The sequence below is a fragment of the Neopelma chrysocephalum genome, unplaced genomic scaffold, assembly GCF_003984885.1.
Source record: "Neopelma chrysocephalum unplaced genomic scaffold, ASM398488v2 Primary Assembly neopelma1_72, whole genome shotgun sequence".
NCBI classification, from domain to species: Eukaryota; Metazoa; Chordata; class Aves; order Passeriformes; family Pipridae; genus Neopelma; species Neopelma chrysocephalum.
In genome coordinates, this window is record NW_020897732.1 from 25429 (window position 1) to 86376 (window position 60948).

The 60948-nt window shown below is 40.6% G+C and overlaps 1 protein-coding gene and 1 non-coding gene across 2 annotated transcripts; one reads left to right on the forward strand and one right to left on the reverse strand.

The window, feature by feature from the left end:
• The first annotated feature begins 16204 nt into the window (after positions 1–16204).
• On the forward strand, positions 16205–34956 carry RAB18 (RAB18, member RAS oncogene family). Its single transcript, XM_027686940.1, has 7 exons — positions 16205–16348; positions 18748–18803; positions 28173–28234; positions 30158–30230; positions 31963–32081; positions 32156–32222; positions 33702–34956. The coding sequence occupies exons 1-7, from the start codon at positions 16281–16283 to the stop codon at positions 33878–33880; spliced, it is 624 nt and encodes a 207-aa protein (XP_027542741.1). The 5' UTR covers positions 16205–16280; the 3' UTR covers positions 33881–34956.
• Positions 34957–37857: 2901 nt separating this feature from the next.
• Positions 37858–37931, reverse strand: TRNAN-GUU. Its single transcript has one exon. It is a non-coding gene; the product is annotated as a tRNA-Asn (tRNA).
• Positions 37932–60948: the final 23017 nt, after the last annotated feature.

Consider the following 60948-nt stretch of genomic DNA (forward strand, 5'->3'; position numbering starts at 1 on the left):
GAGAAGATGTCAACCACTACCCAAAGCTGCTAGTTCCTGTTTCATGCACACAAGGGCATTATAAGACAATATAATTTTGGTGATGTAATGTTTGCAATTTTGTGTCCTGTTTCCATAATGTTGGTGGGTGGAATTCCTAGACTGAAATTACCTTTGTGTGGTTGAATTAATATCTCCCATTAAAAAAGGTTGTTTTTATCAGTTGTCTGCAGAATCTAAGATAGTGGTACTCCAAGGAGATGGCTATCCTCCATGTTACAAGACAAATTCTGACTTATAGGTTCTGTTTATGAATCAAGACAGATCTTGGTGGTACCTATTTGCTTGTATAAATATTTGCACAAATTTTCCAAGAAATAAAGCTAAACTAAAAAGGGAAGAAAACAGGTGGGAATAAAAAGTCCCTTTTTTCTGCTTCATTTACATAAATAAGATGGAGAAATGCAAGCTACTCTAATAGTAGCTTGCAGTGGAAAGGAAGATATACTGTTGTGGGTTTCTGTGGCTGGGTCTTGGTAGCAGGGGGGCTACAGGGGTGCCTTCTGTTAGAAGCTGCTAGAGGCTTCCCCTGTTTGACGGAGCCAATGCCAACTGGCTCCAGGATGGGCTTCCTGCTGCTGGCCAAGGCTGAGCCAATTAGGAGTGATTGTAACACCTCTGTGATAACATATTTAAGAACAGAAGGTTGTTGTGCAGAAATAAAATTCCAGGCAGGGAAGAGCGCAGTGAGAACATGGGAACAACTCTGCAGACACCAAGGTCAGTGCAGAAGGAGGGGGAGGAGGTGCTCCAGGTGCCAGAGCTGTGGCCCCTGCAGCCCGTGGTGCAGATCATGGTGGAGCAGCTGTGCCCCTGCAGCCCATGGAGGACCATCGGGGTGCAGAGACCCACCTGCAGCGCATGGAGGAGCCCATGCTGGAGCAGGTGGATATCCGAAAGAGGCTGTGACCCTGTGGGAAGCCCAGATGGAGCAGGGACCTGCAGCCCGTGGAGAGGGAAGCCCACGCTGGAGCAGGTATTTCCCAGGTGGCCCCTGTGGGGGACCCACGCTGGTACAGCTCATTCGTGAAGGACTGCACCCCATGGAGGAGTGACCCATAGGACAGCAGTTTGGCAAGAACTGTTGCCTGTGGGAGGGACTCACACAAGAGAGGTCCATCAAGGACTGCCTCCTGTGGGAGGGACCCCACGGGAGCAGGGGAAGGACTCCTCTCTCTGAGCAGTGACAGAAACAACAACTGACCATAACCCCCATTCTCCATCCCCCTGCACCGCTGGGGGGAGGAGGGAGAAGATGGAAGGAAGGAGGGGGGGGGAAGGTGTTTTTAAGATTATTTTACTTCTCACTCTTTTGCTCTGACCCTGTTAGTAATAAATTCAATTAATATCCCCACTTTGAGTCTGTTTTGCCCGTGATGGTGATCAGTAGGTGACCTCTCCCAGCTCTTGTCTCAACTCATGAATCCTTCACTTTTTTTTTCTCTCCTCTGTCCAGTTGCAGAGGGGAGAAAGAGAGCGGCTTTAGTGGGTACCTGGGGTCCAACCAGGGTCAAACCACCACACTGACGCAAAGCATACCAATTTACTGTTATCTGCATAACCTGAAATCATCTAAATTCATACTGAGTGGGGACTGCAGGAGTGACTCAAGTGGGTCTAAGACTGTGGGGGGACCCCCTCACACCCTTTGGTTACATGCTCCTGCCCCTCCACCTGTGCCAGTTCTGCCCACGTAGTGCAGCCACAGGGAAGTGAGAGCAACTTGCTGATCTGACTAGAACTTTACTTGTGCACAGTTTGTTTTCAATCAGGAATTGGAGCTTTCCCACTGCTCATGAACAGGAGGCAATGGGGCCATGCACCTGTGAGAGGGAATAAAGTCCCCACTCTTGGCAGCATTGTGGTTTCAGAGAGGCTTCTGTAGTGTGTGTGCTCCCTGGGAGCTGTGCTGTGGAGGATATGACATTGTTTGGGAATCTAATAAAGTCACCCCCTTATCTTTAGTCAAAATAAAATTGTAGACGCCATGCAAACTCTTTTCCTCATATTGTAGCCCCTCAATCATGTAACTCACTTGTTATATTGACAAGTATATTTCTTTCCTGAAAAAGCACTACTGAGTATTAATGGATTAGGAAGGAAGACTTGGTTTTGAGAGGTGAGAGAATAATAACACTGCATGCTTCCTGTAATATAGATGGTTATAATCTCAACTTTTACCCCAGACCTATTCAATCTCTTGTACAAATTAATAATTAAACCATGCTTTAGTTTTTGCTTAAGAGTCTATAACCCTTTAAAGCCTGTAGTTCCCTGTAACATCCAGACAGAACGTACCAGCTCCTTTCATGACACATCTGAATATCTGAATTACAAAGCAGGATGAGGTTTACTTTGTTTATACCAGTTGAATTAATGGGATATTTTTACTAATAGCCACACATCTTAATTTACCACACATTTATGAGACAAAGAAGAACTCCTCTAATTTTGTTTCTTGAAAGGGTAAACCCTGAAACCTCTACTCAGCCTGATCCCTCATCCTGGTGCAAGGGCCTTTCCATGGAAGCTGTGGGGGAAAAAATGAACCTTTTCTATGTTGCTAGTACAGTTGTAGGGTTACATTGGCTTGTGCAGCTAATCTATTGTAACTCCATGGAAATAGTGAGGGAATGGCTGGCAGACCTGGGCTGCCCTGTTCTCCCTAGTAGTAATAGCTTCTGGCAGAGCGTGACCCTGCCCTGTCTGCTCCCAAAGCACTGAGACCATGTACAGTCTCCTTTTGCTGTTTCTCAGATGTCAAAGGCAGCACAGCAGGACCATGCCTTCATCTCGGATTAAGGAAGAGGTAGGATCTGACTGAATTTGGCTGGAATATGATCTTAGCAGACAATGCAACTTTAGAATAAAAAGAAGCCATGGAGTTGTAGCCAGTATTGCTTATAATGCAGGAATTGCCTTTCACATGTCAGCTAGTAGCCATCTGCCGATGTGCCCTGCAAGCAGAAAGCTTATGGTGTCTAAAGGTCAAAAGGAAGTTTTCTAATATCAACTTTCTTTGCCTTTGTAGTCTTTATAAGACACAATGCGGCATACAGAGCTAAGATTTCATGCTGTTTCTGCCTCACAGTAACGTTCTATAGCAATATCTAGCTCTTTCATAATGCTTTCCATCTCTAGAAATGTTCTGTAAAGGACCTTATTTTCCTGTACTGAATTTACAGATGAATAAAGGAAGGGGACAATAACATAAATACATAATGACATTTTTATAGGTCATCCAACCACCTGCCTCAAAATTGCATCCTGGGCACCAAATCACCATGATGTGATCCAGCTACTATGTAACAGGGCCTTGCCTGTGTGTACTCATCCAGAGTGGCACACCTATTGTTTGTATGGGAAGTCATATATTATGAAACATCCTGTAGCCATGGTCAGGGAGAGATAGTTTATTTTAAACAAAAAGGGTAAAATAATAAGCTCTAAGCAAATTTAAGAGCTGTTGGCTTGCATATGTATATAAAATGTACTACTATAGAACCTGTGCTTCTTTATTTGGCTAGATATTAGGTTGCTGCACAGATTTCAAGGCAGGAGGAGTTTCTGATCTGTTCAGACCTTTCTATGTGGTTTAAAAGCATCCTCTGGTTTCCTGACTAGCCTCCTCTCCTTTATCTCCTCTCCACAAATTGATCTCCGTGGTCACTCTTGTATCCTGACCTCAGGTCATAGCTGTCCCCATTTCCAAGATCCCATCATTTAGGTAAGCTCTGCCAATACTTCCCTGAGAACAGCTCTACACTAATTCTTTACCACATTCATGTTTCTTTGTACTAAGAAGTTGACATTTTCTGATAAATTACATTGTCCTTCCTAGAAGAGTACAGGTAAATACTGGAGTATCTCAAATAGCTCAAGATGCTGACTGTTGGTTATCATTAATAAATTAATCTCCAGCTGTTTCTGTCTATATAAGTCCATGAACACATCCTGAATAGCAAAAAATTATGTAAAAATACTTCCCTATGTATAGCATTGAACATTCTCTCTTCAACACAACACACTGAATCAGACTAAATGAACAAAAACTTACTGAAAATATATGCTTGCAATTGCTTGTTCAGAGAGTCTTAAAAAAACTAAGCAACATAAGGTGATGCTCTGAGAAATCACAGCTGCGATCCAAAAAAAAGGAAAGAGACAAAACCAACAGAAGACACTTCAAAGTGTGAAGGAAGCAGAGGGCATGATTTATGAGAGGAAACTCTTATGACTTAGTTCTGCTTATACAGAAATCAGTATGAGATTTATTAGTAGTTCTGCAGGAGCAGGACCAAACCCTGTATAAGTGAGTAGTGAATGAAAACAAGAGGTCTGGTACTGCGCTGCTAACAGTTTACATCCTCTTGTTCTCAGTGTGTGCATTCAGATAGAGATGAGAAAAAGCTAAAATATGAAGTTATCAGAACTGTTTGTATTCAGTAATAAAGATGAAAAAGCACCACTGTGTTGACTACTAATAACTAATAACACTGTGGACATGAAACTCATGGAAAAACCAACAGCCAAACAAACTCAAAAGTTCACAGAAGTCCAGAACCCTGACTGCCCATGGAAAAGCCAAATAACATGTTTGCTGAAATGTAATAGCAATAAGTATTTGTGCATTGTCAAAGATTAGTCAAGACAGGGACACAGGTATTGCATCTTGAAAAAATATTTTGTTTAAGAAAGTTGCACATATTACTCAGAAATCACAGAAAACAGGAAATTTCTCATATTACAGGACTTCAGAATCTCCTGCCACTTACAGGGGTGATCATACTGTGCCTCACCAGCTCAAATGGTAATGGAGGTGATTTAAACCTGTATTATCTTATTAAAACAACTGTGAATGCAAAGGATACTTAAGATCAAAGGATCAAATATATGTGAGATCTGCAAAATTGCTTCCAAAGTTCAGTGTACTTCTAGGACCTGAGGTGGAAAGCTCAAGTGACAAATGGAAACCCAAAGCTTTAAAGTCCTTAGCAAATACTAACTATCAATTTGTAATTGAAACGCTTGTGGGAAAAACTGCTTTGACACAATGGATGGCAGATGATGGAACAAAAGATCTTAAAGGTTGAATACAAGACCTTGGGGCCTCCAGCAGTATATCCAAAGACTAAATGACAGATCTAAAAGCTGTAACTTCATTCAGGTTACCGGATGCTCCATAAACAGAGTGGAGCAGATGAAACCAGAGAGTCAAGGGGAAGTATTACAGTGACGCAGGAAACCCAGTGGAAAAGTAATCTTTTCAAACCCAGGGGAAACAAAAACTATGTGTAACTATATATACGGTATAACAGAGGAGGATTAGGTGAAAGACAAGGAATAATCCTTTCATGCCAGGAAAATTCAGTCATCTAATTCAAACTCCTGATCCAGAAGAAATTATTTTGGTTTGTTTGCAAGTGTTTTAGCTTACATGTTGTCATGAGATGACGGCAGATAATACTTTATATTGCTATCCAGGACATAAAGCCTGATCACTATTTGAAGACAGATGTCACCAAGAAAAACTCAATATGTTATAGGGAAAATTCCTGCCTGAATAACTAGGGCTAGTTTTCTCTTTCAACAGTTTCAGAACCCTGTGATTTTGCAGAAATGAATACAGTTGGGCTCTGTTCTAATGAAAGTCTCCAGGCACTTGTGCAGTGGAAATACAGAAATAATAGGAAATCAGTACCTCAGCTTGGTATTAAGGAGATTTGCTCATTTACTGGCACTGTTTTCTATCAGATGAGAAGTAAGGAAAAAGATTATGAACTTGAGCTGTAGATTCCCGTTGCAATTTTTGTAACAGTATAAGGGTACTATTCGTATCACTACACTTTGACTCCATCTACGTTTTGTCTTCAGTTTCAACTGGAGATTGTTATTTTGACTTGCTTTCTCTTCTAAACTGGTCTTCAAGGTTGATGCATCTCACAATTTCTGGCTTCTACCTCAAAGAGCTGCACTTTAGTGGATGTTAAAGAGCCTTCTACAAAGTTTACAGATAACACTCAGGAAAAAGGGATTATATATAATTATATATTATATAATCACTGTATCTTTTTCATAGACTTGATAGCAAGAAGAAATGGCTACCTGCACCTTTTCTTAAAAGGGAGTCGCAATAGATTATCAGCATGCCTCAACAGACTGTTTCATAATATTAGCATATTATAAGTGCAAAAGAAATGTGATGAAAGTGCAACCACATTACTGCAGATCCTTCCCAAACCCTGATGTGCTGCAGTTTTTATAAGGGAAGATCTAATGATGCACAATGTTTGTTATCATGCTGCCATGGCCACCTAGTGAGGAACGTACTTAAAAAAATTCAAATTACACTATCCTTGGCATAAGACCTCTGTTGGACAAAGAAACAAGGGTCGTTTGCCAAATACGTTGGTGGATGAAATGGAGGGATGAAATAAAGGCATTTCTATGTGGTTTCTCTCATAGGCTTTTAAGTTCCTATTGTATCAGCTGTCTTGTGTGTTCGAGCAACCTTTGAGCCACGTGGATATTATTGCTATTAGTATTAAGTCTTTTCCTGATTGGAAGCTGATTACTGAACATGCAAACAACAACCATGTAGGATTAGGAGTGTGAAACGGATGGCCTGACCAAGATGATCATGAGGCACAATGAGGTGATGAGCTTCTCAGTCATGGTGAGTCTCTCAGAGAGGCAGAGAGGACAAGAAAATCAAATAATAATGAAAACCACAGTTAGCTCTAAAATATCATGTCTGGACATGGTACTAGGTTTGAAGGTTTGGATTTAGAAAAATAACTTCTCCACTTGTTGGGAATGACTGGTTTAGATCACTTAAAGAATCCCCATCAAAGCTATTAGAAAAAGCAGGTTTAATATAAACTTGTGAAAGCACGACTTAACAAAGTTCAGTGGCAAGGTTCACTCTATTATTTACTACATGGTTGAAACACACTAAGGAAAATTGGATTAGAATCAATTTAGAATGGTTTATATGGAGACCAAAGATGCAAAAGGGTATGGATGAAAAAGGATAAGGGAGACCCTTCCATGGAGTCACAAGGTTCAGAGTGGACTCCTTGCTTCCTAAACTCCTGCTGGACCCACAGTCAAAATGTAATTATGAACAAGTCTTACAGTAATAATATTCAGCTGTCTTGAAGAAAAGACAAAAGGAGGAAAATCCTGCACCTAAAAAAAAAAGATGAAGAGCACTTTAAAGATGACTAAATGGTAGAATGTAGGCAATATGCAGACTATTAAAGACACCATACTTGAAGTTCAGTGTAACTGTAAGCCACCTGTCAGTAGTAGCTTTTGAATGATTCAAAAGGCCAACACGGATAAACAGCAAGATAAAGGAGATTTTAAAATCCCTCATGGCATCCCTTGTGGCAACGAAGGCCAACAGCTTCATGAGTTGTATTAGGGAAAGCATTGCCAGCAGGTCAAGGCAAATGATACTTCTCCTCTACTCAGGTAGAGGCCACACTGGAGTGTTGGGTCCAGTTTATCAGAATGATTCTGACTTAATGAAACCAGTTCAGTGAAGGGCCATGAATATGATGAAGGGTCTGCAGTTTTCTTCATCTGAGGAGAGATTAGGAGGCCTGGGACTCTTTTAAGTCTGGAGAAGAAAAGACTCAGGGGATCTTATCAATCTGTATAAATATCTGATGGGAGGGAATGGAGGAGAAGGAGTTAGGCTCCTCTCTGTGGTGCTCAGTGATAGGACCAGAGGCAGCAGGCACAAACTAAAACAAATGAGATTCCATTCGAACACAAGGAAACACTTCTGGGTTTACTGTGAGCGTAGTGAAACACTGAAATATGTTGCTCAGAGACATTGTGGAGTGTCCATCATTGGAGATACTCAAAAGTTGCCTGGATGTAGTCCTGGGCAACATGCTCTAGCTGACCCTGCTTGAGCAGGGAGGTTAGACCAGGTGATCTCCAAAGGTCCCTTTCAATGTCATTGATTCTTCAGAAAGCTGGAGCTTCATTTCCACTGCTTCGCTTGCATTCATGCTACTATAATGGTTTCTGTAAAGTTAATTGATTCTGCACAAACACATCAGAGTTCTTTGAGAAGCCAATGCTACATCTAGTTGATGCATTCTACTTTGCATTCAATAGGTGTTCAACAAGAGCCATCACTAAAGATTATAAAGAAACAAGCTCCCATGGAAAAATAGAGATCTTCACATAAACAAGTAACTGGTTAAAAGATAGAAAGCAAAGGATAGGAGTTAAAGGGGGAGGGGATTCACAAGTGGTATCTGAGAAGGAAGATGGTACTGAGGCCTGGGACGCACCATGTGCCTTTCTGAACAAGTGGGATAACAGAAGAGAATGAGGTTTGATTCTGCTGTTGCAGAATCATTCAGAAGAGTGCAGAGGAGGAATGAACAAGAGTTGGAAGGATCTTGTACTATTGAGACATTGGGAGACACAATGGCTAGACAAAATTCAGCATACATAGGTGAAAAGCAATTAATCCTGGGAGAAACTGCCACATGAACAGAAACTGAGAGAGCTGGAATTGTTTAGCCTGGAGAAGAAACCATTATCAGTGTGGATCTTATCAATGTGGATCAACACCTGATGGGAGCAGAGTGAAGAAGAGAGAGCCAGACTCTTCTCAATAGTGTCCAGTGACAAGTGGTAACAAATCACAAATGAGCCACAAATTAAAATGCAAGGAATTCTCTCCTTCTGCTCTGTGATCTCGTTTTAAACATATCCTAAAAGTACATTTATGTAATGAAGAGCACTGACCTGGCTGTTACCACTCCAGAATGAATGAGAGGGCAGGATTTCAAACAGACAAATACTGTTTAAACTGTAGGAGTAAAAGGACAGGAATAAATAGGCAAAGGAAGGATTTAGAAAACATTATAATGTACAGGTCTATGAAAACAGTAGCTCAGAGCTAGCTGGTAACCAATAAAACAAATAGACTGTTAGAAAATATTAGAAAATTCTCATAGAACAAACCAGAAAACACCTCATTCTCAGTCCTAAGGGCACCCGTTTTTTATGCACTTTCTTTAGTTTTGTCCCCTCATCTGAAAAATGATACAGCAGGAAAGCAACGGTACAGCAAAGTTTAAATACAATAAATAAAATTTTAATGGCTTCCATATGAGGAATGATTAAACAGATTCCTCTGGCTGAAAAAATTAGAATTATGGGAGGGTATGCTGGAGATCTACAAAATCATATGTGGCACAGACTAAGCAAACAGACAGTTGCTCACAGTTGTGCCTAATCTGAGAAGGGAAATCAAATAAAGGCAATAGGCAGAAAGTATAAAACAAAAATCACCATTCTGTGCAACTCTGCCACAGGAGGCTCTATGTGTTGTTTTGGGTTAAAAATACATGGATGAGAATACATGGAAGAGAAATACAGCTATCATACATGAAGCCACCATCACGATGGGTCACAAACTGATGAAGTCTGCAGTAACATTCTGGGCAAGTGCCATTTCATGCTTATCCTGCCTGTATGCTGTTGCCTAACCAAAGCTACTGTCCCTGTTGACAGATGGACTTTGCTCTGACCTGATAAAACTGGTGCCATAGTAGGCCTTGATTTGCCTCTATTTGAATTTACATTTCTGCATGCATTTCTTCCAAGGATTGTTACAGATTTAATACAAATTGTTGTTTGGCTTACTTGGCATCTCCCTTGATGTTATGTCTCTGTCCCTTGCCCACTAGATTCTCTGATTTATCAGGATTGCTTCACACAATGTTGTGCAAAGAGCAGGATAGTGATGACAGTGGTTACTCAATCCACTCCGTCCCTTTCTAACGGCTAATCCTGCAGGCACGTGTGATCTAATGCTAGATAAGGTATGTTATCCCTTCAGAAGGGATTATGGATGAAATGGTCTCACAGCAGGGAAGGGGTTATTCCTTCCCTTCCCCCTTAACATTAACCATATTAAGTACTGAAAGCAATTGGAGAAGGAGAAATGAATAAGGTCTTTATTAAATGCAAAGTAAATTCTTTACAGATTCCCCCCCCTGCCTTGAAATGATAATTTAAAGTACACTCCCTTTGAAAATGAGAAGAGTTCTTTCAGAACATCTGCTTTCTGAGAAGGAATCTGAGTTGCCTTGCTTGTGAGAAATACAGATCTTTCTAAAGTAGAAAGGTACTGCACACAGATGCATACTGTGCCTCTTTTAGCATGTTCACTGTATTCACAAAATGCATCTTCAGCTTTCCCACATAGGAAGTCCAAAGCAAATACTAAACTGGCCTTTGAAAAACTGAGGAACCAATGTGGAAATAGTCAGCTTGTATTAATACTTTTCATTTTGTTAAGATTGAGAGGAAACACTTCATATCAACATGGTCTGTAAAATATTTTGTGGAGTTTTTGTGATTTTGTGATTTTTTTTTGTGATTTTTTTTCTATCTTCTGATCTTTTGGTGGCCCATCACAAGTGGTGTTCCCCAGGGTACAGTATTGGGCCCAGTCCTGTTTAATATCTTTTACTGATTATCAGGATGAGGGTATGAAGTTGTTTGTGGATGACACCAAGTTGGGTGGGAGTGTTGATCTGCTGAAGGGTAGGAAAGCTCTGTAGAGGGATCTGGACAGACTGGATCAATGGCCCAAGACCAATGGTATGCGGTTTAGAAAGGCCAAGTGCTAGATCCTGCCCTTGGGTCTCAACAACCCTGTGCAGCACTCCAGCCTTGGGGAAGAGTGGCTGGAAAGTGGCCCAGCAGAAAAGGACCCAGGGATGCTGGTTGGCAGCTGGCTGAACATGAGCTGGCAGAGTACCCCGGTGGCCAAGAAGGCCAATGGCATCCTGGCCTGTATCAGCAATAGTGTGGCCAGCAGGACCAGGGAAGTGATTGTTCCCCTGTACTCAGCACTGGTGAGGCCACAGCTTGAGTGCTGTGTCCAGTTCTATGCCACTCAGTGCAGGAGGGACATTGAGGGGCAGGAGTGGGTCTAGAGAAGGGTAACAAAGCTGGTGAAGGGCCTAGAGGGTAAGTCCTATGAGGAGTGTCTGAGGGAGCTGGGATTGTTTAGCCTGGAGAAAAGGAGGCTCAGGGGAGACCTTATCGCCCTCTAGAACTGCCTGAAAGGAGGTTGTAGCCAGGTGGGTGTTGGTCTCTTCTCCCAGGTTACAGCAACAGGACGAGAGGATATAGCCTCAGGCTGCATCAGGGGAGGTTTAGGTTGGACATCAAGAGGAATTACTTAACAGAAAGGGTTTTTTAAACATTGGAATGGACTGCCCAGGGAGGTGGTAGAATCACCATCCCCGGAGGTGCTTGAGAAACAACTGGACTTAGTGCCATGGTCTAGTTGACAAGGTGGTGATCAAAGGTTGGACTTGATGATCTCAGAGGTCTTTTCCAACTCACATGATTCTGTGATCTCAGTGGCAAATATATTATATATTGTGCTGCACTGGATACAATTACACTTGCTATGAAAAAAGAGAAATTCTCAGCACTGACTGTTCAGTATGTTCGTGAAGTACACGTGAAGTGTAACTGTAGGAAAACTCTAACATTGAAACGTTGTTCTTACTGCATCCCTTGAAATCTGTTGCCTCACCCTTGTCGATGTACAGTAGACTATTGATTTACTTAAAATATCAATATAATATAATATTTCTTATTATTTAAAACATAGTTAATGTTCTGTAAGGAATCAAACAATCCTAAAGACTAATTACTCCTGTATCATTATTGTTTACAGACTTCAGTGGTTGCTTTAGAGACATTTAAAAAATAGTATTTAGGTCATCCAGCCTTAAAAGCTGTCCTTGGTTTAAAGGTTCATGACACAATGCAGAAAGATAAGCTGTTATTTTCAAGATTACTGCTTGCATTAGTTGGGATTAAATGATTAATCAATTTATCTGAAGAAAATTCAATGTGGCTAGCCTTTTTCACCATTTTCCAGCAAAGAAGCAAGATGTGCCTCTGGAGAGCTACATCTCATATATAATAAAATAAAATTTCAAAGCACGTAACTAAGTTTTTCATATTATCTTCAGCAATCACATTAGTCTAGCACAAAATCATGAATCTACTCATGATTACTATGCAAGACTTGGTTAATGATCTTCAAAATATATGTTGGTTTTCTCTGAAAAATACTGGTATATCACCCTCATATACAACCATGGCTTTTTGAGTGGCTGAAACAATATTTTTCTTGTCGTTCTTCCCCAAATAGCTAATTACAGGCCCAATGCTGTGTATAATCCACTTTTTTTAACTGTGTTGACTATAAGCAGTGTATTTTAATTGCCCAGAGCTAATGTGCTTATAGTCTTAAATCCCCCTTACTGTTCACAGAAACCAAGCAGACACTGAGAGGATCAACAGATGGGAGTGTTCAGCTCTGGCTGCTGTTGGAAGGGCGAAGAAAAAGATTATTATGTAGTTTCTTCATAAAAATAGGCTGGATTCTTTAGAAAAGGAGTGGTCAGCCACAGCAGGATCATTTACATTGCAGTGTGGTCTCCAGAGAAATCCTGCCCCGAGTTCTGGGACTGCTGCAGCACTTTCACTTCTCTCTTTTATTTGGTCAATGTGAAATCTTATGGATGTGCTGACTGTGCTTAAGGATGTCACACAGAAAAGGAACCTCCCTTAATCTGACACACGTAGTGTCACTTTTACAAACATTGCAAATTATCGCATGAAGCAGCAAAAAAGAATGAGTGTCCGTGTGTGTCACTTCTGCTGGGAGGGACTGGTGAGTTTAGAAATCATGCTTGTTTTACTGTGAATCATAACTCCTGACTCACTGCCCCAACAACATATGGGTCAGCCTCACAGCCTGGAAATCGGACAGCAGGATTAGCCTTTGCAACAGGAGACTGTAGATTGCTGTAAACTTCTCTCTGAAGTGGCTGAGCTTCTCAGCTTCTGCTGGACATTGTGCATGGCTGGCATAACTGAGAAAGTCTTTGGAAGTACCAATGAACTAGGGACTTTAACGCCTAGACAGGTGCATAATCCTGAGACTTTCATGTACCTAAACAGCCTAAACATTTCAAGGCCTGATTTTACTTGTGATGGCATAAAGGGTAGCCATGTGGTTAAGGAGACACTCTCCCATCAAGAATTTCACAGCTAATGCTAACTAGGCAGCGCTGGCAGCAAAAACACAAACCCTTAGCTCCCTTGGCCTATCACTCCTTGCTGCTTTTGCAGTCTTCTATAGGAAATGCCAGTATCCCCAGATTTAAGCTCTGGAAGCTAAGGTAGATGGTGTGAGTTTACCAAAGGCTCCCAAGTGTCTTTCAGACACAGAATGAGACTGAGGGAGCTCTTTGTTGTTTATTCCAGGTTGTCTCTAACGTTACTGACCTATTCTAACTGACACACTCATCTCTGTTGCCAGGGTTACACTGCAGCTGGTTCAGATGGAGGTCCTTCTGGCCTTTACTTGCTCTCAATGACTGCCTAAGGGCACTGCACTGTGCAACTGGTCCAGAGCCCCTTGAGGATACATGAAGTGCAATGGCCCTTTCATTATAGATCCCAACCCTAAGGGAGTGACTGTAAATAAATTCCCATCTTTTGAGAAAGGTATTCACAATCATTCAGTCCCAATGGCTTGTTTTCATGGTCAAGGATATAGCCAAGTCTGTAATACAGTCAACACGGAATTCTAATTCCTGAGAATACAGGAGCTATCATTGTCAAGATGTCTTTGCCTCTTTGTCACATCCCTGAAGTAATGAATAACTCAGGGACACTGAGCTGAGATAGACCTGACATTTTTCTACTTCAGACCAGGAATCAGGTAGCCTTCATGCAAGGCTGTAACGGCATGAAGGGAAACATTGTATGTAGAATAAGGAAATATATATGTGTAATTATTTACAAATACTATGTGCAGTCAAGTTGATCTGCTCAGTGCCTTTGTGTCAGAAATGCAGAGATCACTGAGAAGAAATCAAGAGGAAACAGCATAGTATAAAAAAAAAATCCCCAGTATTCTTCTAGGAAGACTAATAATAAGGGAGGGCTAAGCAAGCTGCTATAGCTTGATGCTCCCACATCTGAGGTCAGGATCAAATGGGATAGTAAATGATATAAAGAAAAAACCCTCCAGCATTTTTCAAGGGATTGGGTTTTCATGAGTTAGTGAGGACTCCTGATGAGTGCTGAAAGGCAGACAAGAAAAAAGACATGCACCTATGAATTACAGCAGGCTAGATGTTTCTCCCAATTCAGAGACAGCTTCACTGAAGAAACCCTAAAAAAGTCTGTTGAAAGATGTCCTGATTATTTTACATCTTTCAGTGAATAAGTAATACTCTTGTTTTGAAGGAGCTAGGTCTGAACTACTTTAATTATCCACTACCACTGGCTCCTGTAACAGGCCTGGCTTTCCAGAGTTAAAATAGATATATAGACAGCAAACAGGTTGACTGCAGCAGTCAGATCCAATCTCAGAGTAAGAGGACTACCTAGGTCCACCTGAGGGGGACAACATGGAGAAATACCTATTCTCAAAGGGCATGCTTAGGAAAGTCTAAACCACCACATCTATAAGCATGAGCTAGGGAATTGTTCATTTAGGGCAGGTTTTGCCTTCTTTCTTGCAGCTGCTCATCATTAAGGTAAAAGATCTGAATGCCATCCTGACCAACCCTTCATTCTGGGTGAGATATAGACTTATGATCTGAATCAGGACTAATATCCATATTGCATAGTTTGATTCTACAGCTTCAATAGAAGAAGTCAAATCCCAGAATACAAATACTCTCTGACTTCAAGGGATTCAGTAGCCTTAGTAGAATTCTTTGCTGTTTGGATATACCTTCCAAATTAAAATCCTCGTCCCGTTCCATGCTAAGATCCCACAGCTCTTGTACACTTCATCAAAAACTACAGAGTATAGACACACTGCTTTCTTGTGTGACTGCAAAGCACAATCCAAACTACGAAAACTAAGTCACACCTTCAACAAATCTCAGATTATTCCTAATAAACAGGCACAGTCCTGTTGTAAACACAGCCAGCCATTTGCACGTTTAATTATAGAATATGTCTGCATAATTTAATAGGATAATTACTGTTATTGTACTCATCCTGGGAGTTATTTTTGTAAGGTAAGAGTCAGGAGAGCTGACTGAGATCCTGTAAGTGGAAGGAGCCAGGCAACAAAGAGATTTACCACAAAAACACAAGAGAATGGTTCCTGTGTTGACCCTGGAACTCAGTTGAAGGCACAGCAGAATCAGGACTCTGCAGAAAGAACTGTTCCCTCTGCAGCCAGCATTCTGACAGAAACCACCACAGCCTCTCAGTGCACCTGCCTGGTGCAAACTGCTGACATAGCCTGATCTCTGTGTGACTGTGGAAGAGCCTGAGCTTGTTTATGTATGTGATGGAGTCAGTCTCCGGCCTGCCCAGGGGCTGCCCAGCTGGGCCAAGGTCTGTAGCACAGGCCGAGGACAGTCTCAGACCCACACCTGTGATATACTCCACTAGTTTTAGAAGAGTCGCACTTGCTTACACATGGCCTGAGGCAGGTCTTAAGCTGTAACAGCAGGTTAGCTGAATTGGTTGGACTTTGTCACAGCAGTTTTTGAAGAACATTTCGGGCTTTTAACGGGTAACAAAAGATTCTGCTAGCAGAAAAGTATTTAGTGTCGCATACTAACTGGTCTGCACTGCTGTTTTGTGACCAACAGAGCCCATTCCTTGGTGGGGGGCTCCTGACCAGCCGCTTTCCTCGGGAGGTGGCTGCTGGCTCTGCTCCCGCACAGGGCGCTGGCCGGCCGCCAGCGTGCAGAATCACAGGATCAATTAGCTTGGAAAAGACCTCTGAGATCATCGAGTCCAACCTATGAACCGAACACCACCGCGTCAACCAGACCATGGCACCTAGTGCCACATCCAGTCTTTCCTTAAACACCTCCAGGGGCGCCGACTCCACCACTTCCCTGGGCAGCTCGTTGCAATGTCTAATAACCCTGTGGCATTTTATCTGGCCTCCCGTCTCCCCACACCCCAACCGCGACCCCACGGGACCCCCTATCCCGTCACCGCCGCGGGCGCGGAGCAGCCCCCGCGCGCTCCCCCGTCCCGGGCCCCGCGCACGCGCGCCCCGCGGGATCCGTCCCCGCGCGCTGTAAACAAACAGCGGGCGGCCCCGCGCAGGCGCAGTGGGGCCGCCGCAGCTGCGCAGGGAAGCGTCGGAGGGTCGGGGCAGGTCCGGGGGTGCCGTCGGGATGGACGAGGACGTGCTGACCACCCTCAAGATCCTCATCATCGGCGAGAGCGGCGTCGGCAAGTCCAGGTGAGGGAGCGTCCGCCTCACCCAGCCTCTCCTGACCGCCCGGGCCCGGCCTAAGCCCCGCGTCGGACGGCGCCGGCTGGGCGCGGCCTGCGCTGCGCCGAGCGGGGCCCGCGGGGGGAGCGCCCGCGCCCCTTCCTGGCCGGCCCGCCGGCAGGACAGGGGTTATCCCTGCCTCCTCCGCAGCCGCCGGCCCCGGTGTCTACCGGGCCCAGCTGGAAACAGAGGCGCGGCGGAGGCTCTGCCGGCCCGGCCAGGGGCAGCTGGGCCGCCCTGTGCCCAGGGCACCGTTGTTTCCTGGGGAGGTGGGTGCCCTTGTACATCTCCATGGCGCTTTGGGGTTAATATCTAGTCCATAATGTTTACAGAGTCGCAAGTGACCCAGCACTGGATGCGTGCGGGGGAGCACGGGGAGGCAGCAGAGTTGTTCGACCACAGGTTATAAGGGATGTAAATGCAGGAGGGCATCTGGGAATGTGCCACACCGGTTATTTTAGATTTGGTATTTTTATGGCAATAGTCTGTGTCTTCTATCATGAGCCTAAAGTACATAGAAGTTGCTGATTAGAAAAAACCCAACTATATTTGTTAAAAATTTGTCAATTACTCATTTGAGGTAGCTGCTGAGTTGATAATTAGTACAGTAGGCCTCTGGTGACAGACAGGATCTGAGCAAATTTCTTGTAGTTAAGGTCATCTCTTAGGTATGAGTGGCCATATGGAAGAATTTTTCCTGAGGCATATAAAACGCACAGTGGTTTTGTTTACCTATTTATATACTTATTTCTTCACATTGGAAAACTTGTTAAGAGAGGCATTATGTAGAGGAAATAAAATTGCTATTAAAAGACAACACTGCGATTGTTCAGGTACAGGAACTTAGTATTGAACTGTTCCTGAATTTGTGCCCCTTACCTGTTACTTGACTAGGGAAGATCAGATGCTAAACTGGTACTAGCACAGTGTAGTAAATGGTTGGAGTCCTGACTTCTGAACAAATTCTGTCTTAAACCTGGTGGCTGTGAGTGGGCTTGTAGAAGATGATAGCTACATATGAAAGAAAGATGGGGATGGTAGAAGTTGGCTGTGCTTGGCATGCAGGAGAGGTAAAATGATGATTTTATTCTAGTAGTAATATAAGATTTCCACATTCTGTCTGTTTTAAATGAAACTAGTTCTGGTTGTAACAAGGAATAGCTGCTTTTCAGTAGCATCCCGATACAACCATCGGAAGGTACTGGTAAAAAGCTATATGCTATGATTTATTTTAATTATTCTTTGGTAAATAAAGCTACCATTTGGTTTTGGGGTTTGGGAGTAGGGGAAAAAGGATGATCTACGGTTAAGTTTAGAGTTGCCACCCAGTGTCATTGAAATAAAAGAATTTCAGTAGTCATTTTTTTTGTCAATGCAGGACTGTGACCAAATGCTAAAAAGCACTTGACTACTGAATTCATATGCAAAAAAGAGGAGAGAGGAGTAAAGAACAGGGTGGGGGGGAAGACCAAAAAGTAAATAAGGTTTTGTTTCCAGCCTGGGAATGAGTAGAAGCTGCTGGGTCATAGCAAACAGCTGCCTGCCACGTGGTAATACGCACTTGCCACAGATGCCTAAGTCTGGTAATTTTAGAAACTGTGCTGAGAATCTGTCTCTTGCAAAAATATTTACATTTGGCACAAGTAGAGTGGCATTATGGTTATTTCTTTAAGGGACCCTACACTACTACAGTGTGATGTGTCCTTAAATCTTAGTTGTAACTGTTTTTCTATTGGTAGTAAACATACTCATCAGGATAGGGGGAAGTGTGTGTGTGGAAGCCCTTATATACAAAAAGATACAAAATCGTAAACCAGTGGTGAGCTAATTCTACTCTTCAATTTCTGTGTCTTTATTTCTGGTGGGTGTTGTCCTTACTATTCCCCTGTGTGCCCAGTTCAAGGAGTTATTTCTGGGATGAAAAGCTGACTTAGAATTTTTTTCTCAAGCTTACAGAAATACTGTGAGGCAATATTGAAACAAAACAAAAAAAATACTACTTTTGTGCTGAATTCTGGGAGAAGAAGAATAGACTAAGGTAGAAGTAAAATGCTTTGAGAAGCCAATCATGTGTCTGTTCAGGCAACTGATTTCACACCTTGTGTGGTAGTTTGTTTTCAGAGAGGCATACTTGGTAACACATGCAGTAAGGAGTTGAGGGCTCAGGGAGCAGAGCTTGTCAGCTGTATTCTTTACGTGTTTCCTTCTTTTTTCTGTAATTTCTCTCCTACGAAAGACAATAAGCTGTGTTTTTGTTTAGCTGTGTGATCCTGCTGTTCCTTTCAGACTTGTGATTTGTAGGCTTCCAGCAAGCTATGGGTATGCTGCAGTAATAGTATCTCTTATTTTTCTTTCCTCCCTATCAGCCTTCTGCTGCGGTTCACAGATGATACATTCGACCCAGAACTTGCAGCAACAATTGGTAAGTATGTACTGATACTACCTTAGAAAAATTCATACCATTTTCAATGGAAAACTGTAGTTTATTCAGACATGCCTGATGTGAAATTCAGACATGTCTGCCTTTCTGTAATGCAGGGATGACGTGGACACAGTTTTAGTATGTGGTGCTCATTGGTGTAGGGAATTGACTATATTGGTGTGTAGTTGTCCCCTTTATGCTAAAATTTATCCTTGACTGAAAAAGCAGATATGAGTGACACCCATCACCATGCAAATGGAGGTCATAGGTGTGGTCAGGGAAAAGCTCCAGTGGAGTAACCTGCACTTCACTGTTTGCAGCATTTTGAGCTAAAATGGAAATGTAAGAGCTACTGTTAGGTCTCCTACTGATTTATCTCTGCAAGATAGCTGTAAAGTTATTTGAATAGTTGTGTTGCTGTCCAGACCTTGTGTTCTGTGTAATGTGATACTTAGTAGCTATCTTAAGACTCATTAATAGGGGATGTTAACTCCTGCAACTTCTGACAATACTAGGGTGTACTGCGGTCTGTGTGCCTTCTGCTTTTCCTCTGTAGGGAGGAAATTACAATGTGCCTTTTTCTCTTCTACTTAGTAATCAGCTCCTTCCCAGCTAGACTCTGAGAACAAAGTGGAAGAGAGCCAAGAATCTAGAGCTGCTGGGAAAAAAGCAGTGATGTGTCACTGCTGTGCTGGTATGATACCTATCAGTGTAGGTCAGCTGTGCTGGAGGAGAGTGGCCCAGAATGCAGGACACCCTATGTAGATTGGTTGTCAAAGGAGCAATATGAAACTTTTAAGAATGTGATGCAACTCTGTGCCAAAGTAATAACTGAAATAATGGAAAACATTGAAATTATATTTTGAATATTCTATATTCAAAATGTATAATACTTCAAATCTTACTATTTTATTATATAATATGTAATACAATTAAATATTATATTTCAAATATTATATAGTCAGATATATTGAAAATAATGAAAAAAGGGAGATACTTTTTCATACAATGCATTTCAGTTGCATTTCTGGCTTTCTCTGTTGAAAGAGTTCTGTTCAAGAACTTATACAAAATTTTTTCTTTGAGTTCAGCTGTTGGTAAACAAATCCAGCTCTAATTGATTAAGGATTATATAAATAAATCTATTTTTCATTAATGTTAATAAAATACAGGAATACTATTTCATATAAAGCACTGAGCAGCCAAGAGGAGGAACGTGGCCTATTTTTGTTCATTCCATTACTTGTAAAAAATGAAGTTGTGCAAGGAGCCCCACCTCAGTTTATAAGGGCGGATAGCATGGAAGGAAACAGGAATGTTATAGATCAGGTGGTGAAGATGACAATCTTGTATTCTAATCTAATAGTTTTGGCACTGTGTATACTTCATATCCTCTTACTTTCTTAATAAGTCAACCACGTGGGCCAGGAAGTTAGTACAGAATAGCTGCTTCAGCTTTTGCGATGTTTTGGATACCAGTAGACTCAGTGTGGGCATCTTTATTGTTGGGGGTTTTTTGTTTGTTTTTAACTGTGGGTTTTTCTTCATTCTGCTGTTTGCACATGATATTTTTTACCACTGTAAAAACCTGACATCCGTACACTATTTGAGAAACAAAGGAATTATTTCTTGAAGTAATTCTTCCTGTTTGCGTTTGCCAAAATGCCCAAGTGTAGTAGCTAATCATTGGTTATTAAATAGCAACAATTCAAGGTTTACTGCTGGCAGGTCCTCCCCTGCTCTGTTTCTGATGTGGAAAAGGAGGAAGGGAACTCAGTGTGAGCATTACTTCAGGTAGAGTTTGATTTCTGAAACAAATCCATTAATCTGGAATGAATGTGATAATTTGGCAGGAAAAATCAGTTTCTAGAGACTGAGCAAAATGCTGGTGTAGATCATTCTGTTAGACCCCTCTAGCTGATATTTATGGTATTGTGCAGTAGAGCTACTGTGACCCCAGCTGTGAAAGTCTCACAGCACGGTGTGTGGAGCACTCATTAGGGGTAGCAGATTAATTTTTTTTTTCCACTTAACTGGAAGAGGGCAGAATCTAGGTGGTTCTTACTTGTTTTCTTGTTTCCTGCAGTGTCATTGCCATTTTTCTGGTGAATATATTTCTAAGAAGCAACATAGCAACTTTAAATTGGGGGTAGGATTTGTTGTTCATACAGATAAAGCAACTTGAGTGAGCTCTTAGAGGTAACTGTTCTGTGCTGAATGAAGACAGATCCTAGGTGCCAAATTCAGGTACTTGCAAGACAGTGAAATGTCAAAACACCTTGTGAGTCTCAACTTGGAGTTCTTTTTTTTGCTAACTAAACACTACTTGTTTTGAGTTTGGGGACAGAAGAAGTTTTTAAGCCTTTCTTGTTGAAACTGAAGAGTATGGTGCTTTTCCAAAATCAAAGGACTAAAATAATGTCTTCTTTCAATGTGATCCACATACTGACTGCTGACCTGGTTAAAGGGACTATATTTTTTTATTTGGTTTAGAAAGCGAAGTGATGACATGTCTGGTTTGCTTTTTTTTTTTTTTAACATATAGTAAGAACTGCACACAAGACCACTGAGGGAAAGTCTTGACTGCAGTACTGTTGGTCCCCTGAAATGACCAATTGAGGTGTACCTTATCTTCATGCATTGCACAGACCTACTGGGTACAATTTAAATGAAACCCAGAATGATTGTTCTGTGTGGGCTTCTCTTCAGAACTTTGTAAAAATCCTATGATATTCTGGGAAGAATAAGCTGCTTTGGGCAAATAGCTTCAGATGGATTAACAGTGTTTCAGTCAACCTAGCAGATTACCTGTCCTCCTTGCATTCCTTGGAATGGCTTGTTCATAGGGCTTCATCACATGGATCTTACCAGAGTATATATATCCCAATGTTTTCTGTTTTCCTTACTGCTCATGCTTGTCTTTACTTGCTTGCTCTTGGTATGAGAGATTCTAGATAAGTGTTCACTGCAATCCCTGTTTCATAAATGAGGTGATGTATTGCACAGATCTGATGTCTCTTAACTTCTTAGCTTTCCTTGCATTTGGAGTCCTCTAGCTCTAAGCTGTCTAACTTGTCACTTACCTGTAACACAAATACTTCACTCTAGCTCATTTTGCACTTCCTGTAAATTCAGCATGGCACACAGGCCTCTGTGTGACAGCAGTATCAGTGACAAAGCTATTCCTTGCGGACTGGAAGTCCATAGTATGCTGGTGTGCAGTGCTGAGGCAGTAGGTGTTAACACACAGGAGTACAGTCTATAGTGCTGTCTTGTTTCTGGCTGCCTTCCAAGGCATGGTGGAAAGCAGTGTCAGCTTTCTGCTGTCAAGGGTAGAAACATCACTCTTGGAAGCTCAGAACTGGCACCTGTCACAAACGTGTCTCTATTTCACTGATGTGTTTAGAGAACACAAGTACCCTGTTTGTTCAATTCAACAAGATTTTCTTGAGCCTTATTTTTTTCTATTTATCATCTTTTATGGCAGAATGACAATCAAAACCATAGTTATTTAAAAGTTTTCTTTTTGTTCATTGACTTATATATATGTTGAACTCCTTGATTTACTAGAATTATATTTGACATGCCTTGATCACTTTAAAGGATGTATCTTGGTGGGCTATTAGTTCATTTTCATGCTTTTGCTTTACAATTACCAGTTTAACATGGGGTTTATTAGCAATTTTAGTTTCTTATTTTACTTGCATCATTCATGCAAAATTAAAAGTAAATTTTAAGCTAGCAGCAAGGCTAACAGAAAGGTGTATATACACTTTCCATTAAATGAAAATTACTGAGCTGTGCAAGCACAAGATACTGAATCTGTTTACTGAATGGGAGAAGGATACTGTGGCCTCAGAATACACCTAATAAGTTTATCCTAAGGAAAAAAGTTTTGTTTCTTGAAACTGCTGTGACATACTTTGCTTTGTAAAGTATCCAATAGACTCGTAATACCTGCAGTTACAAGTTCTGATGCCAGGCTAATGGATAAAAGAAGGCACTGTGAACTCTGGGACACGCTGACTGAACAATGGTGATTTTTGCAGTTTAGGGGAAGAATTGTGCAATTACAGTGGAAGAAAGATTCTATTAGTCTAAAAACTCCTACCGAGTGCTGAAAAATGGACAGGACAGGATGTTCTTTAGGATCAATTTGTGTCAAATTGCTAGCATAGCAGTCTTCTGTGAACTAGGTAAAGTTCCAAGAACATGTGTTTAAAATAAAATTAATAGCAACTGTTCTTTTCTGTGAACATAACTCTAGAACTTTTGTGCATGCCACTGAGCATTATATTACTGCTAAGTTAGGGACTAGGAGCCTTAGTCCCTGAAAAAAACAAAGTTCTGTTCAGTTACTGCAAAAGTTAGTGTACTTTGGGAAAATTTTGCTTGAAATAAAGAGTATGAGCTTCTTCCAGTGCAGAATGTTGTCTGAAAATCACCTGACACTTCTGGGAACACTAGTGAGCTGAAGCTGTGAAACAGTGGAATAAAAATTATGTTTATATTCTTTTTAAATAAAGCTCTTTTAAACTTCAGTGCAACATCCCAGTGCAACTAAAGTTTAAATCTGCTTATAATGTGCAGTTTCTTAGTTATCCTATATACTCTTTGTGACTTTAAGTTGAACATATTTTGGCAGCTGTTTGCACTTGTTTGTAATCTGCATGACCTTGGGAATATAAATGCAGCCCTACTCATTTTGTGTTAGAATAGATAAATTCTTTTTCTGGTAGCAAGTGTGATGGCTGCCATTTTAATTTGGAGTACAAAAAGGTTGCTGTTGCATTTGAAAGATTTTTTTTTAAAGGTATCAACTTTCCAGTTATTTCACTTCAGGGCTGCTGCCTGGTAGGGAGTGAAAGTCGCTCCAAAATAGTTGAAACATACTTCCAGTTAGTTACTTGCTATTAGTAACCTAAGGATTAAATTACAGCATAATGGATCATAACTGTACTCAGCCTCTCAAACTGAGGTGTGTTGCTATATCCTTTAAATTTGCACAGTCACTAACGTCTTGTCCTCCTTGGCTTGAGCTTTCTGCAACTTGTCCTTGAGCAAGTAGTAGGCTGCTACTTCCTGTGGGGGGAGGACATGTGAAAGGGGATGAATTTTTAAATGTTGAGGTAGATGATTGAACAGCAGAACCGTTATCCTGTTGTCACTTTGGCTTTTTTCTTGGTCACTGAGCGTGATATTGGTGAGTTCATGGTGTTGCTGGAATCCCTGCAAGAGGTAAATAAATATCTCTTTAAATAAATATATAAATAAGTGTTGAAATAATCCAAAGCTTATTTGACATGTTTCATAGAATCACAGAATTTTAGAATGTGCTGAGTTGGAAGGGACCCATCAAGATAAGAGAGTCCAATTCCTGGCCCTATGCAGGACAACCCAGCAATCACACCATATGCCTGAGAGTGTTGTCTGAACCCTTCTGAACTCTGTCAGGCTTGGTGCTGTGACCACTTCCTTGGGGAGCCTGTTCCAGTGCTCAGCCACCCCCTTGGGTGAAAAACGTTTTCTTGATACCCAACCTAAACCTCCCCTGACTCAACTTCGTAAGGAAAGAGAGAGAGAGACCACGTGGAGTCTTATGTATTTATAGAGTTCAGTTTTCCCTCCCAGGCAGGATATCCGGGCAGTGCCTTCCAGGCCCGAGTGAGTTGTGCTGTAGCCAGTCACAGGCTGCAGGAGTGTGGTGTGGGTGGGCTACCAGGCAGGTCTGCCTTGTCTGACAGTCTGGTGGCAGGGCCTTCAGCTCTGCCATATGGACTGCAGGCCTTGCCTTCTGGCTCTGCCCTGTGCCCTCAGCACAGGCCTTGTGTGCAGGCCTTACCATGTTCCTGCAGGTCTAGGCCCAGCCCTTCCCCATATGCACACACTCACAGTGAGTTGGTTCTGACCCATATCAATAATTCAGTGAGATTCAGATCCAGGATCTCACATTCCACTCCTGGGCTGGGACAACCACTGGAATCATATTTAATTGGATTTTCTTCTTCTTGTAGCAGCAGCAGTAGGAGAACCTAGCTGACAGAAGAAGGAAAAGTATAGAAGGAAGAGGAAAGCAGTGGGCAATTGTTATACCACTAAGCAAAAAAAACCCCAGGCATTCAATCAATATTGAAAATCTACTCTATGCAAATCATTATCTCTCACCCCTTCAGTCTTTAATATTGCAAATGAGATGTAATTCAGAATGTGGGTGGAGAATTCAGGAACTCAGTCTTGTCTGTTGCAGTGACTGGAACAGTTCTTTCACTTTCATCCATGGGCAGCATCCTTTTTCGGTGATGTGCAGCGCTTCAGAGTCTTTGCTTACTTAATAATACACTCAGCATTAGACAATATTAGAAAACAAATAAATACACATATCCCAGACCACCCTCGTCCCTCCCACCAGCCATGGTTCAGGAGCATTATTGGAGTGTATCATGGGAAAGGATATTTATAGTTGTTATACAGTAATGTGATTGCTTCAGGGAAGTTAAAGGTACAGCTGGATTTAAACCATTCCTACATACTCAGACCTAATACTTGAAACAAGAGTTTTTGCATTATATTCCATGTTACCACAATAGCGGAGTGAACACATTTCCTGGGGTTACCTTGCTTAAAGTTACAGCTAATTTCCAGAATTTTTCACTTTTCTCCTTGGAAAGACCCCTCTTAAAAAGTTACGTTACAACAAAAAGCGGGGTGAGCTTATCCAGGGGGCCCCTTGTCAAAGTTAATTTCCAAAATTTCACCTCTTTTTGTAAGTTACATTACAAATTCAGAGCAATGATCTCCAGAGATTACCTCTTGAAAGTTACAGCAAATTTCCCGAAGTCTTGCTCCTTCCTCTGGAGAGTTACCTCTTAAAAGTTACATACATGTTACAAACAACAAACACACACACAGGAGTGGGCTTCCTGAGGGGCATTTCTTAAAAAATAAATTCTCAATGTTCCACTCCTTACGCCTCGGGAGCACTTTATTTCACTACAAGGGACATTTTGCATTAGTTTCCTTACTTGCTCTGCGGAGGTAGGAAGGAGTATACAAGCCCATGGTCAACCACAATTTCACATTCACATGAAATCTTGTAAGAATCCTCATATGAATTATCGAGGAATCTTTTCACTTGAAGATGCAATTAGAGAACAAACATTTTAACAGCAAAACAAAACTTGATATTACATTGTTACACTAGAAGACTGTACTGCAAACACAAAAAGGAAAAGCATTCAGTGATTTTACTTTACAGTCTCTGATTCTGTTGTTGCTTTATTCGACTTCACTGTTCAGTGTGGTTCTTCATTGTTGAGGTTGACTTCATTTTTAGGAGATATCACAGGAATCGGATAACAGCTCTTTCCATTTTTACCGAAGTGACTCACCATTTCTTGTTAAGGCATGCATCCAGTATTCTGGTTTTGTGGAGACAAACTTAGACATTCCAAGTTATTAACAATATAAATTTATACTGATTTGCCATTCTATCTTTGACCTTTAGTTATAGGAGTTAGGATACTATACTGATCTTAGTAGTTGGCAGCTTGTAAGAGCTTTAGACAACAGAAAGGAACTCAGTTTGTTTATTCCCTTGAGAATCTTTGCTTTTTAGGCAGCAGGTTAACCTTAATAGGTTCCTTAGCTTTCCTTGAGGAAGGTAGCGTTTTTTGCTTTCCCAAAAGGTTTTGGGCTTTGCTTCCTGCTTCTTCACCCTCCCCCCCCCATATCCTGTAAGGCAAGAAAATTCAGAGGGAGAGAGGTTTGGATTTCCTGTGGCCCCTCTCCCCCCTCCCAGACTGCAAGACAAAAGCACTTCTTTCTCCAACCAGAAAGTTGCAGAGTCCCAATTTTGTAAATTAGGAAGGCTCTCTCACTTGCTCCTGGGAAAAGCAGGCAAGTTTTACTTTTCACCCCACCCCAGAACAGGGACAGAAGACAAAAGAATCCGCCTCCGCCCAGCCACGCGAAACCGGCAGTTTAAACCTTGCTGAGTCAGGGTATAGAGGTTCCCTGGCCGGAGTGAGTTAGGCCTCCGCCTGGTTACTAAGCAACAAACGACTTAAACTGTGTGACCGCTAACACCTTATCTCTTCCTTTGCAAAGACAGACTTTAGCAAGAGGGTTTTTTTCCTTTCTCCTGGCAAAACCTGTTTTTTGCCAGGGGTTTTATTTTCTTTTGCCAAAACTCTCTGTTTTTTTGCTGAAAATACCAAATTTTGCCAGTTATTCCTCAGCACCTTTTCTGAGGGCTAGGAAAACTTAAAAGGAAAAGAGAAAACAAAATGATTCCAAAGTTTTTGCAATTGTTGAAATATTGACCAGAAGTTGACATAATTTAACAAAATAAGTTTCTCATTCATGAGAGTGGAGAGATCAGTACCTGTCCCTTCTCTTCCCCTCATGAGGATGTTGAAGATCCCAATGACATCTGCCCTCAATCTCCTCTTCTCCAGGTTGAACACACCAAGTGACCTCGGCCAGTCCTCCTGAGGCTTCCCTTCAGACCCTTCACCATCCTTATGGCCCTCCTTTGGACACTCATTAATAGTTTAATGTCTTTTTGATATTGTGGTGCCCAAAACTGCACACAGTATTCAAGGTGGGGCCACCCCAGTGCAGAGCAGAGTGGGACAATCCCCTCCCTCGACCGGCTGGAGATGCTTTGCCTGATGCCCCCCAGAACACGGTTGGCCCTCCTGGCACTACTGACTCATATTCAACTTGCTGTCAACCAGGACCCTCAGGTCCCTTTCCACAGCTGCTCACCAGCTTCTCGTTCCCCAGTCTGTACACACAACCAGGGGCACCAGATCCCAGTTGCAGAATCTGGCACTTGTTAAATTAGTGTAATCTAATGTTATTTCTCATAGGATAGCAGTCATGTACTACACGACTCTCTGCCTATATCACTTTGCTAAGCTTGATGAGACTTGTTTAGAGATCATGAAACAGAGCAAATAGCTACCTAAATGCAGCTACCTTCATTAGTTTTAAAGTGTATTGTTCTTCAAGGCCAGGGGTGTAAGGAAAACATGTTTGTGAGTAATGAATAGAAAGTTAACCCATTTGAATTATAAACTTGAAAATTTCTCCTGGAATATGTGCTTTAATACAGGAAATGTAGTAGTTGCCCTACTTCCATAAAATATTTTGAGTCAATTGCTTAAAGGCCCTTAGGCTTTTGCAAAAGCTTGTCAGCAACAAAATGTTGCATTTTGAGCAAGGTTCATAAATAGCTAATGAAACTTACTCTTCCTGTTTACATCGAAACACAGCTTGTTTTCTGAGTTTGATTTTTTTTTTCCTTTTCTCTTTCAAAGATAACTGTAGTATGTTTGAAGAACTAAAATATTTTTCCTGTTCTAGGTGTGGACTTCAAGGTGAAAACTATTTCAGTTGATGGAAACAAAGCTAAACTGGCAATATGGGTAAGTCTCTCCCAAAGTTCTTAATGTATTGTTTTGCTTTAGGAATAGCGATGGTTTATATAATGTACAGTTTGTATAGAATTCTTTTCTATTAATATGAAGGTGATTTGGAGCAGTGGGAGGTTAATACTGCATCATTCAAAAGGTCGAATGAACTGTGGGACAACTGGCTGGTGGGGTGATTCTATTGCCTGTGAGCTACACTTGACTCCAGGTCTATTTGGGATAGAGTAGAGAAGAGAAGGAATTAAATGGTACTAAATCAGTCAAACTTCAAAAAAGTGAACGTGGCCATTCCTAAGTGTTTTTAATGAGTAATTCATTGTTCAACATCTAGAGAGTTAGCCCTCACTAATCCGAGACATCCCTGTCTATATCGCTCTTACCTGTACTTGACAGATTTTAAAAGGGTGAACTTCTTTACTAAATTTTGCCTATAACGTTAGGTTGTGTATTAGGTTAGGAATTACTGTTGCATGCTCAAATGTTACCTCTATAATAAACCCATTTTTAGCCTAAACTTCATAGCCCTCATACAAGGACATTTATAGGCTCAAGGTTAAGAGTTATTTGTAGCAGATGCATCTGAAAGAGAGGCAGTGTTTGTACTCATAGCTCTAGCGTATTCAACTTCTACTTCAGCTAAAAGTAGAATTTCTACATTTATGGCCATGAAGAAAGAACAGGTACTTCCAAGCTATTTTTTAAATATTCTCTGTAAGCCTGCAGACTTACGTGACTTGAAGCATCTCTTGAATATTCAGACCCAGTAGTGTTGTCTTGTAGCAAGAATAAAACCTTGTTTCTCGTATGAGCAAGATACTGCACTTTTTCTTGGGAAGTAGTAGTGAAACATGAAATATGTATTGCAATACTTGTGTTGCTTTGAGGCGGTTCATATCTCAAGTAACAAACAGGATTTATGTCTTAGTTACAATAGTAATGATCACTAAAATAAATGGGTTTGACAAGGAAAATAACTGAAATAGCTTGACAGAAAAAAAAGACATATAGGAGGAAAACAAGTCTGATAGCAGAATGATGAATGATAATGGGATGGAAAATATTACATAGGACTAACTTAGGGTTTATTTTCTTTCATGTTGGTAAATATAAAGAAATAATCCTGAGGTAAACTGGAAAAGAAAATTTGTAAATGTTCATCATTGCACAGAAGCAGTTTGAGGTGGGTGGGATTGATTGATTGGTTTGTAGAATGTCGGAAGTCCAGTTTTGTTATTCAGGTTCTTTGTCACAGAATCCCGTGTTTCATGTGTCACTTCTCACTTGGGTAAATTGATTAAATATTCTGTGCATAAAGTCAGCAATAAGTGTGCTCTGTAACTTAATCTCTGATAAGAAAACAGCAATATTTAGGGGTTTTTTTGCAGAGCTTTTGGCACTTTAAATTTGAGGCTGTAAACTCAACTTTACTTAAAACCAGAGAAACCTGTTTCTCAGAGAAACCATATTTCTGCTTCTGCTCTGTCATAGTGTGTTAATGCATTTACCCTGGCACTCAATCAAATTTAATTGGACCAAGCGATTGAAGTGAGGGAACTGGTTTTGGTGCCATGGGTGTGATGCCTGTTACAAAACCTTGGTTAGTACTGCAGCTATGCTGCTCATGCTGGTTGCTGCAGTACTAGGTGCAGAACAAACGCCCTTGCAGAAATGGCTATCTTACTGCCATGTAGTCCAGTTATTTACTGCATTTAACAGTTAGAAGCTGTTTCTCAGGGTAGATTACATTACAAAGTTAATGTGTAGTAAAACAGCAGGAGATGGAATAAACTCAGCTAATCTGGTAGTGAAATACGCTTTAAGTCTTATTTTATATGTTCATTAGAAGCAGAATACCTGAAAGCTAAACTAGATGGTGCTGAAATTCTGAATAATGGAACTTTCTGATTGGCTTTTTAGGATACTGCAGGTCAGGAGCGGTTCAGAACATTAACGCCCAGTTACTACAGAGGTGCACAAGGTGTTATCCTAGGTAAGTATAGCCTTGCATGCTATTCTGAATGTTTTTGTTTTTCATGCATGGGAGTTACATAAACTCAAATAACCTTTACATAATATCTAATTGATATTAAAAATCATTGTATCTGTGTTGAACAGTTCATATTAAAGGATCTTGATGTCTGACCTCTTTCTCATGTAGTTAGTCTGACCAGCGTGAGAACCTCTGATTTTTGCATGAGATTAAAATCTACTGCTATATGAAAGGATAGCTTGGAGCTGTGGTCCCTGTGCTGTCAGGAATTTGTCTTTTATTTATTTCCTTTTATTTTTGCCTGTGTTTACTAAGTCCAGTGTAAAAAAAAAATAAAATATTCTCCTCAGTGTATTCTCTCTGTATCAGTATGTATACAGCTTTCTCCTTCTCTCTGTTCTTTTTTTCCTAATGAAATTTATATAAACACTGTGGAGTCTGTCTGGAATTTTTTGTTATTTGTCTTCCTATTGATGTGATGTTACACAGTCAGAATCACTTAGAAAAGACTAGCTGGGCATATAGAAAGTACCAATTTGTGTGGGAAAAACCCAGGCAAAACCCATAATTGCAGCTTCAGAGTGAAGTCTCATTTGCTTTTCCTTTATATATGGAAACTTGTTATGTAGGCACTGAGCTCTGAAGTTCTGCTTCTCCAGTGCTAGAAGTGAGGAGCTGACTAAAGTAAGGGCTGAGAAGTTTAATTGTTTTGAAGGTGCACCTGACTTGAGAGGATTTTGATAAGACATTGTGTCCAGTTAAATTGTTTAACTTGGAATAACCTCTGTCATGTGACTTCTTGATGGGTTTTATTTTGTATGTACCTTTTCCCAAGTCTGAGTTGCATTGCATTCCTATCAAGGCATGTCTTGCCAAGTCACCTAGTTTCTGGCTCTGAAACTACCACTTACTGTTGAAAGCTGTGAAAGTTATCAAGCACTGTGGGAGTCAAAAGGTTCTTCTATTGAGATTTGCCCTCCCATTTTATTAAATACCTCCTGATTATTTCTTTGTTATATTGCTTCCTAAAAATGCAAGCCAAGTTGCAGATTTCATTGAAACAAACTGCTTATGCCTGTCTGTACGTGGCACGTGAAGATGAAGGAAAAATACTTTTGTAGCTTGAAATGCTAGCTATTAGTTATTGGGTAGTGGATTTTAGAGTTAGGTCTGCTTTTTTTTGTCTGCCCTTTCTGCTCCTAGCATGGTTTACTGTTTATATTTCGCACAAATACTAAATCATTGAAGACAGTAAAACACTGAAAACTCAGTAGTTCACCAGTATTTGTGAGGATTTGCTGATGTGTTTATTTTTTAGCTAAATCAGTAGCATAGCAGGGTGTTAAAACAAGTCTTAATTATCACTAATTAATTCAGTGCTGGAGGTCATGCCATCCTTTTTGCATAGCTGTGGTGTAGTGATGTTAGTAAGTGTTCTATACTGGGATCTGCAAGTACAGAATTCTTTGGAGCCTGTAAGCCTGTAAGCTGGGGTGTCTCAAGATAAATTAGTCTAAGCTCAGTAGTTGACTGAATGTTAGAGTTGCTCTGCATCAGTGATTTGAGCTGATGGATGTCCAACTTTTTCCACTTATTGGTGTAGAAAGTAGATTGGAATCCTTGGGACTCCTTCAGTTTTCTAATTCAAAAAGCCATAGCTTTTGCTCCTTTTATAACGTAAACTGTCATTCTTGGAAAATATTGTGGAAATAATATTGTTAATGTCTTTCAGTTTATGATGTCACAAGAAGAGATACTTTTGTCAAGCTGGATAACTGGTTAAATGAATTGGAAACATACTGCACAAGGAATGACATAGTGAAAATGTTAGTTGGAAACAAGATTGATAAGGTAAGCCAAATTCAACTGCAGTAAGTTGGTGTATTTTGTTAATAATACATATTAATGCTATGTCTTTATTATAGGAAAACCATGAAGTTGACAGAAATGAAGGCCTCAAATTTGCAAGAAAACATTCCATGTTGTTCATAGGTATGTTATAGGTATTTGCAGAGATCTGACTTGATTTTTGTTACGCAATGAAAAGTACCATTTCTGTAGGACTGTAGTCCTTGCACACAGTCCAGTTAATGATATTTCTCAATTGCTGTAGGTACAAAGATGATGGGTATTCCCGTTTTTCAGAATTGTCCTTGAATATGTCCAGGTACCTATTCTAACTGTGAAGGAGTATACTGAAATACATAAGGATTAAGGACAGAATACAGGCTGTGCCGTAGCCTGATGAAACCTGTTTTGGGGTTTTGTCTGATTTCTTTTCCCAGCTGACTTGCTGAATAATAACAGAAGCAAAATGCAAGAGGGAAAACTGGCACTAGTAGCCAACCTTCAGTATAGAAAAATAGCTGGTAGCTGACAGAAATCTGTATTAGAACTGGGATGTTAAAAATAGTTAGGTATATCGTTAACTTTTAAATGGTGGGTGGGATTGAATAAGGACATAATTATGACTGGAGCAAATATGTTGGTCTCATCTTGCTGCAAAATAAAATGAGTCTTGTAGGCAAAGCCTTGTAATGATAAATTAAAAAATGGGTGATGAACTGACTCTTTATGTTTATTCCATGTTTCTCTTAAGGATCAGCAGGGATTATTTTATAGGATGGTTCTAGTAGCAGAGCAGTTCATTGATGTGTTCTATACTTAGACTTATGTTCTTCATCTCTGACTAATGACATATTTTTGTTTACTACCCTGCTGTGTTTCATCTTTCAGTGTCAGATGTGGAAATAGAAGTTCAAAATTGAGGCACAAGCTGTTAGGTGCATGAAAGATGAAAAGCAAAATGAAAATTAAACTATAAATATATGTATATGTGTGTGTGTGCATGGTATATATATTAAGTATCTGCAAGGCTGTGTAGATGAGCAGGGCAAGCCCTAGTGGAACTGAACGATTTTCAGTGGTTGCTGTTGCTCTTATAACCTGTGAGCAGATTTCTTGGGCTTGTTCAAGTAAGGCTCCTGAATGAATTTACCTGGAATTCTGCTAACTGCAAAAGAAATGAGATCCCTTATTGCTTTTTATCAGATAGGTTTTATGACGGAGACTGGTCCAGAATCCTACAGTATGGATTCTTGCTTCTTACGGTATGGTAGTATTGCAGTTCTGACTAACATACAGAACAGCAACCAGGTTTATCAGACAAGAACCCTCCTTTTTCTTACTGGAGTGCTTTCCACAGAAAAATAAAGCTAAGCTATAGCTGCCTCCATATACTCTGGTGAAGTTCAACTTGAAAGTTCTTCTATTAAAAACTCTTTTGAGGTGCTGCCTTATGTGCTGACATAAATCTGCATACCTGCTAATTTTGGCACTGTTATGTTTTTGTAGAATATATTGTAGAAGGTTGTAAGTGTAGGTCGTAGGTTGAGACTTAACTGAAAGAGAACTACTAAAAAAGTTACACAAAGTTATGCTAACACTTGACTTCTTGTGTCCCCTTTCCAGAGGCAAGTGCAAAAACATGTGATGGAGTACAGTGTGCCTTTGAAGAACTTGTTGAAAAAATCATTCAGACTCCTGGACTGTGGGAAAGTGAAAGCCAAAACAGAGGTGTAAAGTTATCAAACAAGGAAGAAGGATATGGAGGAGGAGGAGCATGTGGTGGATATTGTTCTATGTTATAAACTTGGGGAAGCTTATTCTTTGCATATTTAAACAGATAGTGACATCTTTCTGTACATGAAGTCATTAAATGCTATTTTTAGGGACCTTGCAGTTTGCACATATTTGTTTTGTATCATGGCAGTGAACACTTGTAGGAGAAATGTTCTGCAGCTTTCCCAGTTTGAAAATGTTATGATAAGCATGCCCGATTTGCAATCTTCAGGTTTTTATAAGTAGCATAAATAACGTGCAAGAAAAAATGCACTAAAAATTTTACAACTGTATACATTAATTGTGTAATATTCTAAACAAATCCATCTAACAAACACATTACTGCATTGTCTGCTCTGTCTTATTTTTAAATTCTGTTGAAATTATAGAACTATATAGTGTGCACAGATCTTGCAAACAGTGTGAGCTATAAATGTTACATTTCATTTCTTCTAGTAAATGCTTTTTTTATGGTATTGAAACCAGCAGGATTATACAGTTTTTAGACAAACCTGCTAAACTTTCAGCAGAGCTGTCTAAAATACAAATTGGCACAGGCCATAGGTATCGGCACCTTCTTGAAGAAATGCTTTGAAAGCTTCCTTTGCAAAGCTGGAGAACGCCATGTTTTCCTTTTAATCATCACTTCAGTTGATGGCTTAACTGGAGTTTTAATCCTGTGATATTTATATGCTAAATTTGTGGTACTCTTGCATTCTAGTTTTTTATGATGCGTTCTGCTCTAGACTCGCTGCAGAAAGTCTTCATTACTGGCAAGGGGTCTGAGTGATATCTTTGTTCTTTCATTGTGAATCAATTTGCCACACTTCAGTATGGATTCCTAATTTCTGAAATGTTTGTAATATAAGTTTATCTCAACTGTAGCTCACTGTGGCTGTGAGATCTCTATCACGTCTGCTTTGTGCAGCTACTTGTTCAGAAATAAAACTTCCTGTCACAGACACTAAATGGGAAGCTGTAGGGCTTCTTGATCTCTGTATGAAAAAATACTATTGCAATGAGTATTCACTTGAATTTACTGTATCAAAGCCAATGGTTTGTTTCAGAAGACTTGTATAGACTTAATAAATTTTTTTCCACAGTATTCGACTTTTTTAACCTCTTCCTGTTGCGGAGTTGTTTATATTCTAGCACATGTAGTTTAAACAGTGTCACTTCTTTCCTACAAATTATTTCTTATTTCTGAAGGACAAGACAAGGATGCTGTGTTGTGCGTGGTTTTGGTTTTTTTAAATAATCACTGTAGTGCAGTTGGTAACTGAACTATATTAAGCAGTTTCTTGTAAATATAGTGAATGACAGTACCTTTAATTACTGCAAGGTTTTGTGTGAATGTCAGCATACATGATCTGTGTTTTGCAACAGGTCTTGGCTGCTTCTGTTAAAATACACATTATTCACATGGAGATTTTGTTTTCTATTCTGTTTTATACTTGATAGAAAACAGTACCAGAATTTGAAGACTTAACCGTGCTAGTTGTTTTTACCAAATATTGTATCTAGTATTGTTAATGTAATAGGATAATTTAAATATGTAAATGTAATTAATATTAAATATACATAAATATTGTATTAAAATGCTAGATTTGCACTACTATTTCATGCAGAATATATGGGCTGAGTAAATCTTGTTTGTTAGCATTGAGGTCAAAGAATTTTGGGCTTTGTAGGCTAGCAGCAGAGGAAAGTTGTAGGAGCATTAAAATTCTGAGTGACTTTATTTTCTCATCAATAGTTGGCATGTTTTGTAGTGCTGGCAGATGACTGTAATTTATTTCCGTATTTGTTTGACCCCTAGTCTAGATGCATCCCTTTGTTGAGAAGAGACTTAACTTTCAGTTTCTCACAAAAGGTCCTTTTATCACGGGATCTGGATTCATCTTTAATTCTGTCTTTCCCAGATCTGACAGCTTTTGTCAGAGAGAGGGGACAGCAGGGCGCTCTGAATAGTGGGTATTGTTCTGCAAAAGAATTAAGTCATTTACTCCTTATTCCATTGCAGAATATTTCTGGGGAGAGGAGTATTCTGAAACAGCATATTTAGTGTGACTGTGAGCAGTTAGAGATTTTTTTTTTAAGCAGATGTTTTCTAATTGACTAGCAACTAGCTTGTCTGTCTTCATCTTTTAAGCATGTTTGGTTATGTCCCTGAGGAATGGTTTTTCCTTTCATCATTGCTCTGTCAAGAAGCTGTGCAGTCAAATTCTAGAACTCCTGGGCTCTAGGTCTTTGTGTTAGACTCTAAAAAAACCCCCAAACTCAGAAGAAGACTTAAAATAGAAGTGTCTAATCATGATTGGAAGGAAACGCTTCTAGTGTTTTCTGTGTTTCATCAGCTCTGGATTTACTTCTGGGAATACGTCTACTTGGATCCTTTTGACAGAAGTGCTTGGTTCCCAGTTCTTAATGCTTGTCAGGCTGGAATTTCTGAGGAATGTGGCTATCCAGATGTTCTTGACAGCATGAAACTTGTTCTTTAACATAGTAATGAGAATCTCCAGATCTAGCTACTCTAGGTTTAGGGAAGAACAGTAGCAGCCCCCCAAACTGTGAAGGCAGTTTTAGTAATACCTTTTATACACAAAATATAAAATAGAAATATTATAATGCACAGTATAGTAAGTATATCTAACTATCAAACATACTTTATTAATATACTAATAAAATGCATAGCACAGAAATGTAATGTATAAATGTTTTATATTGGTTAGAGGTTATATATCATCTCTGAATTTCAGCTTTAAACATAATTGTTTTAATTCAGGGTAGGTATGAGAAAGATAACAAGCCTGTGGGCAGGTGTAATCCAGGACAGAAGTAAGGATGCTTATGGAAGCAAGATGGAGAGAACTTGAGGGAATGGCCTGAAGTTGTCATGGGAGATTTAGGTTGGATATTGGAAAAAGATTCTTCTTCACCTAGTGGGTGGTCAGGCACTGGAACAGTCTCCCTATGGAAATGGTCACAGCACCAAGCCTGACAGAGTTCAAGAAGTGTTTGGACAATACTCTCAGGCACATGGTGTGATTCTTGGGCTTGTCCTGTGCAAGGCCAGGAGTTGGACTTGATCATCTTTGTGGGTCCCTTCCAACTCAGAATATTCTGTGAAGAGTTGAGCCTTATATACTGGTAATGCCTGAGCTTGGTATGAAATGAGAAGCTGAAGTTCTAGGTAGATTGGGCACTCAGGGTGCCAGAAATCAGCGATTACATTTGCCTAGATGTGATTTCACTTCTATTTTTCTCCTGAATAGAATGCTGAACACGGAGTGGTTGAGGTTGGATGGGGGCTCTGGTGGTCATCTGGTCCAACCCCTCTGCTCAGGTAGGGCTACCTGACTCACGACCATGTCCAGGCAGCTTCTGAGTATCTCCAAGGAAGGAGAGGAGACTCCACCACCTCCTTGGGTGACCAGTGCCAGTGCTCAATCAGCCTCACAGTGAAAAAGTGTTTCCTGATCCTGAGCTGGAACCTTGTCTGTTCTGGTTTATGCCTTTGTCCTCTGGTCCTTCCACTGGGCACCATTGAAAAGAACCTGGCACTATCCTCTTTGTACCCTCCATTCAGGTATTTATATATATTAATAAGATCCCCTGTGAGCCTTCTCCAGGCTGAACAGTCACAGACTATCATCTTTGTGGCTTTTCCTTTGGCCCTCTCCACTATGTCCACGTCTCTCTTGTACCAGGGAGCCCTGAACTGGACACAGCACTCAAGCTGTGGCCTCTCCAGTGCTAAGGAGAGAATAAAGATTGCTGCCCTTACCCTGCTGTCAGTCTGCCCTCTCATAAGGACACTTTGCTGGCTTGTGTTCACTCAGTGTCTGCCAGAATCCCCAGGTCCATTTCTGCCAAGGTGCTTGCCAAGTGGGGTGGCCCCAGCATCTACTGGTGCCTGTCCTCGTTCCTTCCCAGGGATAGGACTTGGCACTTCCCCTCCTTGGGCTTTATGAGTTGGTTGTTGGTCCTTAAAAGGGAGTTCATCCGTCCCTGGGTGGGCTCGAACCACCAGCCTTTCAGTTAACAGCCGAACGCGCTCTCCGATTGCGCCACAGAGACTGATACAGAACACCTTTCAGAGGAGCTGAATTCCTGACTCTGTGTGATAACTGCTGGTGGTGGTGTCTGTATGTGCTGAACAGCGAGAGACTGGTACTGCAGGCACACAGCTACAACAAACCTGCTGCGTCAGAATACAGGGGGAAGAAATGCTGTTACTCCTGGGGGGAGATTCTTTTGGTTTGAGGTAGCTGTGCCTCACCACTTACCTCTCACGGGACAGGAGAGCTTGGGGTCATATGCTAGGCTGTCTGCTAGTGGTTCTGAGGTGGGTTAACAGCACTGCTTCTCTATCCAAAGGTACAGAAAGGCCCTGCAGTACCCATGTGCATGTTAATGCAATTAAAGCAAAACAGAGGTATGCTTCAGAATATGGATTGAGAGACATCCAAGATGCTGACTGCAGAATTCTTAGTGCATCTGGGAACTGGGGATTAGAAGTGAGAGAGCTGTTGGACAGGGAAGATTTCATAGTGAAACTTGCATTTTTATTGTAAGTTTCATACCTCAAACAAAGCACTGATAACTTCAGTGTGTAGAGGGCATATGAATTTTTTACTGTCATTAATCAGCTAGGAAAAGATGGAGCCTTCTGATCTATGTGCCCTTGTGTATTGATGGAAACCAAAGGATATAAAATACTGAGATACGTAACAGGAGCTGAGTTCTGTTCAGCTAGTGAATCTGTACTTGGTTGATGTCTAGTTTCCTGATAGAAGGAAACTGTTTTAATATCCTAGCCTTTTATTATTGTTGTTGTTCATTTGGTGAAGGAAATATAGCAAAATGTTGGTTTGAAATTGCTTTTAAAAGTTAGGAAACTTAATCTGTTCAAGACTGTGCTTTGAAGTGCTGCTGACAGCGGTTTTGGTTAAGTGCTCTTGTCACTGAGCTTTGCAAGCGTAGAAGATGTGTGAACTTTAGAAGGAGCTGGAGCAATTCTCCTTTGGACACATAAGAACTGGTAGGTGGAGAAAAATGTACTTCCAGTAGCAGCAGCAGGTGGCTTCTCCTAGTGTGGATTTTGACAGTGAGCTGCTTCCTTTCCTCTGCTGTTTTAAGCTGTACTGTAAGGGAATGTGCGCCATGGGCCTCAAAGCTGTGGGGAAGGTCTGTCCCATAGTGCACACTGGGGTTTTGTTCCTCCAGCTGCTTCCCTCAGCAGCTAAAGGGGTGGTACTCAGCTGCTGTCTGACCTGCACACCCTGGTGTCCTGCCAGGATCCCTGGTATGAGGCAAAGCTAGAGATCCAGGTTTCGTCCTCAGCTGAATTTGGAGGGTCGCTGGGCTGTATGGACCTGGGAGCTAAAATGTCCTCATGGGTAGAAAACTTTCAATGTTGTCATAGGGAAGAGTCCAGAAAGTTGCAGAGCCAAACTCGCTCAGTGCTAGACCTTGAGCTTTTTAGTGGAGTGTTAATAATGGTCTCTAAGTTTCCAGCCATGATCTGTTGGAGCACTGACAGCATTCAAGCTTTGTCAAGAATGTTTGAATTAACAAATTGTTGGTTTCAAGGACTGCAGCCATTACTGATACAGGCATTTCTGTAACTTGCTGTGTTTGAGTTAAGGCTTGTAGGAGAGGGAAAGAAGACTTACCAAGTTAGCAGATGTGGTTAAAAAAGTGTTAAGACACAAAGATCATTCTTCAGGTCTGTGAAATGGCTGCGGTAATACTGCTATTGCAGCATTTTGCTGTTTCTTGATGTGAACCAGAAGATATAACAGCAACTTTTTTGTCAGATCTGAATGCCTGTGCCTCCCTCTACATGTATACCAGTCCAGGTAGAAAGGTGGTAAATGAGGAAGGGCATGGAAAGCATCAATAGACTGTGGTGCAGTTACTGTGTTACAGGTCAGGTACCAGTGTCAGTCTGGCTGAGGCAATGCAGATTTTGATGGCTGACTGTTCTCCTCCAGGAAGCAGCCTGTTTCCTGGGTCTTCTCTGGTTTGATGCTGCAGAGTGTATTTGGGAATAGACCTGCTGTGACTGTGAGGTTTGGTTGTTTGACCTTACTTTTGGGAGCAGGAGCACGTTCCTACCACGCTATTTCTTTCTCCTGAGATTGTGTGCTAGCTGGCAAATGGAATGAAGGAAACTTCTGTTGTTTCACAGGGAAATGTGGTGAAATATGATGGACTGGCTAACAGATTTCTATGGACTGAGCCAGCAGGTGAGCTGGGAATATCCTGTCTGCTTTCCTTCTCTCTTTAAACTGTAAGAAAAGGCTATCTGTTGATCTTGTAATTTCCTTTTGTCTAGAAAGGAGAGGCAAGCTGTGTAAGGCAGCAGCAATGAAAAAGAAGTGCAATGAAGTTTTCTCTGTATGTTGCAGATTGATGGCAATGATACCTGAAGGCGTGCAAGGATATGCTTCCTTTCTCTTACACTCAAATCTGAGTAGCAGTCTTCTCAGCATAGGGGCAATTATTTGCTATATATTTCACTGTGGTAGTCAGAAGCAATAAAAGCATTGAAATGCATGTGCCATGTCCTCAAGAGAAGTAAAACTTAATTGACACTGTAGGGATTGGAACATTTTATCATGCTAGCTTGAAGTCTGAACACATTTTTGTTTGTAGATTTAGTCTTGGAAAACAGAGCAAGAAAGGACTAAGATACCACAGTAGTAGTTCTCTCTACACTAAGAAAGGATCAAATACGCTCAAAACATTCATATATTTAAAACATTCTTACAAGAAATCCAACAATGAGGATTTTATTGCCCAACCTCTTCCACTGTTTTTGGAATCTTCATGATGTAAAGCTTGTCCTTCTGTTTAACTTTTAATTCCTTTGCTGTAATGAGAGCATGTTCCCTTACCTGGGGCTTTTACTGAAACCTGTGTTTACCAGGTGGAGACTACATGCCCAATGGAGCTGAAGTTGGTTTAATTTATGATGGAAAATAAAGAAGCAGTTGCATTTCCCGCTGAACAGGATAGCTGCTTGTTGTCAAGTGATGTTTATTCATTTTTTTTTCTTTTTGAGTAATAAATACAGAACTAGTAATATAGCAAGAGGCTCTATCTGAGCCTGAACCTCTAATGCATCATAGTCTGTGGAAGTGAACCAAAAAGCAAAAGCTTAAACCTAGTAATAGACTCAGTTCTCAGTGTGGCTCTGAGGACAGCAGCTTTGCTGCTCTGTGTCTCTCACTATTTTCTTATACAGGAAAACGCCTCAAGGTTTTTTTTTGTTCACTAAAACATGAGATTTTAGTTTAATGACCCTCTGGTTGTCCACATATCTCAGAATGTCTACTTGAAATTTTGTCTCCTAGCTGAATCCTAAAAGGCTGTGATATTGTTAGTAGCCACTTCTGAGCTGAGGAAAATCCTTGCAGATGATCAGCCCCAGTTGTGCCCTGCTGCAGTGCAACAGGAATCAAGTCAGTGGACTTGGAAGTGTATGAAAGCATGTTAAGACAAAACAAATGCTAAAGAGCCCCTAATTTTTCTGGCAGGTGGTGTTTGAGTGTTTTTGCTATCTCTAAGTCATGTAATCATAATAATGCTTCAGTTCAGTTATTTAAATTCATGTTTTCTCATTTGCTCCCTGCTTACACTTCCATCTTGATCCAGGCTTGTACTTGCTGTCTCCAATGTGTTTTCCTGCTGTGTTTAGCCCTGGCAGTGCAGTGCAGTGCAGTTGAAATCGTCCAGAGTGGCTATAATTAAAATGCTAGTGACCACATGTAAGTGATTAACATTGGTGTGGTTTCCCTACACTGAGTGGAAAGTTCTGGGTCTAATGTTAATTTAGTAATAAAAGGAGATTAGATTGGAAATATTTAGAGATGTTTAGTCCTTCAGGCATGGCTGAAAATGTGAAGGGAAGAGAGGTTGTGCTAGCAGCAACTTAGTTTAATAGCAGCTGGTCCTAAAATATACCATGATATTTTGTAACTACTTGCAAACACTCGCTGTCTGCGTTGCAAGGATCACTTTGGTATCTCTAATAGGGGTTCTATTGCATAAAGCAGCTGCTATCTCCTAGTGAGGGCTTATAGACCTTCTGAATATTTTGCTGTTCAAATAACACTGTAGGAAACATGTACCATGTTGAAGGGGAGTGCTGTCTTCTCCCACAGAAGAGACAGAAATCCATCCCACACTGTCAGAGCTATCAGTGATGGTAGAGGGGCTGGAAAAGAAGTGCTCTGCAGCTTGACCTACATCTGTAGAGCAGGAAAAGTCTGTGTCCATCCTTGCAAGTAGCAGAATGCGCTCTTCATCCCCTTTGATCTCTAAATATTTTTACAACATAACCAATATGGGGAAGTGAGGGAGCAAATTGGGGGTGGGGCAGACTCTGGAATTAAAAAGTAGGCCTATGAATGTTAGAGAGGAGAATCTGCTCCTTTTTGCTTCCTCTACCCTCAAACTGCTTGCAAGTCAAATGGACATAAAGGTCCCTCTTCTGGACTATGTCCTTGCTTAAGTGCATGTGTGCATTATATGACAAATTATACCTAATCATGTGTAAAATAACTTTAAGATGTGAGTTTGCGTGTGTTCTCATGCTTCTTAACTTCCTCTTCCCTTGCAGCCTCTACTGTAGGCTTTGCAAGGGTTAGATGAGTTTGCCACTGAGCAGAACTCTTTTCTCCAGAGCTTTTATCTTTTAAATGACCTATTGAAAAAGTCCCCCTTTGCCTGTACATAACTGATTTTTATGAAGTCCTATCAAATCTCCTAATCCTGTTTTCATCTTATGGTGCAATTTACTTTTATCCCCAAACCCAGCTCTCCAGATTTGCCAAGGAAAACACTGGGCACTATAGAAACACCATTTTAAATGAAGCTGTTTGGAGGAACCTGTTTGGAAAGTAAAATGTAAAAGACAAGGAAAAAAAAGGCAATGTGTTTTTCATATCTTATATATATGTTAAAATAAAACCCTTTCCTTTATGCTCTGATTAGAGACAAAGTGGACCCTTGAAACCACAGCCTCTCTCGTTATTGAAATTTTATATCTCTCAGTTAATAAGGGACCATGAAAGTGCTGGAATTTTTATTTAAAAGCCAATATGAACATTATAATATGATCTTTTCAGACATAACTAAGAAATGCTGCTAAATGAGACTTCCTAAGCTGATATGAGAGAAAGAAGATAGTATATTTGTCTTGGGCACCTGCAGCTGTCTGATACCATAGCCTGTGAGTTCTCATTAGCCCTCTACAGTGCTTAGTGACCGGCTTGCAGAGGCACTGCAAGATGGGTCTTGACTGCTGTGGAAGCATTTAGGTGGCAAACTCCCTTGGAGTATTTAGGCACAAATTATTTGTGTAAAATGTCTCAAGGACACAGAACTTGAACTAACATACCCGAGTTCCCACTTAGTGTCCTTGATGCCAGCCAGCTCTTCAGCTCTTCCCCCTAGTTCAGTGGTTGTAGCTCCCCTTTGATAGCTCACTGATGCTCTATGTAAGCTTCATTTAGATGGGCATATGAGGAAATAGGGATTATGGCCTGACCCAGGAGTAATCAGTTTGTGAACCCAGGGCTGGCTGTGCATTGTTGTTCTAGCACTGTTGGCTTTGGGAATGCTTCCTCTGGTTTAGAGCAGATTTCACTTACAGTTTTGCTCCTGGAAAGAATGATCTAGAGAGCATGTGCTGGATATATGTGTGCTTTCAATGGACTCATCTTACAGAGTTGTGCTACTGTCTGAGGTTCCTCGCTGACATTTATGTGGTGAGCAATGTCAGTTTAATTTATGGAGTGTGGTGCTTATGGATGCAATGCAGTGCAGACTTTTTCTTAGACTATCTGATGACAATATGTCAAGCTTCTAAAAACTGCACCATATCCCCCTCCAATTACTTTGTGTTTGCCCCAAAAAGGAAGGTAGATTTTCCTCATGTGACCCATTTCTAATGAATGGTGCTTAAAAATGTTTAATTCTGCCAGCTATTCTATCTTCTGGCCAATCTCATTTAAAGACTTATGCTATTGATTCATCTCAGGTTGCCATTTGTCCCTCAGCCCAAACATTTTTGCAGTTACCTGCAACTCTGGAGGCTATAAAAGTCTTTATCAGTCCTTTCAGACCCTGGCATAGTTCTGCTTTCCAGTTCATGCTTCCTATCAGCACAGTGATTAAAATATGTTTTCATTCTTTATTAATGGCATATTGTATCATCTTTCTACTGAGTTGTCTGAGATTAATGTCTGTATAGCTCCAGGTCTTATACTTTCCTTTTTGAATACTGATACAGGACCATAATTTCTCTCTTCTGTGAAATTTCAGTGGAATTCGATATTTATTAGACATAGCTATCAAATGACCAGACATCATCTCAGCTAACTGTTGTAGGATCCTGGGATGCAAGTTAACTCAATCTAGCTAGTATAGCTTAAAAATGTAGGTTTAAAACATTGTAGCTGTTCATTGCTAATAGGAATTTTTTAACATTCTCCCTCATTACTAGTGGATTGAAAACTCCTTCATGAGGAGGAGGAAAAAGAAGAGCTCAGGTCAGATAAAAGGAAGTAAGCGTTTGACCAGTGATTGTATTTTACCTTTCAGTGCAAGCCCCAGAAGGGCTGGGGCTCTCAGGCTTGCTGGTGGAGTGTCAGTGTCAGCTGCTGTGAGGGGGACTCGAAGGACACTTGGCTTCTCTTGTGCTGATCATACTCCTTCCAAAAATGTTTGTGATTTTTGAAATCTAATGATTTAGGTGTTCAAGTTAAATATTGTGTCCTAGGTCATGACAAGAGTTGTGAACTTGCAGGAGTCCTGTGTTCACACAAATACAATGTCTTGGCCTTGCTGATTGTTCTCCTTTCACAGGCAGTCCTTATCTGAAATCTTGCCTTTCTATCAAGCATAATGGGAAAACTTGTGGAAGGATTTCCCTTTCAGAACAAAAGCAAAATCTCTCAGCAAAGCTTCTGCAAACGTGTCTATTTTTACCTTACAGATGGAAAAATTGAATCTTTGTGTGTGTGTTGGCTTCAGGCTTAATATGGCATATTTTCATCTATTTTAGCATATTAAAAATCGCATCTTTAATTAAAGTGGTTCCAGCTGCAATGTAGAGAAGGCCAGAGGTGGAGCACACTGAATAACTGCCTTAAAACTGGGCAAAAGTGATGACTTTATCCTATAGTGGCTGAATGGCTCCAGCTGGCTTTTGTTGTATCTGTCTGAGGCAGTGTCAGGATTAACAACCTGGCTGGTTTGTTCCCTTTCTCAGAATGCTACTCCCTCTGTCTGACTTCCTGGATGCTCTGAAAATTACTATACGCTCATAGGTGAAAAAGTAACTTCCACAAAGAATAGCTCACCACAATAGGCAGACTTTTGCAAGGCAAGGAAATTTTTTTAAAAAAAGGTATTTTTCACAGAGTAAACCAAGGGAGGTGAAGAAATGCAGGAAGGGAGGAAGAGCGGAATTGGTTTTGGACCAAGTGCTTTTCGAGGTCTCTTCCATAAGATGGCAGCAGCTTATTTTGTGAACCGGAATGGGAGACTGCTGTGAAAGGGTATCTGCTGGAAGCTCTACAAAACAGACATTCAGTCTTAAGCTTTAACTCTATTTGACTGGTCCACATCCCTTATAATTGTCCCAGTATAGATCAGTTGTGAACCTTACTCTATGTGCAAATCTATTTTCAGTTGTTTGGTGCAGTGGTGATTTTATGTTATTTTTTTTCTAAATGCAGACACAGATTCTAAGAGGCAAACTCACCAAGAGACTTGTTAGTATCAAATGACACTTCTGCATTTGTAAGGGTTTAGTGTGCAGGATGTGGGGAGAGTGACAGGGTTGTTTGACATATTTTGATGTTTTTCAAGTGTTTCACTTTGTGCAGTTATTTTGCTAATAACTGCCCAAAGCAACTTGAATTCTGTGAACAGAAGAGGTAGAAAAACAGCTGGGACTTTCTCTCCTCAAGGAAATGGAGATCAGTTTCATGACACTGAACTGTTTCAATGGAATCAGGCACACATTTTTCTTTTGAAGAAGGAGATTGTGGAAAGGGGGGATTTTTTTTTTCCCTAACAGAAAACAGTGGAAGGAAAAACATTTGGGAAGAACTATTTTCTGAAGTCTTACGACATAAAGGATTTTTTATTTCAGCTATTTTCACTTTTCTTTCTAAATGTTTTCCACATTTTCAGTGACACCCACAGTGGTGTGTGCAATACATTTGTGCAGTTTGACTGCCTCCTGTTCTTTCACGCATTTTTCTCTGCAGATGAGTGTCAGACACTTATCCCACTAGTACCAAGTACTTAACAGTCATAAGTTGCTGTGATACCCACTAATACCCACCCTCTGTTTAAGTGCAAATTATGAATAATTTTCTCAGTGTTTGTGCATATTCTGAATAGCTGGATAACGTGGGAGGAGTGAAAAGCAGCCTGTTTTTGCTTTCCCTGGTGCTTATAACTTACTAGTTAATGTTAGTCATCTGTTTTGATTTCCTGTGGCCCATTAGGATCCAATCTATCAAATGTGCAGGAGTCACAGTAACAAAGTTGTAAACTTGAAGAGTGGAAGGAATAAGCCTCTGTGATATTTGCCTTTCATTAATTGTTAAATTAAGCTGTTAAAGTTCCATGATTCTGATTTCTCTGTGTTACTGTGTTGCAATACAGCCTAAATGGGGTCCAACATGAGCCAGTTCTGACGTTGCTCCCCTGTCCTCTAGTTCATACTGTGGCTTGGTGAGGACCCCAGGGCTGGATCTTGTCTGGAAATGAATGGGCCAAAGACAGCAAGTGTGAGTGGTTTCCACAGACATACTGGGAAAGAGATACACCCAAATTACCGACAGGAGTCTGGTAGTTTTAGTCCTGGAGGACAACTTGGGTGTTTAGAGGCCAAGTCCATCTCTTTCTTAACTGTTGGATCTGCTTTTCTACTAAAACCATCAACTGAGATGAGTTGCTTTAGCCCTTTCTTCTTTCTCTGAACTGTGCCCCAAGTTGATCTAGGAAAAGAAGGACTTTGAGCTAACAAATTTTGGCCAGTGGCTAAGTTTAAAGTCTTCAAAGAAGTTATGCTTGGCAAGAAATGCAGTATTTTAAGGGGTCATTTCATTGTTACTGGTGTGCAGTGTGTGCATTGCCTGATTTATACCAAGGAGACTCCTGGAATGTGTGTCCTGGTGACTTCTTTCTTTCTTTCCAATTAACTTTAAAGAAATAAAAAGAGAGATGAAAGCAAGTTATTTGAATAATATTTGAAATGTATTTATTCTAGAAAGGTTCACATTCTTTCTAAGAGTCCACTTTCTTTCACTTTCAGAATGGAGTCTTTTTCACCTCAAATGATTTGCATTGTGATAGCATCCAGAGACTCTGGTCAGGATGGCTCCAGAGGGCTTGAGGAGAAAAAATGGGTGAAATGAAAAGTAATGAGAGGACTTTGGAGTGTATGGGGAACAACTGCAGAGTTGGCTTGTGGCACTGAGCACAGGAACAAATCAACACAGAGCTGGAGTCTGGATGGGGAAGACCAAGTTCAAAGTGAAGTGTGCCTGGTTTATTCAGTTTAGGTGGAGTGAATGAGGTTGAGAGAGATGGCCCAACATGTAGCTGAGTGTTAGCCTAAGGATGGGGCTTTCCATGGCCTCATAAAGTGCTTTTGATTTTCTTTCCTGCAAAGTTTTGTTCCAGAACAAGTTAGTGGCAATAATTTGGTTAGTAACTAATTCCTTGGAGCAAATAGTTTTCAGTCAATTGAGTATCAAGTGTTGCCACATATTGCTTTGTTTTGGTGTTTAGCCACAAATAACTCATGACAATATTTTTGTATTATAATACACCATAATTTACTGCTAGCAAGCATGTAATTCCTAAGAGACAGAGTGGCATTTGGCCTATATGTTCTTTGGTCTATTCTATATTGAATCCAACACAATGGGTGCAGCTGAGTGATTTAATGTCATCCTGAAAGAATTTACACAGGCTGCTGCAAAAGAAAGCAGACCATGGAAATAAATTGTAACTAAATGTGTTCTTAAATATAGGAATACAATGCACACAGAGAGTGTATAGTGCTATCACCTGCTGAACTTTTTCAACAGTCTTGAAGCCCTCCTCTCCTGTGGGATAAGAAAAAAAAGGCATCCACTGAAGTAAATTCCACTAAACAGTAAATTCCGTGAAATGCTTCTTTCATGTCAGACAGATGGAAGTTCAGGATTCCAGTACAGTCCAGGAGAAATGCAAAATGCATACTAAGCATGAAGGTATTTTGTTTATTGGCACAATGGTTTAAGTAAGAGTGAGAAATCCAATAAATCTACTGAAATCTTCCTACTAGATGGAGGTAACTTTGGCGGTTTTCAAGCCTGCTGTGTATCAAAGCAGTTTACTAGTTCACTGGCTGTTCATGGGCTGAGTGGAAAAAAAGTCATGGAGCTGATCAATAGCTTTAAAATAAGTTGGCCTGCAGTGGCATATGCCAGGGCTGGCACTTGGTACAAGTATACCAGAATCCTGTGACCAGATTCTGACGGGACATCAGCATTAGGTGCTGACTTGTGTAACAGCAAAACCAATAAAAATTCAGTGTTTTGCTTGATAAGACCCATTATCCGTGGAACACATAAAGGATTGATGCTTGTTTAATTAGAGTAGAGAAATAGCTTATGCAGTCATCTCTGGCTTGCACCACTCTCAGCAAACTGACTTTGTTTTGAGTTTGGAGAAATTGTGTTATAAAATTGTCAGTATTCAACTCACAGAGGCTATTTACCTTTTATTTACTGGAGAAACCATGTGATTCCTTGCATTAGGATATTCATTAATTCTGCTCTGTCAGAAACCTACTAAAAAGGGCTCAGAAAACTTCCATGCCAGATATTTCAATGCACTTTAGATGATTTATTTTTTTCTATTTCTAGCTTGTTTTATATAAAATTATACTTGAATGCTTTCCTGAACATCGGCCTAAATAAATAATTTTTATTTCAAAAACAATGGAAGTAACTTCAACCAATACACAGAAAGATATTGCTGAGCAAGTGTAATGCTTGCTACATGGATTTGTATGCTGCTCTTGAAATATGGCAACTCTAAATCAGATTTTTTTTGTACTATTGTTTCCAGTGCTGCAATAGGATCTGCTTGTTAGGAAGCTCACAGCCTTTGAATCCCATGGAGCTCTGGGGAGCTTTGTGTGAGCTTGAGGATCTGCACCAGGATGAACTTTGTTGCGAAGTGGAGGCTGTGATGTTGAAAATGGAGTGACAAGATGGAGTTCAGAAAACACGAGTCCTCTTGTAGCATCTCCTGCCCAGGGGAATGACATCTTTATGGCTGCAAGGGTTTAAACAGGTTACTATTTACTACCCTTCTACTATTTAGTTAAAAGATAGCTAAAAGTGGACTAAGGAGGCAAAATGAACAGAAGTTTTCTTTGCCCTGTGGGTTGGTACAATCTGATGTCATTCTGTTTCTTGTAGAAACTGGTACCAATAAAATACGTACCAGTAAGAAGCCAATTTATGTACCAGAAATGACTACATGTGTTACATAATTAGAATACCTGTCCCAACTTCTGAAACCTATCGCTGCTGGGCCTGCTTTTAATCTAGCATCATCTCTTCAGCTTACAAGTTGAAATGTAGCTGGGGAGTGTTATGAGAACCAGATGGAAAGCTTGGCTGGCGGGATGGAGACTACCTTGGCCCACTCCGAGCTGAGTGTACTTTGTACCTTCGAATGATACCTTAATCCATGATAAAGACAGACAGCTCACTTTTCCAAAATCAAAACCATATTCATCAATGGTAGCCTCTTTCCAACACAGTACAGGCTACTGCTCAGAGAGATGCTGTCTGGAACAGCTTGATACAGGCAGAACTAGATGACTACACATGGATAAGATAAAGTCATTCAGCTACCTAATAAATAAATTTGAAAGATGTTCTAAGATGATACAAATTCAAGTACTAACTTGATTTATTATCTCAGAGGGATGTTTGCTCCACCTTTCAGTCACTGAATCCTGATTTATGGTACATGTTTTTAGGCTTGATTTTTTCCCCCCTTTTAAGAAAAAAAAATTTAAAATATAGTTAGTTGACCCAGTGCTCTCTGTCCAGCTAGCTTCATGCTGCTAAAATTAATACAACTCATTCAAAAATGTAGTTGAATGGATGGGTTTTTAAGCCAGCAAGGATTCAGTTTTGGTAACTAAATGTTATTCCTACATGGTAGAATACCAGTAGAAGTAAAGTCAATAAACTCTAAAAGCAAATATATTAAAGAATTCTTATGCATCATGATTTGCCTCTTGCCATCGAGGGAAAAGATTGTATTTTATACAGGAACTGAGATGTTTCCCTTTCTGTGTTCCTGTGTGGATTTAACTAAAGCAGCAATGAAGAGAAACAAGAGTTTCATAAAGAAAGCCTTGTTGATAATTATAGAGTGGTTGTAAGCGTATGTTCATAGCCTTTATTTTTCTTGTTCAGAACTTTATTATGGATCTTTAAGTTTCAAATGACTCTTGATACTTTGCATGTGTGAGACAGATTTTAGGTAAATAAATATAACTTATTATTTTGGGACAATACTTCAAATATACATTTTAAAGGGCGTGTTCTTTGTTTGACCACATATGACTCCTATAAATCTATAAGCTAACTATTTTAAACCAGATTATCAGATTGTAAATAGGATAGGATGGAGCTAGAGGGAGAAATAAATACTGTTTCTAGTTAGCAGTTCTAGTTCAGCAAATTGCCCGTACATGAAGCAGGTATAAATTATGAATTACTTGTTCAAGGTTTTCATCATGGTTGGAGTTAGAAAAATTAGCCACAAGACCCTAAGAAGTTGTGTTCATTTGCTAAATCACAGGCCATATTTGTGTTTGCAGAAAAGTAAGAATCTTTGACAGCCGTCATTTAAACAGTATGATGTGTTTATCTTTCGTGTATTCCATCAGGAGCAGAAATTGATTGAGGAAAATGTGAATCTTAGTTTACCAAGTTCTGTCTACAAAGATAAAGTATGTCTTTGGCTGGGATTTTGCCTGTTGCTTTTTTAATACCTCTTGAACTCCAATGGTGGAATTTTTATAGCCCTGCACATATGAACAACTTGGTGGTACTCGTAACCTTCAAAAGTAAAGCATTCATTGATTTGGAAGAAAAACTTTATGTAACCTCTCTTCTTTCCAGGTAATGTTCTCCTTGGCAAACAATTTGTATTAAACTCACAGTGTCCTCAACACTAAGGCTATGATTGATACAGCCAGTACTCTGTGTTATATACCATAGTGTTTGAACCATTGTGTGTGTTGGTGAATTATTTTCACAAACCATTGATTCAAAAGGCTGTGGACTTCAGGACAGTATGTTTTGAAACTTTGAAGGCTTAACAAAAGACCCTCAATCCACCAGAAGAGTGGATCTTATGGGCACAGTTTGCACTGTTGCTGCCTATTTGATGGATATGCAGATATAAGCATCATAGTTCTCTCTTCTCTGTAATATATTATGTCCATGTTTTGCTGAAACTGGTAACAAAATTAAACATACCAATAATTTTTTTTTCTTTAAATATTTAAAAGGTTAAGATTTCAGGGAACCAGGCCTTAAGCTGTATTCCCTCTGTTTTGAACTGCTAGTATCTCTATTTGCCTATGGCATCATGAATTTCTTTGATTTATTCTTTTAGTCAAAGAAGAAGAAAAACATTCAAAGCCTACTGTAGGTTATGACAAATAAAATTCCTGATTTCTTGCATCTGAAAAGCCAAGTACCACTGTAGCCTGGCTGGTTCAGATTTGTTCTCTCCAAAGGTGTTATGTTGCTCCTTATTTGTGCTTCATTTGAGATTCCAACCATTTAAAGAATGTTATCCTACTACTATATACAATCCGTTTGTTTCGTTGTACATACTTTGTTATTTAATGCCACCCAGAGTTTTCAAGGTGGCTTAGATTATAAGTAAAAGAGCAGTGTCAACTATTAACATCTACAACTTAAACCAGACCTGATACAGTAAAAGGAAAAACATTAATCACAAGATGCTGGTGTGCCAGCAGTGGAGCTTGGTAAGACAAATTGTACAGGCTGATAGAGCTTTGTTCAGGTCTGACTCCTTGGAATGCCTTGAGCAGCAGCTGGCCATCTAGTAATGCTGCACTGAGGAAAGTGGTGGCAGAGCATCTCTGGAAGGGTGGCTCTGACCCAAACCTGGCAATGGACAGGAGGAAGGGTCGGATGATGCCCTGTGGCAGATCTAACAGTGGGGAGAGGCACAGTCCTGGGAGTAAGTTACTCTTAAACCTGAGGTGGTGCAGAAAGGGGAGCTGTGAATGGCATTGGCTGTGGAGACTACCAGGGACAGAACTAAAAATGGTCTCATTTTTTATTTGTAGCTGTACTACCTGTGCCTCAAAAGGATGCTTTGCATGGCTTAAAGCAATGCTGAAATCAGGAGATTGTGAGGATATGAGTTAAGTCTCCTCTGTGCCTGTGTCAATGTTCTCTGTCTGTCATTTGCTTCATATACAATGTGTTTCAGTATGAAGAACTCAGTTAGAGTGAATTGTTCCACAAAGAAGAAAGCTAAGGTTTTCACCACCTAATCAGTATTTCCCGAAGAGTTGCCAATGTCTCCTGAGCGGAGTTATGATCTTTCTGCAATAAACCATGCCGTTACTGACCTTAAACCTTCCCTGCCCAAATGTCCTCTCTCCTGTCAAGTGGCATTTCAAACAGGAAATATTAGCATTTAGGACAAGGACAGTGTGTGCTACAAAGCACATTCTTGGGTGCTCTGCAGATAATAAACTCTGAGTTACTCATGATGAAAATTTTTGGGAATTTCAGAATGTCTCAGCAAATATGCCAGATTCCTGGATTTTAACCAAGAGGGTATTATAAATAATAAACATCAGTATCATTGCCATCCACTGTAGCTAACTACTGTCTTGGATGCAGATTAGTTTGTGCACTTGTATTGCACCCAGACATATACAAAGTTTAGATTTGTCTTGAAAATGCTTGGTGTTTTGGTAACTAACTAAATGAATAAACATATAATCTTTCAGGAGCTGGCAGAACAGCATCTAGTTCTCATTACCCTCTTTGTCTCTCTCCACCCTTTGGCTCTCACTGTAATTGAAGACAACTGCTCTGGCCACTCAGTTCAGCATCTGCAAGATGAAGTCCTACATCTTCCAGATGTGGTACCCAGTTGCCAGCATTTTCTTACCCTTTGCTGTGCTTTGGGCCTCTGCTTTGGCCTCAGGGCTGTTTACCTGTCTCCAATTCTGCTGCTGATGCTCTTTTAGCCGTGGTGCTTAATACTGGATTCCAGTGTTGCTCTATGTGATACTACAGAAAGGGAAAAGAGTGGGGAATGCTGTGAGAGACAATTACATGGAGCTAACAGTAAGCTCATTTTACTTACAAACATATCTGGAGCAGCCTAGTTATTTCAGAGCTCATGTCTGGCTTTTTTCTGTGACATAGATGCGAGCACTCTAACATCATGTCGCGTTTTGGAGTACCTGCATATTTCTGTAACAGCAGCAGTTGATTTTCAATTTTAAACACAATGGTATTACCAGAAAATTGTTATTGTTAACGTTTGTATAGAGCAGGTTAATTCTTTTAAGTGGCTTCATGCCATTAAGTATGAATGTAACAACTCCAGTATAGCAGTTTGTCCACAGAGAGGAAAAATAACCCTTCAGACCCATGGCACCAGTTTCACATTAGAGCTAAATTGCTGTAGCAGATTGAAATGACAAGACTCACATTTTTAAATGAGCATGTAAACAAGGCATGTGCCCAAACTGGCATGGGCCAGGAATCCTAATTTGCACATATGTCTTGGAATTTGTGCACACTCGCAAAAACAATTAAAAAATAATCTGGCAAAGAATACATAGTGGAAGACTGAAGGGATGACTTTAATATTCTAATACAAGTAGTGTGTAAGAAGGCATAAACAGACTTTCAATATCCAGTATTTTCTTTAATAAGTAGCTCACCACAAATGCCCAAGAAAACCTGTTATGGCATGTATATATAGAGCATGCCTAGTCTGGAGTATTTTTACATAAATATACTCTAGAGTAGAGGCCTATGAATTGACTTTTTTAGCCTTGTAGGTGCAATGCAAGAGATTAGACATTTATCAGACAGGTCCTTTCCTGTCTCAGCAGGGATGTCATTTGTCCTGGACAGCAGCAGTGCGGTACATAAATAGAAACATTTCTTGTTGTTCTCCATTTCAGGTGATGTATCCAGTACCATTGTTCTATGAACAGCTCTTTAGGGAGTTGTGAGGTGCAGGCAGCCCCACTGTGCTTTCCTGCATGCTCCATGAGGGAAGCTGGGTATCCTCAGCGAGGCTGAGGGTGGCTGGGCTGAGGCAGGATGTGCCCAGCTGAGGCCATGGTTTCCTGCTGCACACCGGGGAGTAGCAGGTTTGCTGCCACTTCAAAATAGCAAACTAAATTTGCTGGTTTCCTTGTGACTAGCAAATTCAGGCTTTGTAAAATTATTCTATTTTGGCAGCCATGAAAAACATCCATCTGTTTGAATGGTGGAGATCTGGTTGTCCTGGAGCGCTGGGTGTGTGGTGGGGCACAGTGACAGCTAAGGCTGGGTGATCAAAGGGGTTGAACCTTGGCACCATGCTGCCACCGCAGCCAGCCTCGGCTGCAATGAGTGCAGCAGTTATTTGGGCTGCAAGGCCAGTGCTGAGGCTGGCTGTACAGCAGCCTCAAATACTAGCTAGTGTCTTAGAGCTAGTTTCAGAACTCCAATGTCTTGTTTCCACTCTGGTTTCGTATAATTGTTTTACATATCTGAAATTTTGATAACTGGCTAAGTTGAAAGCCCACTTTAAGGTGAAATCTATATATTTCTCAATGAAAAGATCACGTTCTAATAGTTCCCTAACATCAGTCTGTCTGACATCATTATCCTTTATTGTTATACAGTAGCTGACTTTCAAATATGATGCCACTGTGAAATAATTGTTTGTGTGATTTAGTAGAAATCTATTAATAGAGAGTAGGGACTCTGTCAGTCTGTATCTAAGCACAGGTGAAGTGATGGACCCTGACCCTCTCATACATATGCCTTTTTTTTTTTCTATTTTGAGGCAAACTGCACAGAAAGTCTTTACTGTTGGTTATGTGTGTATGCAATTTTTCACTTCCAGCCCAACTGCTGGCAGTGTTACGATGCACCAAAAAAATCACTTTTTTAAAAGTTGCTTTTAAAAATGATATTAAAAATGAAACAACAACAAAAAAAGAAAAAGTAAAAATCCTCCCCCCTACAAAACCATATAAAAAGTTGTGGGGTGGCTTTTCCAATAACATCTTGAACTTGTAATTGTAGTGTTGTCCCTGAGCCATTAATGAAATCCATATTGCAGGGGTGGCCTTGAAGTAATGGAGGAAGGAAAAAGCAGCTGTATTTGCTATCCTGCGGCTCTGTGTTTTTCATTACACTCTCCCTTTTTTTTGTTTGGGATATATTTTCTGGAGCAAACAACCTCCCTGGGAATGGTCTGCTGCAGAGGCTAGGTTGAATTCCTGGTGCTGGCTCTCCAAGGGGTGTCAGATGTGTCACTGCAACCTGTTAAGCGAAGCACCAAGGTGCTCATAAAGGAGGAGCAGCATTTTCTGTGGGTGAAAGTTCTGGCACAAGTATTTGACTGACTGACTGTGAGTATTATTACTGAAAAACCAACCCAACCAGCAAGATACTGCCAGAGTTAGCCTAATGATCCAATGAACACTTTACATAGCTGATGACCAGGACAGGTTTATCCCCTCTCAAAATGACACATTGGAATAATATTAGCTAACTGTCTGTAGCCTGGCTGGGGTGCCTCCTCCCAGACATAATTGGTACTGTCACCTCTCATGCTGTATGGTATGGAAAGCTGATGTCTATGAATTTTGCCCATATGTTTTTTAAGTGCACTGGACACAGTCAGCCTTAAATTCTGAACAAATAGTGATGGCTTAACTAATAATGGACTGAAAAAGCACAAAATTAAAGCACGTTAGAGTACATGCATTAGCAAGATGGTTTTTCAACAAGCTGTCAGCCAGCATATGTAAGAAAAGTAAAGTTACTATGGTAGAGACAAAGAGGTTCCACTTAGATAACTAAAGCCCAACTCATCTTTGATCAGGTTTGCAAAACTGGATTTACTTCATGCAATCAGAGTCTGTCTACAGACACTGTGGTTGGAGCTCATGAAGGTGAAAAGAGCCACAGAAAAGAGTTTACTGCCATTCAGCTCTCTATAGTATGCAAACAAATCTTCTCCCTAATGAAAGACTACAAAACTGAAATAGAATTATTAGACCCGGGCTACGTTTTTAAAGGATCAAAGTAATATAGGCACATCACTGCTTTATTTTTGGCTCTCTAGTAACTAATTGCTCCCAACCTGAATCTGCACATTGGTAATGCAAAATGTTTTACTTCACATTAAAGTAAGAGTGTTTATTTATGCAGCTTCATTTCCAATAAAAGCTATGCTTTACAGTGCATTATATGGAATGACAGCGGTGCACTGAATTGCAAGGTCACGCTATAGATCATACTCGCTCTGCCAAACACCCAGTCAGGAATTTTGGAGTAAGCTGTAAGAAGGGGCTGAGCAGTGAGCAGAGCCAGAAACAATACAGGTTAGAAAAATGTTTGGTTTACTTAGTGAAAGAAGAAAGAGTTTGACTGATTAGCGAGGCTTTTCCTACCGTATTCATTCTGGTCCAGGTCCTGGAAAGAAAGTTTGGGATGGAACTTCCTGTAGTTGACCCTAATCTGTCCTCAGAGCCTCATGCATCTTCCTCTAAACTGAGGAGTATGGGGTGTGTTTGAAGATCTAACTAGCAGTTTATGCTCTGCATGTTACATTACCAGACCCTTGCCCTTTTCCATTTTGTAAGTGAGGCTACATGTCTGGTGAAAGGTGGAGAAGTGTCATCCTTTGCACACAGATTAGGTGTGTGCTACTGTGCAGCTGAAAGTAGTGGGTCTAAATAGTAAGAGTGGCTTATTCCAGATGTTTGCAAGGGTAATTTGTCCTCCAGAAAAAAAATTTACCCTAAGACAGAGAGAGCGACAGAGATAACACTGCAGAGTGCAACCACTGTACGTGTTTGTGCATTTTCTGTCTATGGAAAAACATTTGAAGATAACTTAGCAGATGTCTGGAAGGCCAAGAAGTGCCAAAGCCAGTGTGACAAATAGCCTCTTTTTTAAGACAAGTAAAGTTTTCAGGCCCTGTTTCAGATGTGGGACAAGAGAAGCAGCACTAATCATGAAAGTGCACAGGCACAAGAGGAGTTATTGTCACACCCACATGAAACACAAGAACAAAGTAGAATTTCAGTATTGAATAGGCTGTTCTCCGAATGTAGTTGGTGAGCTGCACCAAAAGCACTGAGGATGCCTATAGTAAACTGGCTTCTCAACAGAATCAGAGATGAGCAACAACACGTGATATTCCTTAACAGACAGAGCTGATTATTTTTTGGGGGTATATGACTTATTGATGTCTTTGTACTGCCTGAGAGGGACACACTATGGACACCACAGAGGTGGTGGTGCCATTTTAGAAATCTACCTTTTGACTTGGGATGCACCAAGTTATTCCCTACAGAAGAAAGTAATTGGTAATGGGGTGAGAAGAATCCTTGGTACAGACCAACTTATTTTATTTATTTATGTATTTGAATTCAAAGAAAGAACATGAAACTCTTTCAGGAATTGGCAGAAGAAGACATCTCTAAGTCTCTCTCACTTACTGACTTTGACAGAACTGCCTGCTCTCTCAGACATACTTCTATAGGGCTCTCATAGCACTGATTCTTGGACCAGAAGTTCAGTTTGTTATTGTCTCTTTGCCTCTGTCAGGAAATCACATCCCTCTGGGTGGTTGTTATCTTCAGGTGCCATTGCAACGTGGGATTGTTGGTCCCAGGACACTTGCCCCACTGTTGCAGCACAAAATATTTCTCTGTTGGTGATCTCATCCAGATGACTTAGAACCTGCACTTAATGTAAGTTTTCCTGATGTATTTGCCTGAATATTGTCATCATTTTCAGATGAATTAAGGTCAAACAAGAGTGAAAGATGGAAAACTGGGATAGGGACAACCAAAATAGAGTATTAAAGGACTGTTGATGGAAGTCCAAAAAAAGACACCCTGAACTTCAGCAAACACAAGAAATAGTGATATCAGTGGCCCAAGATGAGGGGCTTTCATAAAAATATATTCTACCTCATCCTCTCTAGTTATTGGAGTTTTTCATACAGGCTGCACATTATACCTGTACACTTCTGAACACAGCAGAGTTTCCAGGGTGTTACACCAGGTCAGTCTCTCATTCTCTCTGATCAGTACACATCTCCACTCCTCTTGCAGATGAAGTGGTTGTCTTCTGTCCAAAGTCCTTCAGTCTCATGATGCAGAACATTTCTGTTCTTACCCAGCTGAAGGGAACTTAGCAGTGCTATTGCTTTTATGGCGAGCTTTGCTGCCAACTGTCTGATTCAAACTTTATTGAAAGCTCTTCATGGAATCTGTCATGTTAGTTGTTCTTGTTCCAGCCTACCAGATGACTGAGAACCACAATATCAGGTCAGATAAGTCACAACTTTGCTGGTTTAGCCCAGTCGTGCTCTGGCAGATCATCACTGTGCCCACCAAGATTTTACATGAAATAACATTTAGAGCTTAACACACTGAAGACATTATCCATGCTGTCTGGCAATACAAAAAGCTATTAAGAAAGGGCAACTGCTGTGCAGAGCTGATGTTTCAGATCCAGGCTGCAAAAACAGCTGCATTTCTTTCCTGGGCCAGATGAGCAGGCTGTGACATTGCTCCCTGTGCACTTGGCACTGGTGAGTCTGCCCCTCAAGTACTCTGTCCAGTTCTGGGCCCCTCAATTCAGGAAGGACATTGAGGTGCTGGAGCATGTCCAGAGAACGGCAACTAGGCTGCTGAAAGTTCTAGAGAGTAAGTCATATGAGGAGCATATAAGGAACAACTGAGGGAGCTGGGGTTGTTTAGCCTGGAGAAAAGGAGGCTCAAGGTGACCTTATCGCTCTCTACAACTACCTGACAGGAGGTTGTATCGAGGTAGGGGTCAGCCTCTTCTCCCAGGTAAATAGAGACAAGAGCAAATGACCTCAAGCTGCTTCAGGGAACGTTGGGCATCAGGAAGAATTTCTTCACTGAAAGGGTGGTTAAGCTCTGGAACAGGCTACCCATGGAAGTGGGGAAGTCACTGGAACTGTCCAAGAAACGACTGGACATGGCACTTTGTGCTATGGTTTAGTTGAAAAGGTAGTGTTCAATCAAAGGTTGGACTTGGTGATCTTGGAGGTCTTTTCTAACCTTAATGATTCTGTGATTTTATGGGCAGTGCCCAGCTGCAATGAGCATCCCAACGCTGAGCTGCCTATAGAGATTAAGGCTGATATTAGGAGCAGCTGGAACCTAGTCTGATTTCAAAAGCAGTTGAAAAGTTATTATTAATGGGCTTGTCAACACATACAGGGCAATGTCTGAACTTAACTGCTTTGCTGGGATCTGTGCTCTTGCACAATGTGTAAAGCAAAGGCAGTAAACATTACTGCCTTGGTGGATACCAGTCTGTGTACTGGTTAGGGATGGGTGGCTCTTGCTACTAGAAGTTTCCTTTTGAGGAAGACTTTCTCTGGACAGATTCATGTTTATGTCAGTGGTTACTGTTGTAATTTCATTAACTCCTCAGTAAGTGAAGAAAAAGTGGATCTGACTGAAGAAGGATAGATTGCTTTTATTGAATTCTTCTTTAATTAAAGCTTTTACTGGCTTCATGCTGTTTTGATGGCATAGTTTAGGTTTTTACATTCAATGACAGGAGAAGGGAGAAAAAATAGGAAATGTTTATTTAATTCATGCTATAGAATGTAATGACAAGAGATTGTTTCCATACGTACTGTTTTTGTTGACCTTTTAACATTTGGAAATGTCAGGAAATACCATTACTGTAGGTCTATCCAGCTTTAATGCTACAATAACTTTATAGCTATTCACAAGGGAAATTATTATACGTTGCCTGAAACAGTGAAGGTGTATGTACGCATACACACAGATCTCTTTTTCTCCTTCCCTGCCAAGTAGATCTCTGTGGTTGCATGCAGTCTCTGTTAAAAATGTGACTTTTGTGTCCCTGAAATTTTGACTTTGCTTTCAAACCTTCAGGATTTACTGAGGCAGCAAAGAGGTATTGTCTGGGAAGTTTAAAGAAACTTAAAATAGTGTAGAATGTATTTTAACTTACTGTGATTAGGCATTGGCCATAATTGTACAGGCTTTTCAACCTTTGCTTGGTTTGGGTTGTTTTGAGATTGGGTTGTTAAGATTCAGAAAGGTCGAGAAGGTGCTACTTTGATCTATGCATGTTGTCTTGCCTTTAGAACTGAGGAAAAAGTTACAGTCATGACTTTAATATTTAAGTCTCCAAAACATGGAAGGGTTTTGCTAATGAAGCCTCTTCCTGGCTGTATCAGCGGTGTAGCCCACAGTTGTGTCGTGTTGTGGTATGTCATGGAACAGCCCCCAGAGCAGTCGAGCATGGCAGGGCGCCGTTACCTTGGACAGCACCAGGCGAGCCTCTGATTTATGACTGTCCCCTTGTCTACAACAGAAACAGATCAGCAGAGAAAGTTATTAACATCAAACACACTATTTGTGAGATTCTGGCCTAGAAGCTGAACCATCAGTGATTTGAGAGGGATGGGGAATTTGTCCTTTTGTTAGAAAAAAAGAACAGTAGCTGATGGGAGTTACTCTTTCCCCTCAAAATGTCAACTGGGGGCTTCAAGTACAAAACAAGGGAAACTGGAAACAGCAAACACACATATATATATTTAAAAATATTCTAAAGTGTTAAAATTAATACTGAGAATGGGCATCATTATTGCATGTTTTACAGAATCAAACCAATAAAATGTTAGGGAATTACCTCTAAGGTTATAATTAACTTTGCAC

Bases quoted from the DNA above. Each gene is read 5' to 3' on its own strand.
- RAB18 (XM_027686940.1), top strand. From the start codon at position 16,281: ATGGACGAGGACGTGCTGACCACCCTCAAGATCCTCATCATCGGCGAG. The intron at 28,235-30,157 runs GTAAGTCTCTCC...TTGGCTTTTTAG, and splicing joins AAGCTAAACTGGCAATATGG to GATACTGCAGGTCAGGAGCG. The intron at 32,223-33,701 runs GTATGTTATAGG...TCCCCTTTCCAG, and splicing joins ACATTCCATGTTGTTCATAG to AGGCAAGTGCAAAAACATGT.